Genomic DNA, 72089 nt, shown 5'->3' on the forward strand with positions numbered 1-72089 from the left:
GGCATGTGACTTAACTCCTTTGAGCTCAGTTTTCTTATCTGTAAAATGAAGGTGTTAGGGACAGAAAAACAAGAGATAATGGAATCACAGGGACAGAAAAACAAGAGGGAGGAAACAGGTAAAGAAAAAACAATAAGAAGGATAGTTAACAGAAAATAGTTAACAGAAAAATAACCAGGGAAAACAATTATTTCAGTCTTAAAGAATGGGCTGGTTAGACCATGGAACAGGGACCACCAATCAGAAAATAGAAAAACACCATAAACGGTGACTTTCCCCATCACACGTATAGGAGAAAGGAATGTCTGGAGCACAACCTTTAAGTTATGTCCATACCTGGAAAACTCCAGACCCCAAAACCTGTGACATATAGTCATAAGTAATTACGCCTTTACATCAACATAGACTACTAGCATATAAAAGGAGAAACATAGAAGTCAGTGTCTTCTCCACTCGCAGAGACAGACCTGAGTCTGTCTTTTGCTTTGCAGCCTTGAACTTTCTTTCCAATAAATTCTTCACTCATACTTGCTGAGTGTCTGTCACCTCTGCCCATCACGTGGGCCAAGGCTTGCGATTCCTTCAAGCCAGGAGCCCAAGACCTAGGGAAACACTTCAAAGTCCAGCCATGGACAGGACCGTGACAAAGGCTCAAACCAAATGATTTCTAAAGTCCTTTTAGCCCGTATCTTCTAACATACACACACAAGATAATTAACCTCCATATGACCTGTTCCCTCATCCATGGAAGAGAGATAGAAATATCTCTATCATGTATTTATTGTGAACGGTGAAAAAGACAATAAATGCAAGTTGCTTGGCACAGTCCCTGGCATAAAGCAAGGACTCAACTCTTGTATTATTACCGAAGAAGTGTTCTAGGGGTCAATGACAGCAGAGGCCCCTTTGTTAGGGCACTAGCCAATAAAAAATGTGCTGTAAAACTTTTTGTGGCGAAAGACATCAATGAGAATGGAAGCTGGTGTTCTGGTTGAGCTGTAAACTATGAATAGTACGTTGGCCATGTTTGCTTATGGAGTGATGCTGGCTTAACAGGTAAAGGGAAGACAAGGCGAGAGGGTGTTTGCTGTTTTAAGAGCCAAAACCACAGCCTCCCTTTAGCCAGTAAGCAGGTGGTCTAGCACACCGTTTACAATTCACAGCAGAGCTATTGTGACCTGCTTTGTCATAATCAGCTCTGGAAAGGCCTCGTTTCCAGGGTGCTATCCCACCACTCTGTCATAGCAGTGCTCACTCCAGGGCAGAGATTTGACATAGAAAGGGGCTTGTCTTTGCCCCTGCCTATGGGCTTCAGTTACTGAAGATGTTATGGAGAAGGAGAGTCCCGACTCAGGGAAAAGGTTAAAGAGGCGTTCCTGAATAACTTGGCCAGGATTTCTATACTGTTACAGCGAGTGGTCCCGAGGACAAACTGAGCGGCACACGGAGAGTCGGAGAATCAAGGTTTATTCGCTGGCGGGATCAGAGGGGTCTCGCCACCAAATTCTGAGCCCTGTCTACCCAATTTTTCCCATTTTTATTAAGTTGGGGTGATCCAAGGGGAGGGGTCTCAGGTGACTAATGCCCGGCAGGTAATAGGTTTAGTGTTATGCTGATGCCCCAGGTAATAGATTAGTTGATGGGCCAGGTGTTAGGTTAGTATTATGCTGATGCGGGTCTTCCATGAGGGGTGGGGGTCTCAGGTGACTAATGCCCGGCAGGTAATAGGTTTAGTGTCTGCACCAGGTAATAGGTTTAGTGTTATGCTGATGTGCCAGATGTTAGGTTAGTGATATGCTAATGTGCCAGGTGTTAGGTTAGTAATATGCTAATGTGGGTCTTCCGTGAGGGGTGGGGGTCTCAGGTGGCTGCTGTGCTAAGTAATAGATGGGGGTTTTCCTTATCAATACTAGTTAAAAAATGAAGGTATTATTTTCTAGTCCTCCTGTCATCTTATTTAGAACTGGAGAGTCTCTCCGTACTTTGCCTGAGGCCTGCTCTAGTCACCTATGCAGAGTTCCCTGGAGACCTGGAGGAAGCGGCGTGCATGCCCACAGGCTGCTGCGGAGTGTGAGCCGCACCAGCTTCCTCCAGGGAGGGCCCCTGCGGGTCACTTCTCTTATGTGTCATAATTAACACATATTGCTTCTCCCCTGACACTCCACAGGCAGCGCAGAGCTCCTAGCTTTAGCATTTCCCTCGTGTAATCATGTTTCTTACAATACTCCCCAAACACAGTAAGAAAACTATCATCCTGGGAAATTCGAGAAACCCTTGATTTACTTTTTGAATCAGCCTGGGAGCTTGGAGGAATTAAGCACCTTCCTTACTCACCTTCTTTTTTCAAGGTACTCGGTTAGCCCAGCTGGTGGGAACATTGCGTCCAAAGATGAGGTGGAGAGGCTTGATTTCCTTTTGGACAGATTCTTTGCTGTTCCTTATTTCTTGGCCACCCACAACACCTTATAGGGGAAGAAAAGATAACTTTCCCTCCACTCTTCTAAGTTCTCTACTGGGGCCCCTGTAACAAAGGACAGATGACCAAGAGAAAAATGGAAGTTTACTGACATGTATATCTCATACACACATGGGAGATACCCAGGGAAATGAGTAACTCTCAAGGAAGTGGTTTAGAATTCAGGCTTAAATACCACCTTCAGCTAAATCAAAGAAAGAAAGGTATGAGGGAGGTAAATTATGAGGTGAGCAGAAAATGTAAATAAGGGTAAGGTTTGTAATGCAGATTTAAGTCGTTGCCTTCTTCTTTGATAAAGAATTTCTTGTGATTTAGAATGTCCTTCTCTTCCTAGTACAGAAAGAGAGACATCCCGACACATGGAGATTTCCTTTATAAATGTGAATTTCTCTTACAAAAGGATAACTTCTACTCTGTTTTCAGAGCTTCTCCTGTGTCTGCTGTTTCTCAAAATAATTAGCTTAAAATAATTCTTATGCAAAGGGGGCATATTTTGGGGTGGTGTATCCTCTTCTCCTACAATTCCTAAATATATAGTGCACAGTGTCAGAGGAGGGATCACTCATGGGTTTTATGGAGTCCCCTCCTAAGGCTGCACACGTTAATTTTTGCCCAAATGCAGAGTGGGGGCAGGTGTTGTTTGCATAAACTACCATGTTATGGCTATCCTGGAGTTGGGCACTACATAAGTTGCACACTCAAATGTGGCAGCCCATAGGCCGGGCGCGGTGGCTCACGCCTGTAATCCTAGCTCTGGGAGGCTGAGGCGGGTCGATTGCTCGAGGTCAGGAGTTCGAGACCAGCCTGAGCAAGAGTGAGACCCCGTCTCTACTAAAAACAGAAAGAAATTATCTGGCCAACTAAAAATATATATACAAAAAATTAGCCGGGCATGGTGGCGCATGCCTGTAGTCCCAGCTACTGGGGAGGCTGAGGCAGTAGGATCGCTTAAGCCCAGGAGTCTGAGGTTGCTGTGAGCCAGGCTGATGCCACGGCACTCACTCTAGCCTGGGCAACAGAGCGAGACTCTGTCTCAAAAAAAAAAAAAAAAAAACAAAAACAAATGTGGCAGCCCGCATAGACTAACTGTAGCATCACTTCTGGGGGAAGGGGAATTCTAAACTTAAAGTATATATTCTGTTTAGGATGGAGGAGTCAGTTTAGTGATGACCCTTGGAGGAAGAAATTTCTCTATTGTTCTTGGTATCATCTCTTGTTTTATTTAGCTCAGGGGCACTATCAATTGGATAACCAATCAGGTTTTCACATTAATTGGATGCCAAATTTATGGTGCACTTGTAATGTATATGACTTCATTTTTGTGTTAACCTTATTCCTGGTGTTATTTTAATTTCACAAGGACCTACTATGTGACAGGTTTCTGCTCACATGACAACAACAGTGAACAAGAGGACAAAGTCTATTTTATGTTGCTCCTCCTGTTTTGCTTTTTCTTTCTTACCTACTTCCAGTTTATGATTTCTTGCTATATTCTAATCACTTAAATCCATTTTAGATCAAGACAGTGCAGGAAATAAATAGATATTATAGACATATATGTACCTGATAACAGCACCAAAATACTTGAAGCAAAACTGCCACAATTGAAGGGACAAACAGACAATTCTACAGTGATAGAAACTTCAACAACTCACTCTAAATAATGACTAGGACAACTGGGTAGCAGACCAATAAGGAAACAGAAGCACTGAACTGCACTATAAACCGACTAGACCTTACAGACTCCTGTAGAACTGTCGGGGCTCAGAAAACAATACCCCAAAGTATGGTGCTTCCGCACGCTGAGCACTTTGAATTAAAGGAAACAGGGAGGCCTTAGAAGCTGCCTCAGAATCAAGGTCTCTCTGACCTTCCCTTGCTTCTCTCCCCAAGTGCTTGGAGGGGCTCTCTCCGAAGTTCCCTTACCTGATTGAGGGAAGTTCATCCAAAAGAAACACTATTGCCTTCAATCCACTGTCTAAATTACCTCACTGTCTCATTACCTGGGGAAGATTAAGCACAAAGAAGAAGCTAAAGGTTGTCACCACAGCCACCCAGACAGACTTTTCCTCTATTCTTCCCGAGACTTTACCTGCATAATAAAATGACCTTTGTTTGTAGTGCAGTTCTGCCGTTCACCTTCCTAGAACTTGTAACCACCTTCCCCAGAGCCCAGAGGAACTTTGTCCCAGGCTCTTGTCTGTGCTTTAGGCTGATTCATCTCCCCTAAAATACTTAGTCTTCCTCTAAACTTACCTACATCTTCCCTTTGAAGAGGGTATTTAAATTTCAACCATCCGGCCCTTCTTTGAATTTCATACTTTGTGTGACTCCCGTGTGCTTGCATGTTAATAAATTTGTATGCCTCTTCCCCTATTAATTTGTCTTTTGTCAGCTTATTTTAGCAGACTCAATTATGAAACCCTCGGAGGGGAAGTTTAAACTTCCCTACATAACACTCTGCCCAAGAACAGCAGAATATATATTTTTTCTGTAGTGTATGCGGAACATTCTTCAGGGAAAACCATACATTAGGCCACACAGCAAACCTCAATAAATTTAAAAAGATTCAAATAATACAAAGCGTGTTCTCCAAACACAATGGAATAAAATTAGAAATCAATAACAGGAAGAAATTTGGTGAGTTTGCAGATATATGGAAACTAAACCACAGATTCCTAAATAATCAATGGGTCAAAGAAGAAATCACAAAAGAAATCAGAAAATACTTTGAGATGAATTAAGATGAAGACACACCATACCAAAACTTACGCATATGCAGCTAAAATAAGTAACTACCCTTGGAATTTCTTAATTTCATTTTGTAGAATAAGTGACAGACCTTTTTTTTTATAGTTTCAGGTTCTAGGCAGAAAGCCACAGTGATTAACCATAGTGGTGCTAAATTAATACTCATCGAATGAATGAATCAGTTGCATTCCACTGGCAAAAAGGTAAACCAGGGAATCGGGAGTCCACGTTGGAGTCCTATTTGACTAACCCTTTTCTTCTGACTCACTTTTTTGTAAAACCCACTTACCTGCCTGTGTTTTAGGATCTTTTATAAATTCTTATCCTCCTCTCTCATTCCTTTCCCTTCCCAGTAGGTCTCTGCAGTAGTCTCTGGCTTAAACTTGCCACCTGAGCTCTTAGCAAATAACTTCTTTTGTCTTGCTACTAAGTTAGGGGTTGGCTAACTACTGCCCAGGAGTCAAATCTAGCCCACTGACCATTTTTTATGCCCTGAGAGTTAAGAAGAGTTTTTACAACTTTAAATAGTTGAAAAAAAAAAATCAAAAGAAAAACTATTTCATCGCATGTGAAAATCATATGAAGTTCACATTCCAATGTCCATAAATGAAATTTCACTGGAACACAGCATGCCAATTTGTTCGTTATCATCTATGGCTGTTTGTGATGCACTGGCAAAGGGCAGTGGTTGGGAGAGAGAGCTTATGGTCCACAAATTCCACAAAATATTTCTATCTATCCCTTAACATAAAAGTTCGCTAAGCCCTGTCCTAAGCTTTTGTACAAGCATACTGGAGACTTGGGATGCCCTTGTGAAAGTTGTCAGAATCAAAACAGAGTCGTTTATGCCGTTCCCTAACAAAGTGGAGTCAGGACACCATAAAGGAGGCGCTCTCATGCACACGTGCCTACAATCAAAACTACTACAAGGACTCTTGAAAATCACAATGTTGCACAAAAGCCGCCATGACCTTACACAAAGAATACTTTTAAAAGGACATCTGCCCAGCAACTGTCTAGTCAACCTTGGACTGATGCCACCCTTGTTACTGGTCTTTATAGCCAAGGATGACAGTTTCAAAACACTTACTGTAACCTTCTTCATTTTTCCTTTAAAAACCCTTGCCTTCCTCTGCCTCCCTGGATACCCCCACCCCCGCCCCCATGCAGTGCCACGGCACTCATGTTCCCAGATCAAAGTCCTTCTGCTTACTCCCAAGTAAACTCAAAACCTTTGGGGAATCTCTCCATTATCATTTTAGGTTGACACCTTTCCCTCTTCCCACGACAGCAAGGCCCTTTTCTCCCCTTTTCTCATTCAAAACCCTTTCTTCCCAATCCTTACCTGATTATCCCACCTGGTCACATAATTCTCTTCACCATCTCTCAGCATTAGTTAATATAGCTCAACATAGCTGTAATTAACATGCAATTTTTATATTTTAAAGATATCTTGATGTCGATTCTGCACGAAGAGAAGCCAAGTTGCCCTATGTGTGCCACTCACGACAGAAGCCCTTTTTTATATTTTAAAAATATCTTGAATATGTGTTTACTGTCTTCTGTATATCATCATGAATACCCCACATGTTAGAACTGATCATTCCATATCTTGTATTTCCCTTCACACACAGAGCAGTGCTCACATTTGGGAGTCAGACAAATCTGAGTTTGTATTTCAGCTCCACCGCTCACCAGCTGAGCAAATGGTATAAATTTCCTGAATCTCTTCATCTGTAGAATGGGTTTGTTATGGGGATTAACAGATAGATGATGTATGATAGGGTGTAAGATCCAGGAAGCACTCCACAACAGTAGTGATTATCAGTGAATAATTTCTTTCTTTTTTTCTTTTTTTGTAGAGACAAGGCCTCACTATGTTGTGCAGATTGGTCTTAAACTCGTGTTCTCAAGTGATCCTCCTGCCTTGGCCTCCTAAAGTGCTGGGATTACAAGCGTGAACCACCATGCCCAGCCACCAGTGGATAATTTCTTTGTCATATGAAGATATCACTTTTTGCCCTTAATGAAACTCTTGGTAGTGCAGTGAGAATTAAAAGAAGTAGTAAATCAGTAGAAATAAAACTTCATGGTTCAGTTGGAGCCCTGAAAAGATTAGCTGGAGAAGTTTAAGGCCTCAAATGAGATATTAGACTAATGAGGCTTTAAGCAAATTTAACAAACACTTCTTGGTTACTTACTGAGCTCAGTACTACCTAGGTCAAGCCTTATGTGGATGTGAAGGACACAAAACCACATCTATACTGGAAATTTTTATCTAAATTGGGGAGCGGGGGGTGGGGTGGGATAGAGACATGAGCTATGCTTTACTTGTCCATAATGTTTTTCTTCTCTCTCAGGATGGATGATTCAGAGTCAGCAATTCACATAAAAAGTATTGCACATGGAAAGTATTACTGTTATTCTGTGGGGAAATAAGTTTCTAAGTGCAGCAATCTGAAATTAATAACTTTCTCTGTGGAAACTCTCTTGACAACATCTCAAGATGAAGCCAAAGTGCACAATGTTTATGGCCTTGGATTATCTTCTCTGTCTGCTTGGCTTGTACCAGGCATGGATCTGCGAGCCAGAAATTCAGTTTTCCCCTTTATTGTACAATTTGCTTGCCAACTGGAGGCCTTAGATAGTGGTGACTCCATTTCTCAATTCTCCAATGTATCCACTCATTGAATCAAGGCAAATCTCAATTTACTTATTAAAGGCTTTGGAGAACTCAAGGAAAAAAAAAAAGACCAAAATCCTTATTGCCATTACAAACATTTTGGTTGAAGACATCAGAAAAGGAGTAGGAAAGAGAAACTGGAAGTTGATCAACTTTCTTTTTCTTTTAATACAAAATATTACTGTGAGAATGCCCATTATTTATATTATGATAAATATCTGTGCTCACGTGCAGGGAGTGTATCGGTATCAAGGGAGAAAGTAATCTAGGAAGGGGTAGCAACTGCTTTTCTGCAAAAGCTACAGTGCTGCAAGACATGCATGAAGATAGCAGTTGCTGCTTCAACAGCCATATGTGGCAAGACATATTCTTTTTTATTCTTTCTTACACGTAAGTTTAGACAATCTGGACAAAGATGTCTGGATTTCTACTTTCCGCTGCTGAGGTTTTTTTAAAATTTCAAATTAGCCTCCCCCCCTTATATAAGACCACATGGCAGGACATTATGTTTGTTTGACTCACCGTACCTTATTACATTTAAAGGTTGTTTTTCTGGATTAAAAACAACAACTGAAGGACAGAATAAGGAGCCTCTCAGAGTAAGGAGACCTTTCAAATTTGGCATGTTGCTGGATTTGGTCACTTTCTCAGCACGTAAATATTAAGGCCAACACTTGGAAACAGTGACAGATATGTAGGAGTTTGGATACTGAAAGAGAACTCAGTATCCAAAAGTCAGTTTATTAATGATTAATATCTATTAATAGAAGTTTTATTGATTAAATTCGATCCTGTATATGGAAACCTTGGGGGGGCAGGTTCAAAACACAGCTATGTTTAAAAATATTTAATATATAGTTAATTAGAAAGTTAGAAGCTAAGACAATAATCATCACTACCAACTTGGAAAGGCAATGGGGAAGAAATGGGAATTGCAACAAGCTCCAAAGATGGAGGGTTTTTTGTGTTTCTTTTCCCCCTTCTGGTGAACATGTGGGTAGAAGCAATTGCAGATGGCTGGGTGTTACAGAAAGAAACAGACCTTGCATGCCTGCTATACTGTGCTAGATGCTGCGGGTGATCATCAAAAGATTTAAAAGACAATTACTCTTGTCTTCACAAAGCTTATAATTTAGTTGGGTGACAGTGGTTCAGAAAGCCGGCTTAATGTTCTGGCGTTCCAGCTTTACCCCTTACTAGCTCTGTGTCACTGGGTGAGATGTGTAATCTCTTCAGGCATAACTTCCCTCATTCCGAAACACTGATACTCCCATCTCCTATGTGGCAGCTATGCCAGCCTCCTTTCAGTTCTTCAAGCCCTTTGTCACCGCCTTTGCACATGTTCCTGCTGCCTGGAAAGCTCTTGGCATGGCTCAGTCCTTTAAGTTTGGACTTTCATGTCACCTCCTCAGAGAGCTTTATTTTAGAAAATATGGTTTCTGTATCCACAGACGAGGCTGTTAAAATTCTAAAGGACTGCATGTTCTTAAGGGGTAATTTTGAGGCTAAAAAAAAAAAGAAGAAAATTAGTAAAGAAAAAAAAATAAAGGACTGCATAACCACGAGGATGCTAGTTTAATCATCCACCCTAAGTGGGATTTGAGATCCAAGGAGTTTCTCAAGGATTTATCAGGCTCAGCATGCTTTTTCTGTAAAGCGTCAGACAGCAAGTATTTTAGGGTTTTTAGGCCATCCTAAACAAATGAGAGTGGCCGTGTTCCAATAAAACTTTATCTATGGACGCTGGAATTTGAATTTCATATGCTTTTCATGGTCACGACGACGGACTGGATTTGGCTGTGGCTGGCTGACCCCTGATCCACGAGGATGGCTGATAAGAAGGGAGTGGATACGAACAGCGATTCTGCCGCCAGACACCAGGGATCCGGTCGCCGCCGTTGAGACCCTCAGCCTCCCGGGATGCCACCAACCTCTAGAGTGGGGCTGTGGTCCCTGTGTCCGGGGGCTGTGATAAGGGTTGGCTAACACGCAGGTGAAGCTCAGTGCTCGGCACGAGGTCTTCACCGCCATTGTCTCCGTGTCTGCGAAGTGGCCTGTTAGTATTTCGAACCCAACACCTCAGCCTCGGAGGCGCAGGGCCCAAGGCCGACCGCACCCGGCCGGGCGCTGCGGCGGCGGCGCAGGGCGAGGCCCGGCCGGGCAGGGCGGCGCGAGTCGGGGGCGGGGCGGCGGCGCAGCGTCGTCGTCGTCGTCGTCGTCGTCCCCGCCTCCTCTCCAGGGCCCGCGTCGGAGCCTCAGCGGCGGCGGCGGTTACAGCCGGAGGAGTGCGTTTGGCCCGGGGGCGGCGGCGGCGGCCATCGAGACCCGCCCGAGGCTCGTGTCCCTCGGCCTCCCGGCGCTCCCGGGTTGCAGCGCGCACACCTCCAGCTCGCTCGCTCGCTCGCTCTCCCTGCGGCCGGCTGCGCCATGGCCTTGGCGTTGGCGGCGCTGGCGGCGGTCGAGCCGGCCTGCGGCAGCCGGTACCAGCAGGTAAGCGGCGCCCGCGTCCCGGCCCGGCCCGGCCCGGCCCCCGGCCCTGCCCTCCCCGCCGGCCGCTTCGGGCCTCTCGGCGCCGGCCCGCGGCCAACCCGACGCCGGGGCCTGGCGGGCCGCGCTGGGCCGGGGCGGGCCGGGCGGGCCCCGGGCTAGGATTCGAGGACCCCGCGGGCCGGGCCCGCCCCTCGCGACCCCGGGCGGGACCCGGGCGGGACCCGGGCCGTGGAAAAACCTCCTCCCGGCCTGGTGTTTCTCGCATTTCCCGGGGCGGGCGGGTCCCTGAGTCAGAGCTCGCGAACCTCTGAGGGCATTCATTTTTGTTTTTTCCACCTTTTGGTTTGATGTCATTGGAAAGAAAGAAAGAAAAAAAGAAAGCATGAAATGGAAAGGAAAACTGGGTGGAGAGAAAAGATTAAAATCGCTGCCACTGCTGCCGACAGCTCCCCGCAGCGAGATACGATTACTCAGGGTTTCAGAGCCGTCAGTGGAAACCCATCCCCCTCGCCTCTGTTTTAAGACGACAGTCAAAAATGAAGCGAGGGACGAGCCTGCAGTTTGCAGTAGGTTTGGAAAAGGCGGGGATGTTTAGCGGTGGTGATGCCCCCAAATGTAGAGCTGCAGCGAAGGCTGCAGGGCGTGTGCCTGGGTGTATTTTAAATCCTTAGAAGTGACGTTTGAAGATATTTCATGGCATTGCTGGGAAGGAAATGCATAGAGGATGATTGGATTATTATCTCTGGTATGATATATAAATTTAGGCCCCAAGGAAAAGAGCTGCTTGTTTTACTCCCGTCTGGAGCTGAGTTTCCCCGGAAATTTAGAGACCTTCTGCAGGGTTTTTAAAGGTATTAATCGAACACATCGTAATTGTGGGAATTGCGCCAGATATAACTGATGTTAATTGGAACCGCAAATAACTGCTTCTGTTCTGTCGTGTTTCAGATTCTTACGGTATGATTTGCATAGAAATGTCAGTCCTGCTTATGAAATCAAATGGCCTCTCTTAGATGATGTACAATTTTATATTTTAGAAGTAAGGAAAACCAATGCGATTAAAACATGTAGATTAACCCTGGAGCGCCCAGTTACTGGTTTGTTTTGCTGTCTGCCGTGTGTTGTAATCCATCCTACCCCTTCCGGCTGGGACTCCCGAAATGACTAGTTAAGAATTTAGCTTCTTGGTTTTCATAAACACGCCCAAAATTGTGGCAATGCAGTTAATCATTAGATCTCTTCACAGCTTGGGGTCTAGCACATGCTTTTTTTTTTTGTATGACATTGGGCAAAACTCAGGATTCTTCCCTGCTTTAATAAAATTCGAATGACAGATGTCACTTAACTGTCACCACGGTGTTTGCAAATCACTTGTACTGTATAGTGTCATCTGATTCGTTCTTTTCATCCTGACTTGAATAAGGCAAACAAGCAAAAGAGCTGTGGTTTTTTTCTTTGTACTGCCATCTTCTTGAGCTTTTAGGTAATGCTGATAATACTGCTAGAATACAAAAAATTTGCTGGAGCATGAAGATTGTGTATTCCTTGGTGTAGTATTGAATAGCTTTTAATTATGTAGAATTGAGGTATGTCAGGGGTGGGCCATCTTTATTTCATTCTTTTTTTTTAATACTTATTTTGAAGAAATAATCTTCAAGAAAGAATGAAAAGTCTTCCTAGAAAAATTGTAAAATATTTTAAAAAAGAAACCTTCTCCAAACAAAAACCTATCAGAAAAAAAACCTGTCACTCATAAAGTTAAAATTTTGATGTGCATTGTGGATTTATAGCTATGCAAATATACACAGGTATAGATCAGTATACATCTGTACAGATAAGGAAAGCTAATATTGATTTTCTATTCACCAATCCCAGTACTAAGTGGTTTACATTCATCTTTTTCATTTAATCTTTACAAAACTCTTATGAGTCAGGATTTGTTCATCATTGTGTAGATGACAAAGTCAAGACTCAAAGAGGCTCAGTAACTTGCCCAAGGTCACAAAGCTGCTAAGTAGAGATTATAAGGATATACACACACTCACACTCACCTACTTAAAACACAGGCTCACAGTCCAAATACAGGCATATGCATTAGCAGTTATATACACATGTATATGTATTGTTTTATGCACTCCTATATCCATATATAGTTACATCTTTGTACACTTGTGCAATTCTATGAGCCCCTGATTATACTTGCACATACTTTTGCACATATGTCCAGTGTATTGTATTTGCAGGCATATGTGCATTTGCAAATTTGCATATATGTGTATCGTGCACATGTATGTACAAAGGCACACAATCTATATATGTAATTAAATAAGTTCATATTTGAATACTGTTTTCTAATGTCTGTCACATAATATGTTATGAATATCTTCCTGTATCAAATATTTTTAATGTCTGCATGGCATGTAATTGTATGGACAAACCATAACTTAATTAATTGCCTATTGCCAGTCACTAAGAATGTTTATAATTTTTTTCATTTCTTTTACATACATCTTCAACTATTTCCATAGTATAAGTTTCTAGGTGTGGAAATGCTTGGTCAGAGAATATACATATTTAAAAGACTTTTGAATTATAGAATGTTGGTGAATTGTCCAGGCAACTTGATAGGTGCATGTTACTATGGTTGTCACAAAAGGCTGTTCTGACTTCTGTTTGACCTGGTTAATCAAATTGAGCTAGTCCTCTAGCCAGGTAAATGTAATGGAAAACTGTATGATTCATTCAGAAATGCAAACACAATTTTGTCTTTATGGTCTTCTTATAGGCAGTGCAACATGTGTGCAATTGGAATTCAGCACAGTGAAAGACTAGGCAGAAGGCTTGGGCTAATAGGTTCCCTGTAGCATTATTTTATTGTTTTCTTTTTTTGCGTTTTGAAACTCGGACTGTGTGTCCAAACATACGGAAGCACTGTTTCAGAAAGGTCTAGGTAGGCCCATATCCAGTACTGAGAAACCTGTTACGAGCTGCTCTTTCTGAGGATGTTTATTCCTGTTTGTGGGTCCCAAACCCTCTTTGCTTCACTGCAACAGATCTTTGCTTATATCATAAATTTTGCCAGTTCATACCAAGTATTTTGAGATATTTGGATTTTGAATTTGATATAGGTGGGTGATGATGACACTGCCGTGTTGATTTAAAAACAGACTGCAGAATGTTTAGTTCTGGATTTATTGCCTGCTAAAGAAGTTACCCATTTGTGAGTATTACCAATAAGTTCATATTGTAGTCTTATGACATTGTGGAGCAGCTTTGGGAGTGATATGTTTTGGGATAAGTTCTCTCAGGATTGTGGAAGAACATTTTTTGATAGATCAGGGAAAAAATTTTTATCTGTGACAGATCAAAACATATTCATGTTAAGGTATTAGATGAACTCATGATCCTGGAGGAAAAGGGTGAATAGAGCCCATGTGGTTTGTTTTATTTTAATTTTTTAGCTTGAAAAGTAATTGTAATTATATCACAGAATGCCCCTTAGAATGTCACGTCAAGATTTTTTAGGTTATTTGCTTTGTTTATGGCCTTTGTGGTCAGTGATTAAGGAAAACTTATAAAAATATTGAGAAGATGGATAAGTTACTCCTTTGCAAACTTTTTATTTAATTGTAAAATACACATAAAATTTCTCATGTTAACCATTTTTAAGTATAGTTCAGTGACATTAAGTACATTCACATTTTTGTGCAACCCGTCTATTAATATGTCTGGAACTTTTTTCACCTTGCAGAACTGAAATGCTGTACCCATTAAACAACTCTCTCCATTGCCCCCTCCTCCAGCTCCTGGCAACCACCATTCTACTTTTTGTCTCTGTGAAATTGACTGCTCTAGATACCTCTTATAGGTAGAATTAGACAGTATTTGTCATTCTGTAGCTGGCTTATTTCACTTAGCATAATGTCTTCAAGGTTCATCCATGTTACAGCACGTGTCAGAATTTTCTTCCTCTTTAAGGCTGAATAACATTCCATCGTATGTATATACCACATTTTATTTATACATTCATCTGTTGACAGACACTTGGTTTGCTTCCACCTTTTGGCCATTGTGCATAATGCTGCTATGATCATGGGTGTACAAATACCTGTTTGAGTCCCTGCTTTCGTTTCTTTTGGATATACCCAGAAGTTGAATTGATCGGTCATATGGTAATTCTATTTTTAAGTTTCTGAGGAACCACCATACTGTTTTCCATAGCACCATTTTACATTTCCAACAGTGCAGATGGGTTCCGATTTCTCCGTATCTTCGACAACACTTGTTCTGTTCTGTTTTTTTTTTGATAGTAGCTGTCTAATGGGTATGAAATGATATCTCATTGCAGTATTGATTAACATTTCCCTGATAATTAGTAATGTTGAGCATCTTTTCATGTGCTTATTTGGTTATTTGTGTATCTTTTTTGGAGAAATGTATATTCAAGTCCTTTGCCCATTTTTGAATTGGGCTTTTGTGGTCCGAGTTATAGGAGTAATTTCTTAATATTTATATTTTTGACATTTTACTATGGAAATGTGCAACACATAACAAAAATAGAGTATAATAAGCCTTATGCACCCATCACCCAGCTTCAGCAGTTATCAATGAATGGCCAATCTCATCTCGTTTATACTTCCCACCATTATTTTGAAGTAAATCCTAGAAATTATCATATCATTTCATCTATAGATATTTCTGTGTGTAACTCTAAAAGATAACATATGGTATGATATTTTAAGCAGATATTATCACATGAGGAATATATCATGAGGGAGCTCTTTTGTAGTCTGTTAGGCCTATGGAACAGGATTTATCAGTGTTGGGGGCTGCAGATCTGTAACTGTCCCTTGTATTTGATTTGACTCACTCTTGGCAAGCCTCACGCCTTGTGTTGTTTTGTAGCAGTGATGGATTCCTGTTGATATTTTGTTATTTTCTTGCCTGATCCCACTGGTGATCACCTGTCAAGGGAGATTCATTTGGTTTAATCATTTTATCTGTACCCTGGAAACAGGGCAGAACTTGGGCAGAGACTAAGGTCCGGTTGAGCTGCTCTAGGGAATCCTGCTCTAAGCGGATGCCATCTACTGGTTCGCCTGTACATAACTTTAAATACTTTATCCTGGACATCAATTATATTAAGTTATGTTAAATTATATCATAAAATAAATCCTACCATGAGAATCACTTTTTATTAAGAGAAAAAAGAAAGGCTTGAAGAAATTCAAGTGACGTCCTCTGATTTATTTGTTCTTAGGGCTTTAAAATAAATACATTGGTTTCTTAATTTATTCTTACGTTATCTTTGAATAAGCACAACTACCATATTTTGGTAGTAATGGATGCTACCCATTTAGATAAAGCAACTTTTAACACTTTAACAAGAGATTAATGCTGAAAATTGGCTTGATGGTTTTACCTTTTTTTCCTCAAGTCATTGTTGCCAATAAGCTAGGCAACTGGTAATATCAAATATGTTGGGCTTTATGTACTCCCCAGTTATAATTGCTTGTAGTGTCTGGCTAGGTGGAAGTACAGTCGGCCCTCTGTCTGCAGGTTGTGCATCCACAGATTCAACCAACTGTAGATTGAAAATACTTTGAGGGAAGTCCTCTTTTGTAACATATTTTGTAATCACATTTTCATTGTCTTTACTTTTTATTTAGTTTTTATTCATATCAAAGTTACACATGCATATAAGTTAGAGTCAAATGGATTTTATAGCCTTATTACCCAAAACAGCAGTCTCCTCACTTGCCTGCTTCTTACCTCTTTTAGCTGTTTCTTTTGCTGTTTTGCAATTTATTCTTGTAGCTAAATAACATTTATAGTGTGCTACTTCTTGATTTGTTAGATTTCAGCATTATAAAAATTGACTTACCACTATGGAGTATAAGGCTTTAGTTTTCTTGTACTACCCTCAATTGGTACTCACACTTCCTGCCCCTCTATCTTTCTAATATGGTTATAGCCATAATATAGTTAGATCAATATTCAGCACTTACAATAATTGACAATAATAAACACTTGGCAGCTGAGACATGTAGTACACTATGGTTACTTTTCCTTGACTGACCATACTTTCTTTTTGCTAAAATTGATAATTCTTATTGCTTTTTTGCTTAGTTTTCTGTGTACATATCATACGTAAATTTGCTAGTAGCGCTGATTCGTTCTCAGACTCTCACCTAATAATCTTAATTGTTTTTTATATTCTCAAACACATTAGGTATTTTATCGGTTCATTTTGGGGGGGGGGATCTTTCCTGGCCTCTTGAACCTGTTCTGGGAGGTTGCTCTCAGGGCCTACTGTTCTTTGCCATCCTGGGGATGTCCTTTCCCAATCTTTTTAGTGGAAACCCCTTTCTTTCATTCACATTTCTCTCTTGATTTATTGCTTCATTTCCTTGGAGCACATCCTCCTGCAGTTTTTCTGAGGCAGAATGCATAGGAGGTTAACTTTGTTTTTTAGACTTTACACATCTAAAAATCTTTTTTTTTTGTACTTTTCACATGAGACTTCTGGGTCAGAAACATTTTCCTTCAGAATTTTGAAGGAATTTGCTGCATTGCCTTCTAGGCTCCAGTGTTGCTATTAGGAAGCCTGAAGCCACTGTGATGAATGGTACGTGGCCTCCCCACACCTCCATGCTTTAGGAGCTTCGCATTGTCCCCAGTGTTCTGAAATTTCACTAGGTTGTACCCAGGTGTGGATCTATTTTCATCCATTGTGCAAGGTACTTGGAGGATCCTTTCAGTCTGGAAACTCATATCCTTCAGTTCTGGAAATTTTAAAAAGTATTTAATTTTTTTTTTGCCTTGATTTTCTTTTTTTTTTTTTTTTTTTGTCTATCTTTGGATTTATTTGGATTTTAGACCTCCTGTACTGATTCTTTCAACTTTTTTTTTTTACTTCATCTCATTTTTTCCTCTTTTTCTACTTTCTATGAATTTTTTCCGATTTTAATTTCCAGTTCTTTGATAAATTTTTAATTTGCTATAATTTTCAATTTTCAAAAACTCCCCTAATTTTTTGTTTCCCCTCTTGTTTTAAATAGTACACTGTCCTTGTTTTATAGTTCTATTTTTTCCTACTAGTTCTCCAACATAATTGAGGGTTTTTTACCCTTCTTTTTTCATTTTCCCACACAAGTTGCTTTTTTCTGTTTGCATTGATCTTTTATGCCCTCTCATGTTAGAAGCTTTCAGTGGTGATCCTTGCCTGCTCATTAAGAGAGCACCATCAGGCCGGGCGAGGTGGCTCATGCTGGGGATCCCAGCACTTTGGAGGGCTGAGGTGGGAGGATCATTTGATCCCAGGGGTTCAGGACCAGCCTGGGCAACATACAAAAAATAGAAAAATCAGCCAGGTGTGGTGGTGCACGCCTGTAGTCCAAGCTGCTTGGGAGGCTGAGGCAGGAGGATCACTTGAGCCTGGGAGTTGGAGGTTGCAGTGATCTGTGATTGTGCCGCGGCACTCCAGCCTGGGTGACAGAGTGAGACCCTGTCTCAAAAATTTAAAAAAAGAGTGTGCCATCAGTAAACCAGTTTGGAAGCTCAATATGTTTGATAGACCTGTGCCCTATACCATATAGTATGCCCTGACTAGGCTGTTGCTTTGAGTGTTGGTATTGTCTTTGGGTCTTTCCTCATGGGCTGGTCAGTTTCACTGCTTCTGCAGCCTTTCTGTTTTTAATCTCATTTTCACTACTACTTCTATCAGTATCTGATGCCACCAATTCCTGAGCTTTATGGGGGTACAAAAGAGGTTGCTTTTTCTGCTTTCTGGTTTAGGATTCAATTTTTCTTGGGCCTGCTGAATCAGATACCACTTGTGATCCTGCTTCTAGCTTTCAGGATTTTATTATTGCTTCCTTTCCTATTGCTGGTCTTCACAGATTTTGGCCTTTAAAAAAACCAAATTTTACTAACATTTACATTTAAGAGGGTTTTGGAAGGGATAAGAGGCAAATGTGTGTGTTAATCTTAAATGAAACATTATACAGTAATTGTATAATAATTACATCTGTGATCGTCTTTTATTTGCTAAACTGCAAGCTTATTGAGGCCAGAAACATCAGCCATGTCACTGTTGTATCCTCAGACACCACATCAGTTGTGGCCTGACACATTTATTGAGTGATGTTAAATTAATCCAACAGTTAAATACTTGCCCAGTGAAATAGTTTGTGTTGACAGGGTAGCAGGAAAGGTATTAAATGCTTGATCCATCCAATTCCTGGCTCTTACTGTTCTTGCAGGAGGAGGGCCCCTGCAGGCTTGAGTCCAGGTAGAGTTTCTTGAATAGAATACCTTTTCCCATCCATAATCTCTGCCTGAGTGTGTGCTATATTGGGCTTATAAGCAAGCATAACTTTTGGAACTGTAGTCCTGAGTAGCTTAAATTAGCAATCAGACTGTCTAGTAAATTAATGAAAAAATGGAAGCACTCTTTCAGGAGCACTACAGGGGGAAAACGTCAAAATAGTAAAAAATTGATATGATCCTGACATATGAAATTTCATTGAATGAAACATTCAAACTTCTGATCATCAATGAAGAAGGTCATTATAGGCTGTGCAGAAGAATGGGCAATAGAGAGACTGGAAAGCTTGAACAAGAACTTATTCACATTTGATTCTACATCTATAGGTTAGATATCTACATTAATAGCATTTACATTTTTAGTACTCTGTGCAGTACAGCTACTTTTTAGAAAAGTTATACAAATCTAATTTAAATATTGCTAGATAGGCATGTAGTTTAACAAAATAACTTTTATGTTGAACTGATTTTACAAGGTTGACTTTTGTAATTTTAATAATTACATTATGTAATTTGTTTCACAAGTTAGGATTGTATATATGCTATACGTATCCTAAATATATGTAGATCTTTATGTGTGTGTGTATTAATGTGTGTGTATGTATAAAATCTTAATGGAGGCTAGGAATGTTCTGTACACTAAGTCCAGGGAACTTTCAGCTCGATTATGGGTTTATAAATAGGAACAAATTATTTTTTAAATTATTCTTGAAATCTGAAAGTATTCTTGAATAGATGCCAGTTGTAGTCCATGCTGTGTTGTGACAGTTTTGTTTTTTCAAAAAGGATTGCTGAGGCGGGAGGATCACTTGAGCTCAGGAGTTTGAGACCAGCCTGAGCAAGAGCGAGACCCCGTCTCTATAAAAAAATAATAAAATTAAAAAATTGAACAAAAAGGGTTGCTTAATATTTCAGTTTAAAAGGTGAATAATTAGGGACTTGTTTTTGCTTTCATGTTTCTATTTTAGAGCTTTACATATCTTAGATGAAAAGATATATAGGGGTTTAAAAAAACACAAAATGTATTTACTACCTTCACATTTAAATTATGGACTAGATGTTATATAAATTATTTTAAAATGAGTCTGATCCAGCTACTATTTTTAATATTATTTATTCTGCCATCCTGTCAAAGTCAAGGAGACTAAGCCAGGTGCTTAGTTTCCATTTCCACTTGTCTTTCCCTAGGCTTTTAATTCCTTCTCACAGTAGGCTTTGAACTAAGCTCTGAACTAAGACTGAATTTGCTTATGGAACCAAGAAGTGGCAAAGAAGTAAGAGTCACATTACTGAGGACATGGACTGGTTATAAATAGTTTAGATGCTATTTCTTATTTTGTTTTGTTTATACTTCTCTCTTTTTTTTCTTTAGACCTGACACCATTGACCTGAAGGCAAGATGCTACTTCTTAAAAGATGCTATGTTCATAGGCAAGAGAGACTTGCTATTAATAATTTGAAAACATTGGGTGATTGTCCCTCCTTATGTCCTTTTTTGTTGTTGTTTTGTTTTTGTTTCTGGAGACAGGGTCTTGCTCTGTTGCCCAGGCTGCAGTGCAGTGGAGTCATCATAGCTCACTTCAACTTCAAACTCCTGGGCTCAGGTGATCCTCCTGCCTCAGCCAGCCCAATCTTTATAAAATCATGACCCATCTGGGACTTACCATTAACCTGGAAGGCTCTTGGCTGTAGATTTTGCTGATGCTGGGTGCCAGAAGACACTGGGGACCATTTATTTGATGGTGTCTTGGTGGAGCCATCAGTACTAGAAATATTTGAATGTCAGATGTAAGACATGGATCCTAGGGGTTGACAGGTTGATGACAATTTTCTGGTGCTACCTAAAATCTCACAATGCTAGTACCATGGCTGGCTAATTTAGTGCCTTCCTGGATGAGTGGTGATTTCTCCTGCCACCTTCTCTGGAATGTTGAAGCTGCAGATGAGTGGCTACTATGTTGCCTTTCTCTTTTCTCTCTGGATGCCTTCACTTGTTACATGGACCCAAAGTGAAGAATGGAAAGATAAGAAGAAAACCCATAAAATTGCTTATTGTGGTTTGTAGTATTTGCTGTCTCATTTCTAAGGACTAATGTAAATATAAGCTAGAGTATTTTCTCTCTAAACCAAGTTGTATTTATATATGTTAATAGTGATAACCACAAAAATCTTTACATAGAAAGCTTTACAAACCGATGGCCTTTCTCAGGGGATTTACTGCAGTATTAGAGTATTCCTTTCATCTGATATTGGATTCACTTTTTAAAGCATTCTGATTACTTTGCTTTTCCTTTTGGTGAATTTTGATTTTTAATTGTGTTTTCATTTTGGTATTGAGGATTTGCATTTATCTTTTCCTTTTGACGTGAGGTATATTGTTAGGTAGAGTCTAAATCTGGTGGTTGGTTAGTTTTTTAAGTTATCTTGTATTTAAACTCCTGAAGTACAAAAAAATAATGATCTTCCTCAGCTCTTAAAATTAGGTTAACCTAATTTTAATCTCTAACTACCTTTAATCTCTACTACCTTTTGATCTCTTGACCCTAATTATTCTCTTCAGGAAAAGACAATATTAATGGATTTTTTTAAAACAGTGATTAGTTTGTAATTCAGTATATTCTTTTTGTCATTTTCATCCATTCACAAATACGGGTTCTGTGTTAAGCCCTGGGGATATTGATGGGATTGGGACCCATTCCTTTTCCTTGAGGGGCTTAGACATTGATTTAGCAAGAGAATAATGATTTGGAATAATTTTTGATTTTGTTTTAAATGAAATTTATATAGATGTGCTTTTACAAAATTAGAAAATAGCTAGGCACATGCCTGTAGTCCCAGTGACTTGGGAGGCTGAGGGAGGATTGCTTGAGACCAGGAGTTCAAGGCTGAGCAACATAGCAAGACCCAGTCTGTTAAATAGAAAGAAAAGAAGAGAAAATATTCTTGTACCTTTTTTGAGATAAAATTCATGTATCATAAAATTTGCCCTTTTAAAGTATATGATTCAGAGATTTTTATTATGTTCACAGGGTTGTTGCAACCATTACCACTGTCTAATTCCAAAATATATTTTTAATCAAACTTTCTGGCTGTTTCTGAACAACAGAGTAAAACAGCATACTCAGTTGTTTACCTAAAGAAATGTGCTTGTTTACTTTCTGTAATTATACCGTCTAGTTTGGTAGGATTTAAAAAGTATGTAGAAGTAGTAGTGGGTTGGTAATGAGTGGTTTAAAAAATTGCATTTTAAGGTAAAAGTTTTAGAAATTAACTCTAAGATTAGAAGTGGTAAATAACATTTAAAGCTAGAGATTAGTCACCAACTCAGGATTTTCTGAGATTTATTGTTAATAACTTAAAGAAGGCACTTAAAACTTACAAGAATTTTGTTGCTGTTTAAGTGGGACCCAACCAAAAATATTGAGTGACAAAATACTTGCAACTTTATAGATTTATTGGATAGTTCATTATTTTTCACATTTTTGTTTATATGAATTATGAGCTATATGTTGATACCTCTTCTCATGTATAAGGATTTATGGGTTTTGTTTAGTAGGGTCTTTTGTTGTCTTCCCATTCTTAGTAAATATAGAGAATCCAAGAATGAATTTTAGGTTGCTTTACATCCTGCCATTTGGTACAATATAAATGTTGGCCCTTAACCCTAATCCTAGTCCTGGCTCTGTTATTACTTATAAACAGCTCATTTCTAAATTGAAGATCATCTTTGGAACTACTTAGGGGAGGGTAGTGATGAAGATTTCTTGCTGGGGTGGAAACTCAAATAAGAATTTAAACCTGTGGGGTATAATGTCTTTAAACTTGGTAAATTCACGTTTGCTTCTGTTAGAACTAATATACTTTATGTGAACTAATGTTCTATAGTAGAACTATATGTGATTTCTGTATTGGAGATTGTTAAAAAATGTCATATGTTTATTTCTAACAGCAACAGTACTTAAATACAGAGAAGGGTAATTAGAAGGGGAAAACCCTTTATTTTAAATGTGCTGCATTTTATAGGCTTGAGAACAAAACCTTAGAAGCACCTATTTGTAGGATAAATATTTTTAAAAATTGGGGATGATCGAGGCCAAGAGGCACCATAGCAGATTGTGATACATCTGAAGTAGGAACATGGGAGGGTTTCAGGGGTCTTCTGGGGAGCAATTGCAGTCTGCTCAGAGTATAGAGGGGAACATGCAAGGAAAGGGGTAATCGAAGGAAAGTAAGAGCACAGTGTGGGGTGTGGTAAAGTAAAAGGCCACCTGAATCTCCAGATTATTGGATTATTCCTATCAGTGATGGAGACATAGGTGGTTATAGCTAATTCTGTATTAAACTCAGTATTTTATTAATATATGGGATGTGTAGGTAAATGTATAGTTCTAGTTGGAAAAAATGTCATTTAAATCATATTTGGAAGTAAGTAAAATTAATCAGAATTTTAACAAAAATTATATGACAGAATTCAGTCCCTGATAGCTATTTATTGTCTGTCACAGTCACACAATCAAAGGATAGCTCTTTTCGGGCCCCCAGCCAATAGCACTATGCGCTGAGAGAGCAGAGGTTCCCATCACTTTTCAGACCTGCCTCTCAGAGTATCCCCTACAACCCAGATTCTGCGACAGTTAGGTTGGACTTGGGCTCCACTGACCTGGTCGATAGAAGAGACTGGGCATCTTTCCAACTCTAACCCCAAAGTGACAATGACACCTATTCTCTGAGAGAGGGTCAGGAAGAACCTAAAGATTGCTGAGCTCCAAGGACATGGCAAAGAGGCTACACAAGAACGTTCCCAGGGACAGAAAAGGGGAATCTTAAAAATACATTTTGGGGCTGGGCGCGGTGGCTCACACCTGTAATCCTAGCACTCTGGGGGTTTGAGGTGGGAGGATCGCTTGAGCTCAGGAGTTTCAAGACCAGCCTGAGCAAGAGCCAAACAAGACCCTGTCTCTACTAAAAATAGAAAAATTAGCCGGACATGGTAGTGCATGCCTTTAGTCCCAGCTGCTTGGAGGCTGAGGCAGGAGGATTGCTTGAGCCCAGGAATTTGGGGTTTTGAGACTCTGTTTCAAAAAAAAAAAAAAAAAACATTTTGGAACCAAGCAACCAATTTTATCGTTCACTTTGGTTCTAGAGCACATGGTCCACCCCCCCACCCCTGCTAGTGAATGTCTGACTTGTTGTCCCCAAAGTGTAAAAAGATGGATGTTTAAGAGTTCTGTTGTTTAGCAAGTTGTGATTCACGTAGACAGTGGTCACTAAATACCTCTTTTTGAGGGTGAGTGCCTCTTTCCCCCCACATTATTGTGTTTTATTTTAAATAGCTTTGTTGATGGAGCTTAATTTTAGCACCAGCATTATAGAAACAAGCCAGAGTAGGAGGGCTGTACAGTGACGTTTTAGGATCATCCCATAGTCATAACGAGTGTTTTTCATTGTTGTTTTTGACATGATTCTAAAGTAGTGAATTTTGTTTATTTTTAGAGACAGTGTTTCACTCTGTCACCCAGGCTGGAATGCAGTGGCTCAATCATAGCTCACTGCAGCCTCAAACTCCTGGGCTAAAGCCATCCTCCCACCTCAGCCTCCCAAGTAGCTGGGACTACAGTCACATGACACCATGCCCGGTTAATATTTATTTATTTATTAATGAATGAATCAATGAATGAATGAAATGAGGACTTGCTGTGTTGCCCAGGCTAGTCTTGAACTCCTTGCCTCAAGCCATCCTCCCACCTCAGCCTCCCTAAGTGCTGATATTAATGAGGGAACCACTAAAGTAGTGAATTTTGATGGAGCAAAAATCTTCACCTGGAAATGTTTTTTTCCTCACCAAAGAGAAAATTGAGGTTTCTGAGGTTGGAAGTTCTTTTCTCTGTTATCTGTTACTGTATATGTTATGCTAAATGATTGAATTTAACATTTCCAGGTTGGCAGGAGACCGAGTAGCCTGTCTTACAGATACTGGCATATAAGACGTTTTTAACTCTTTATTCTTTGGACTTCTGTATTTCTTAGAATTGCCATGCTTCCTTTCTGAAACCTACATTATGCAGAGGTAATATGATTACTTTGACCAAGCTCAGGAAATATAACAGGGGTTAGAAGTACGGAGCTAGGTCTAAATGAAGGACATAACTGGCTATACAGCATATGAAGGCAACGTTCTCAAGCCACTGCACTCCAGCCTGAGCGACAGAGTGAGACCCTGTCTCTAAAGAAAAAAAAATTTAAAAATAAATAAAAGTCTATATTTGCCTCTATTCTTACTGCTGACTCTTTTGCTTCTTTTTGCAACTTTCCCATGGCACAAAAGTGGTTAAGTGTGAAGGGGCTGAGACTACCCTGACTAGAGCTTCAAATTATGTTAAAACTAGTATTTCAGGTGAACCATTGTCCTAGAAACTCTGTTTAAATAATTCATTGATTGGGTGTTCCAGGAACATTTGACTTTACTAGAGCTATTTTGCCCATATACCTTTGCTTAAAGACAAAATTATTTTAGGTTATGATACAGTTATTTTGGGAGTGTTTTAAGTTTAACATTAGATTACTAGGGCCCCCAAAAATGTGCCCAGATGATAGATGCTGATGAGAATCTGACATAAGAGTTCATTTGAAATTGAATGCTATGCAATAGTAATGAGAAAAGTTTGTTGGCATCTGGTTTTGAATGGCATAGGGAGTGGAGATTGATATTGTCAGTTAAAATGTAATGGATTAGGGGCTCTCCTTCATGTTAGGACACCTCAGGCTTTCTGTTTTTCTGTCTCAACTCAAGATAGAGTTCTTTGTAGCAGTATGATCTAGAAGTTGTGTGTGTTCTATTATACAATACCTCAGCTGGTTCTGTGTATCCTGATAGTACTGAAGCCAGGACCAGACCCTCAAGTCAGGTAGAGATAACAGTGTTGAATTGTAGATATCTATCATTCCAGACCTTCTTTCCATTATATGTCTGTCTTTTTAAAAATAAAATTATATGATGCATACTATTTGGCAAATTTAGCTTTTCGCATGTAATAGTATACCATGAATATCTATCCAGGTCACCAAATTGTCTTCATTAAGTCTTCTATGATTGTAATTTAGGTTGTTTCTAATTTTTACTGCAGTAGTGCTTATATGTATCTTTTTTGCCTCTTTGATTATTTCCATAGAATAACTTCCTAGGAATAGAATACTTTTTTTCTTTTTAAGGATTTTCACATTTTAAGGCTTTTGGAACACATTGTCAAATAGTTTTCAAGAAAGGCTATTCCAACTTTTGGGTTCTCATATTTCTAATAGGCTTTATACTTGCATTAAAATATGAATTTTCTTGTTTTGTTTTGAGATAGAGTCTCACTCTGTTTCTGGGGCTAGAGTGCAATGGTGTCATCATAGCTCACTGTAACTTCAAACTCCTGGACTTGAGCAATCCTCCTGCCTCAGCCTCCCAAGTAGCTGGGACTACAGGCACGCCACCACACCTGGCTTATTTTTTCTATTTTTTTAGAGACAGGGTCTCACTATTTTGGTCAGGCTGGTCTTGAACTCCTGGCCTCAGATAATCTTCCCACCTTGACCTCCCAAAGCACTGGGATTACAGGCATAAACCACCTCACCTGGCCCTAAAATATGAAATTTTTATTTAGTTGCAGAATGAAGAAGAGTCTGGAGAGCCTGAGCAGGCTGCAGGTGATGCTCCTCCACCTTATAGCAGCATCTCTGCAGAGAGTGCAGGTAGGTAACAAGGCAAGGTGATTACTGACCTCCTTAAAAACACTCCACGCTTTGACATGACGGTTAAAAAAGTGGTTCAAGAGCAGTTGGAAGGGAGGGTACAAAGTGAGTCTGAATTTTAAATAATTTGAGAAGTGGATAAATTTAAAAATCGCCCCCAGTCTCTTACATTCATCTATAAATATCTTTTGGTTCACTTATTACGTATGTTCTCTTGGGAATGGCTGCGTTTTGTTTGCCAGAGTTAGTGGAAATCCTTTTATTTTTTTGAATTCAGCTAATAATCAGATAATTGTGGCTTTTTTATTCTGCAGCATATTTTGACTACAAGGACGAGTCTGGGTTTCCAAAGCCCCCATCTTACAATGTGGCTACAACACTGCCCAGTTATGATGAAGCTGAGCGAAGCAAGGCTGAAGCTACTATTCCTTTGGTTCCTGGAAGAGTAAGTACAATTTGCCATATTACTTGATGGTTGCTTTATGGCACTTAAGTTATTTTCATTATCTAATTTTTTTTTTTTACATGTTTAAACTTTATTTGCCCACAAGGCCCTGGCTCTGCCCCCACTTCCACTCTGAAGATCTTCACCGACCTTCATCATCTAATTTTGATTTATTAGGATTGTATTGATTAGTAAAAGTACAGTTAATTTTATTTAAAGTACATTTTCTTTTGGGATAATAAGCTCATCTCTTCCTGAAAATGATGAGGTAAAGTGGACTAAATGAGCAGAGAATCGCTAGTCAAGCCAGCTCATTTTTCGTGTATCTCTCCTACTGCCACCACTTTCTCAAGTCTCCTGGAATGGCTGAAACATTTTGAAACAGGAGCTGATTTAGGAAATACACTGACTTTGCCTTGATTATGCACACTTAATAGTTTGGTGTTAGACGATAGCTGGTAGGGAGGTCTATAGAGAGAATAAGTACCTGCAACTTCATAGAATTTGAACTCTGTGCCTCCATCAGTCTAGATCATGCCCTTTATAGGAGCATAGTGAGTTCAGATTCCAGCTAGCCTGATACTGATTCTTGGGAGTGGGATGTGATGTAAGCCAGTGGAGATTAATTTTTTTTTTTTTTTTTGTAGTTTCTGTAGTTATCTGCCAAAGCCAGTGGAGATTATTGGGCATCCTTGGTTCTTGATGTCAGATCTATAAGTGCTAAGTGTGATTTTGTAAATATTCATCCAAGTTTGGGTTGATGCAGGTAGGGCCTTGGGCCAGATATTGGGCGAATGGAAGCAGGATAAGTCTCCATGAATGTGGGGACCATCAGGGCTCTAGGCTGTAGTCCTATAAGAAACTGGAGTGAATGATAAGAATAAGAAGAAAAGCACAGGCCCGGTGAGGTGGCTTACGCCAGTAATCCTGTTAATAGCACTCTGGGAGGCTGAGGTGGGGGGATTGCTTGCGCTCAGGAGTTTGAGACCAGCCTGAGCAAGAGACCCCATCTCTACTAAATAGAAAAAATTAGCTGAGGGTGGTGGCACGTACCTGTAGTACCAGCTACTTGGGAGACTGAGGCAGGAGGATGGCTTGAGCCCAGGAATCTGAGGCTGTAGTGAGCTAGGGTGATGCCACTACACTCTAGCCAGGGTGTCAGAGTAAGACTCTCAAAAATAGAAAAAAGAAGCCCAATCTGGGCAGTGCAATGGCATAGGTCCCAGAGGTTCCCCCTGGCCTGGCTTAAGGGCAGTAGGCTGCTTAGAAACTCCCCCTGCTATGAGGAGTGAAGCTCCTAAAACCACTGCTTGACAGAAATAGTTTATGAACTCAGTCTAGGCTAATCCTACATGGTGATGTGCATTCAGTTCTTGTAGGTGCCAGGAAGAAACTAAAGAACCCTCATGGAGCTTATTTTCTGAGGGTAAAACAGTCGTAATATATATAACTGCCATATATTAGAAGCAAATGATATATGTGGTCTTGTGCTCGATGCTTTTATATGTTTTATATATTGTTTCCAGTCCTCACAATAACTTCACAAGGTAGAGATTGTATTATGTCCATTGTACAGATGCAAAAATTGAGGGCCTGAGAGATTAAGTAATTTTAATTTGCCCAGTCATGTGGCTGATAAGTAGCAGAAGTAAGGTCAAACCCAAATATTCCTTTAGGTTTCACTATTATTCTGCAGACTTGTTGGAATATACAGTAAGTAGACCAGTATGGAAATTAGCTCTGATTAATCACAGAACTCTTCAGAATACTTTTATTTGATAAGTGTATGTATTTAGGAATCTTTTAAAGGGCTCTAATATTCAGCAGATGTGTATAGAGCAGTTTTTTTTATGCAAGGTGGATAGGTAAAAAGTTTTGCACAATGCCCCTTTCTCTAGTTCTCCCTCCCCAGGGGAGCCACTGTTAACAGTTTGGTATGGATCTTCCAGCCCCTTTCTGTGTAGGACAAGTTTTGATTGTCCCTAAAGTGTTTTCATTTGAGGAGCCTTCATTGAAGTCTATCACTTTTATATTTTTAATGTATATTCCTTTATATTTTAATATCTCGACATATAACCTACATCAGTTGAAAAGAAAAGTTAGTGTTAGTGTTGGTCAAGATCATGTTCCTGCTAGACCTACGATATTATGTTTTCAAGTCAAGATGGAAGAGATCCCACCTGCTGGTGAGATTAGACATGAGATAGTTTCAGACCTGTGTATACCAATACAAAGAAATGCCTGGAGTCGCATCGTGGGCAGCTCTGTAAACTCTTCCAGTATGATCATGCTGTCCTTTTCCCCCATGTCAGTCTCATAAAGCACTTCAGCTGGTTGATTTTATCCCCTTAATAGGCCCTGGATTACTAATATTCTAAACCCTAAAACAGGCCCTGGATTACTGATAATCTAGAAATTAAGACAAATGTGTAAGTAAATTTTATCTTTTTTCTTTTCTTGATATATATTTTTAAAAAGGAATAGTGAGTAGTTCTTTGTGAACTTTTTAAATTTCTGAAGCATACTGTTAAAGAATTTGGGTTATAAAATGAAAATTTCATTTAGAAAACTATTACGATAAGGCCGGCGCGGTAGCTAACGCCTGTAATCCTAGCACTCTGGGAGGCCAAGACAGGAGGATTGCTTGAGGTCAGGAGATCGAGACCAGCCTGAACAAGAGCAAGACCCCATGTCTACTAAAAATAGAAAAATTAGCTGGTTGTGGTGGCATGTGCCTAATCCCAGCTACTTGGGAGGCTGAGGCAGGAGAATCACTTGAGCCCAGGAGTTGGAGGCTGCAGTGAGCTAGGCTGATGCCATGGCACTCTAGCCCAGGTGACAGAGCAAGACTCCATCTCAAAAAAAAAAAAAGAGAAAACTATGGCAATAGAAGGAAGATGTGTTTCTTCTCTAATTATATATTTTACTTGTAATGCAAAATGAAATTTTTAACATTTACTGAGCCTTTAATTCTCATAGTTTTGAATTGAGCCAAAGCAATAAATTTTCTTCTTGGTACTTGTTTGCTCCTTTCTTTATTTTTCTTATGTCTTCCCTTTGCCTAGAAATAATTCTTTTTCTTTTCATTTAGGATGAGGATTTTGTGGGTCGGGATGATTTTGATGATGCTGACCAGCTGAGGATAGGAAACGATGGGATTTTCATGTTAACTTTTTTCAGTAAGTATAAATGCATAGATAGCAGAGCCACTTCCCGCAAACCAGGGTGCTTTGGATTATGGGTGAATGTTACTGAATTAAAATAACTGGTTGAGCTAATATATTAATACATTATTTGGTGCCTTTACTGGAATGTCCTGATCTTAGTATACTTTTGTCTTAATATCCCTTCTCTTCTTCTATTTCCATGAATAGCTATGGAAAATATAATTAAAGCCTTTATGGGGATGCTGCATTTTTACATGAACTAAGCCTCATCTTCCAGGTCTATGGGGCCCCTTTCCAATCCTCCTACTCATACCTAACCCATAGAATATTGATTAAGTGCCTTTGTCTGATGAATTTTGTTCTACAAGCTTCTATTTTCTGATAGATCAAAATCAGCCTGATTCCTCCCTTGATGTTATTTATTTTGCATTTATTTTTTCATGTGCCTCACTTAGAAGTGAGCAACCATATCTTTCATTTGCTGTATTAAACTGATAAAGAAAATGCAGTGCTTTTAGAGATGATGTTATATAAGCTGTCAGAGTTCATAGAACAGGAGGATGAGTAACTTAGATTATTTGGGGGCACGAATTTAATGTTCAAGGCATTTGTTTATTGAAGTATATAACACACAGTACAGAGCACGGGTCATAAGTATACAGTTTGGTAAGTGTTAAGGCATTTTTGAAAGTGAACAGCAGTAGACACAATAGTATTAAAGCTGATATTCAGAGAGGATGTCTTCTTGTTTGCTTGTAGGGGAAGGACAGAAGGATGGGTGTTTTGGGGGAATCCAGGTGAAGGTTGTAGAGGGCGGACTGTCTTTTATCCTGGGGAAAGTCATTTAAGCAAAGGCAGGTGTAAAGGGCACACACTCGTGTTTCTTGAGTAACGGACATGCTTGACATCCTTTTTCCTCCCTCTGCTGTTACAGTGGCATTCCTCTTCAACTGGATTGGATTTTTCCTGTCTTTCTGCCTGACCACCTCAGCTGCGGGAAGGTATGGAGCCATTTCAGGATTTGGTCTCTCTCTAATTAAGTGGATCCTGATTGTCAGGGTAAGTTGTACAACAGAAAAGATAGACTCGGCAGAGAGATAATAATTAGAATGATTTTGAATATCCGCTCTTTCGTTTGCATTTTTTGAGTTATTTAAACATTGTAAATGATTTTTGGTTTGTCTTTGTTCTGGTTTCATGACGAAGTTGAACTAAAATCTGTTGCAAGTGGCTCATGCACACAAGTATTGTAGTCATATCTATTGAATGTTGGTCTGTCACCAGCTGCTTTCTTTGTTTCTAATGTTTATAATATAATACATGTATGCGTTTTCTGAAATTAGTTGTTTTTATAATAAGAGGAAGAATATTACCTTCTTGGTATCTCATCAAAAACAGGCATTCCTCTCATTAATTCTACTGACTTTTTTTTAAATCTAGCTTTCTTTTTCCTTCTTTTCTCCTTCTCTTTCTCCCTCCCTTCCGGAATTGGTTATTCGAAAATGTTTGGGGAGCCAAAATGTTTAATGAGTATTAGTGCCATTAGGGGCCTATCTCTGAGGTAAACTAGAGAAATGCATTTAGTGATTTGGAGGTTACCTGTTAGTTAAAAATGAATGAAATCATTTAAAGTTGTAAACGATCTAGGCTTTTAAAGCATCCTCTGATTTCAGATAAATTTATTACTGTTGTCAACCTTATAGACAAAACCACTTTATTCATCATAAATCGGCTTACTTAACTAATTAGTGGGTTTTGATTTGACCACTGTAGTTTTAGTTCCTTTTTTTTTTTTTACTCTAAAGCAGTTGTTCACATTTTGGGTTCCAGAAGCCTTTGAGAATCTGATGAAAGTTATAAACTCTTCTCCCAGGCAGCTAATAAGTACTCACCTAAAACATAGATTTTAGGTTAAGAACCTGCACTGAAGGAGGTTTTCATTCCTTCTCTAAATCTTCATTGTTACTTTATTATGAAATGAAATACTATATTTTAATTCTCAAACTATGGTAAACTCTAGACACCAAAGCCTCCAAAGAAAACAAAAATAAAGTTAGTTACCAGTCTTTTTTTTTTTTAACTAAATTTTTAACTAAGTTTACTAAATTTTTTAGCTGGATTGAATGAATCAACTTGTGTCAGTTAAGATGCTTTTGACTGTGAGTAACAGAAAACCTAGTTCAAAATGGCTTAGAAAATAAAACAATAGGGAAGGTTTATTTCCCATAAAAACAAGTCCTGGAGGTTAATTTCTTCTTTTTTTTCTGTAAGAGCAAGGAAGCCTCTCATAGGCCCTCGATTCCCATTGGCCAGGATGACATCCTATGCCCATTCGTAAACCAGTTACTGGCAAGGGAGTGGGATTAACATGATGTAGTGATAAAGCTTCCAAGTCAAGGCAAGGCTGGAAGAATAGGAACAAAATCAGGCCTCATTAGTAAGGAGGCAATGATACCAGCCAAATAATTGATTTGGCACTGAATAAGCAAAGTAAAACTATCATTTAACCTATTTCTGGAAGGGCAAAAAAAAAAAAAGGTTTTTTAAGAAAACAAATTTTGTACATTTTGAAAACAAGGAATTTAGGATATTTAACAGTTACTTTTCCATGAAAGGAAATAGATTTGTGTTTATCTTAACCATTTCCAATCTGTAATATATAAAATATTTTCACTTATATTTTTTAAATTATTGTAAGGGCCAAATGACATTGGTATAGCAAATAATAAATCTTACATTTTGTGTACTCTTAAGTTAAAATGTGAAATTGTGTCTGTTAAGCTGCTATAAAGCGTTTTGCTTTATTTTCTAGTTTTCTACCTATTTCCCTGGATACTTTGATGGTCAGTACTGGCTCTGGTGGGTGTTCCTGGTTTTAGGTAAGTGCTTTTAACGTAAGAAAAGGAGAAAAATTTACTTTCGGTAAACTCTCATTTCAGTTACTATATAGTAAGATACTAATCATCAATAATAAGTATAATATTTTAAATGTTTCTTTCTTAAAGATTAGACTGTTCTTACCATCAGAAAAACTTACACATTAATAAAAAAATCTCTTTGTGGTAGTAGGCAGTGCGTATGTACTTCTCCCCCATGTGATCAATGGAGTAACCTGATGAGAAGAGTCTATAGTCTGTGGACTTTTTCTTCTTGTGAGTTACTGCCACAAAGCATTCATAAACTTAACTCCAAATTGCATATTATAGGCATACTGTAACCAGCTGGACTAACTCGTAAGTTTATGTGGCCCATCTTTGGTTGTTGAATCTGTCCGGGGAAAACAGAAAATGTATAGCCTTGCTAGGCATAACTTCTAAAAGTACTACTGGGTTTCCAGAATTCTTTAGTTCACCATTGGTGAGAGTAAGAATTATTTTACAATGGGGAAGAGGCTTTTTGTTTATTTTAAAATTTTATTTATTTATTATTTTCAGAATATTACAAACATTTTGGTTGCATGAATTGCTTTTGTACAGTCTGAATCACAGTTATAAGTTTGCCCATCATCCAGATAGTGTGCATTGTACCCGCTAGGTGTGTATTTACCCATCCCCTCCTCCCCCCTACCTGCTTGATTTCCATTGGGTTTTACTACCATATGTGTACATGAGTGTTGATCAGTTAGTTCCAATTTAATAGTGAGTACCTGTGGTGTTTGATTTTCCATTTTTGCGATACTTCACTTAGAAGAATGGTCTCCAGTTCTATCCAGGTTGTTAAAAAAGAAAGTCACAGCAATAACAAAAATAAATAAATGGGACCTTACTAAACAAAAAAGCTTTTGCATAGCCAAGGAAACAATCAATAGAGTGAATAGACAACCTACAGAATGGGAGAAAATATTTGCATGCTATACATACCGTAAAGTGCTAACAACCAGAATTTACAAGCAAATCAACAAGAAAAAAATCAAACAAGCCCATTAAAAAGTAGGCAAAAAACATGAACAGAAACTTTTCAAAAGAAGATAGACTAATGGCCAGTAGACATGAAAAAAATGCTGAAGTTCTCTAATTATCAGGGAAATGCAAATCAAAACCACAATAAGATAATCACCTAACACCACTGAGAATGGTTTCTATCAAAAAGTCCCGAAACAACAGATGCTGGTGTGGATGTGGAGAGGAAGAGGCTTTTTAAAAAAATACGTTACCACGTATTTCATGTTGTTGGTCTTAGGATTGTATTTTTTACTCTAAATATTTATTTTAAAATCTTCTCAGTGTCTTAGACAATGCCCTTTAAAAATCTAATGTCCTAGACATTAGAACAAAGAAATGGACATTGGGTGAGTTATTTTAATGTTGGCTGCTTCATTATTTGTAAAGAAAATGTATATGCTACAGTAAGAGCCCACTGTGACTGCTGTCATTTCCACAAAACAACAGCAGGGCCATCTTGTGGCTGTTAAAGGTGGTGTGGTTGCCTCACTGTGCTTCTGTGTCATCCCTTTCTTCTGTCTCCTTTTTCGGGCTGCCTTGCTGCTTCCTTAGTTAAGACCCTTGGTGGCGGTACTGTTAATGGGTCTGGCTCGCACATCCTAGCACCCCTGCCCAATAGGCGCTTAACAGATTCAGGATCCGCCTTGCCAAGGCTGACAGAGCCATGCATTGCTGACCTTAAATTTTACTTACAAAATACTGGCCAGGCATGGTGGCTCATGTCTGTAATCCCAGCATTTTGGGAGGCTGAGGTGGGAGGATTGCTTGAGACCAGGATTTCAAGAGCAGCCTGGGCAACATAGTGAGACCTCATCTCTACAGAAAAAAAAAAAAAAAAATTGAAAATTAGCTACATGTGGTGATGTGTGCCTGTAGTCCTAGCTACTGGAGGCCGAGGCAGGAAGATCACTTGAGCCCAGGAGTTCAAGGCTGCAGTGAGCTGTGATTGTGCCACTGCATTCGGGACCCTGTCTCTTAAAAAAAAAAAAAAAAAAAATCATCCATCACAGCATTCTCCTGCCACCCCAGATAGCATCATCTACTCAACTATTGGGCACTGGAATTCTAAGAAAAAAGAAATAGTGATTTTTTTTTCCTCCCTTGATTATTGAGAAGTTTAATAATAAAAATGACCAACAGAATAACTTAGGAGGAATAGTTCCTTGGCTTGCTTATTTTCTAAACTGTGCCTTTCAGAGAAATGCTGACCGCCCCTCTTCCCCCATGCCTAAAGTCAAATCTAATCCTAATGGACCAACGAAGAGCCCTTAAGCATATTTTCAGATTGACTGTTTACAGCATAAATAATTTAAAGAAATTTAATGGATTGATTTCCTTTGTATGTTATAGTTTCATGGGAGAGGGATTTATAATACTTTATCATTGATGATTCTTGCTAGGTACCATTCGCTTATAAGCAAAAAAGTGGTAAGACTTTGGCTACATCTCTGTGACCCGATGCACAGGTCATTTTTGCAATTTCTCTTTTGAAGAGAAACCAATTTTTTGGAGTTTTCTCCTGCAGGAGTCTCTGCTGAGCTCTCAGGCCGGCTGCTTATGAGCTACGGCTAGCTTGGAGTTGTGGTTTGCTTGTTCCACAGTTATTTTAAAAGTTTTTTTTAATTACTTTTTTTTTGTTTGCCCCAGTCCCCCACTGTTTTTTTTATTACTTGACAACATCTAAAAATAAACATTTTTCAGATAAAACATCTGCATTTTTTTTTTTTTTTTTACTTTTCCCAAAAGTTGAAATATCTAGCAAAACTGGCCTACATTCCCACTTGGCACTCTTTGACTGGAGCTGAGTTGTCCCTCCATGCAGATCATGTGCTGTTCAGTTCCCTAGGAGCCCTCCCCCTGTACATACACAACTAGCATTCGAAGGGGTGGCCCCTCCTCTATAGTTACTTGTTGCTTGAGGTGTCAAACATAGTGGTGTTCACCAAGCTCAGCACTGACAACTGCTGGCCACGGCCAAAAACCAGTTCCACTGTCTGAGTACAAAGAGTTTTCCTTCACTGAATATATTTTAAAATGTGTCCAACAGAAAGTAGATTAGTGGTTGCCTGGGGCCGGGGAAAGGGGAGGATGGAAGGTGACTACAATGGGTACAGGTTTTTTGGGAGGTGATGAAAATGTTCTAAAATTAGATTATGGTCATGGTTGTATGACTCTGTAAATACACTAAAACCCAGTGGATTATCCTTGGTTAACTTTGTGGTATATAAATTGTGTCTCAATGAAATGTTTTTTAAAATGTTCTAAAGACTAAGGGACCATCTCTGAAGCAGGAGGGCCAGGACTGTCTGAACTCCCAGTGGAGGGGCACATCACCTCCCCACTATTTCAAGAGGTTCAAACTTCTGTGAGTGTATGGATTCTGGTATAGTCATACAAGATCAGTCTTATTAAGAATAGAGCAATAGTTTAGAGTTGAGACTATGAAAATTTCTTTCACAGGTAAGGGGATCCTGACATCTAGTGGACAACATTATGTACTGTCGACAGAAAAATATCCCATGACAAGAAAGATGAAAAATATTTTTTTTAACTTAAGAAAAGCAATTGTAAAGTTTTTTTCTTGTTAATTATCCTGGAATACTTTTTTGAGACTCAGTAGGTAGATTTTGCTATGTCTCTCAGTGAGGCCTTCAGACATAAAAGTTTGGCCCATGTTAGGTTTTATTTCCTTTTTTAGGCCAATTAGATTCTGAATATGCTAAAGAGACTCTTGTGATTATACCTTTTCATTGAAGGAGGGACAATTTGGTATGAAAATCCTTGAGAGATTCTGGAAGAAACTGCTCATGTTTTGACAGCCTTTAGGAGAAAAACGTATTATTATCAGGAGGTGGGGGGTACTTAACATGGAACTTATAAATTTATTCTTGACTTTTCTTTTTTAAATTAGGCTTTCTCCTGTTTCTCAGAGGATTTATCAATTATGCAAAAGTTCGGAAGATGCCAGAAACTTTCTCAAATCTCCCCAGGACCAGAGTTCTCTTTATTTATTAAAGGTATTAAAACCTTATTCTAATCCCAGTGTAATCATGTGAGACATTGCAGATTTCCATTCAGTTTTTAGAGGAAGTATCTATGTTAGGGGATACAGACAAGGTAAGGAAGGCACAGTCCCTGCCTTTTAGCAGTTTCTAGTTTAGTATAGTAAGAGGGGGGTTCTACAAAAAGCTGTTGATAAGGCAAGTTAAAAAAAACTGCCATAGGAGTTTTGACAATGCGCAGGAGGAAGGCGTCCTAGTAGTCATCAGGGAACTGGGCTGTTTGGCTGCTTGGTTGAATCTGGCATCCTGAAGCCCACTTATTACTGCTCCAGTTCCAGAGGACAACATTCAGAAGGAATCCTTCACGGCCTAATTACCCTTCTCTGCCCCCAGTCCCCAGAGTGAGGGGAGATTATAGGGTACTTCAGGAACTCCTTTTGCCTGAGCTACTGACAAGCCCATCAAGGCTTCCATTTCATAAAATTAGTCGTTGAGGCTTTTCTGGTACCTTTCTTCAGGTTCACACCTTGATGTTATCACTCTATGGAGAAGAGGGTCAAACCCCAGGAAAGGAAGAGGAGAGAGGACCTTTTCCATTGCCTAGAACAGGAGGATTAAGCCCTGCTAAGGCTCTTCTTTGATTCACACATGGTTTTCCCCAGAGGCTGACTCCATCTTACATTAGTAACTACCTAAAGGAAGAGAGAGAGAATCTTGAGAAAGAGTACACCAGAGAGAGGCTTCTGTTAACAAGTTCTAATAGGCCTTCTTGGACTTGGCTCTTTGTTCTTTGGGGCTTTTGGGACTGTGTGGATCATGGAGTGGAATCTTGACCACCACCTAGAGGCTGTTCCACTTGAAGACCTCAGGCAAGGCTTTGTATAGGGTGTATGTACCAGTTGAGACAAACCCTAAATGATAGATAGAATTTCAACTGGTGGACATTGGATAGTGTGGGGGAAAACTTCAGAAATCACCTGAGGCAGAGTGAAGAGCAGAAATAGGGAACTATGGAGCTTGTTCAAGGGACAGCAGCTCTGTTGGGGAATAAGGGAGTACTGAGGGCCAAGGCTAGAAAGTCAGGTTGAAACAGTGTTCTCAAATATCTGGAGTGCCAAGCCTGTTTGCAATGGAACTGTCAGATTCATAGAACCGCCCTTTAAACCCAGTGACATGTTGGCTCAGTGCAAGGCTAAGCCCATGTGAACATCAATTTGTTTTATATTTGCTGTTGAGTATCATAGTTATGTAGATAATCATACACTAAGAGTGGCGTTCTCAATTTTGAAGACGGTCATGTCAGGATGTATGCGTCAAGAAAATAAGGTATCCACCATAAGGTAAATGAGTGCATTCCGTCAGAGGGTGTAATAGAGTTTATTTGCTTTTCTGTCCAGATTTGATAACCCTGTTGATTTGAAATTATTTCTGACATACCCTCAGGATTAAGAGTTCTAAATTAAGGGTTTAGGAGACTTAAAGCAGAATTTAGAGCTCTAATGACTTCTTTACCAATTGTCAGGGGACCCCCAGGGGGAACCTGAGAAGCCATAGCATCCTGTGGGACTGAGTTCCCTTTGTCCCCTGAAAGGGATGAGAACACTCCATCCAGATCCAAATGGAGAGTGCTTTCTTTCAGTTCAGAGCACATTTAGTTTACTGTAGTTGGAGGATGTACACAAAAACCATCATGTGAAATATGGAGGCTTTATTATTATTTTTTTATTAACTTCTTTCTTTGATGGAGATGTCACTAGTTGAAAGCTAGCTGTAGGGTTACTTTTTGACAGAAGTACACAGGGTAGAGAATTTTTAAAATAACTTTGCCATAATAGAAAAATAACATGCTTTCTATGCTATACTAAGAGTGTGCGTTTTACTAGAATAGGGTATAAGAATAGTGAATTTTCTGTTCCAGCTACTCAAAGTATAGTACAACTAAACCAAATTTTGAAATGATCCCAAAAGACCTACCTCCTTCTGATTGGCCAAAGTAGATGTTAACAAAAGCTGAACACTAAAGCTCATATGCTGCTGTCGGCGAGGCAGCTGTGAGGTTCCCTGTCAGAATCCGTAGGGGGAAGTGCGTTAGTAAGCTCACGGTTTCCCACTTCGTAACCAAACGCCGGAAGGAGCTATGCTGAAGGTGGGCACAGTGGTGTCAAGCACGTGACTGAGGAACAGAAGAAACAAAATGTTTCTTATGTATTGTTCGGAAAGAAACAGATACCTTTTAGAAACATCTTTACCTGAAATAGTAAAAAGTATAAAGTGTTTATACTTTCTCTTACTTATCAGTCAAAAAGATGCGTTTTTATGGAACACTGCGTCCTCTGAAGCTGCCAGGTAATTTGGAGTTAGCTACAGTTACTGTAAGGTGATAACACGGTTAATTGGTTATATCTAACACTATTTGTGTTGTGCCAAAAACGTGTATGAAGCATAAAATATTTTCGAATCTATTATTTTAACCATATCTGAAATTGAAGGAAAAAATGTTATTAAGCCCTGGCATTAATGAGCTGGGGCTCTTCATAATTAACAAAAAGTGGTTCCTTTAACCTAGTAAGCTATACCTATTAGGCATCAAATATTTTAATTTTTTTCCAGATGATGACAAACACTTTAATTTCTCCCTTTCTATAACTTCCTCCTGTTCCTTAATACATTTCTTATTTTATTAAAGGAAATTCATCTCAAGATAAAGTTTGATTTATGGGACTGTAGTATATAGTAGGAAGACAGTAGAAATGGTGTTTCCGGTGGCATTTTTGCTAAAAGAATTCACATAATGTCTCCAAGAAGAACTGATTTTCTTCCTCTTAATGATTACATGATCTGTAGGCTATTGGATTCCTTTTGTTTCCAGACTGATCCTGTCTATAGTTTAGTAATGATGCCCACAGTTCGTGTACCACCACTGTTTCTGTGACACTTCAAGTTGGTCTGAACAGGCTTCCAGGTCTCAGACAAGCAGTGCCTCTCTAGTGGTCTCCTTCATTTGGAGCTTGTGTGGTCATTGAGATTACTCACCAGCAACTCATCTGGGTCCTCTTCAGGGATTTTTAATGTGTGTTGGGTGGCAGGCTTTGACTTTGAGGGATCTATTAAAACTGTCTGCCTATGCTGAAGCAGTGTAAACTAAAGAAGGGGCCAGGTAATTGTCTGTCCCATGTTGTATGTTGTTGCAGACTAATAGTGTTTGACGTAATAGTGTTTGTTTCATCAGTTTTCATCTCTTAATAAAAACTGATAAAACAGAAATTGCTTAGTTTTTTAATGAGTCTGGCCTCGTTGTAAAAACCGTCATCCAGCATCAGTCTATTAATTTTCTTTTTATTTCTGCTTGGCTTTTAAGAGTTCCTTATGTTGTTGTGTCTCTGATGTCTCTGCACATTCTAAAGTCTCTCAGTCTTCTTATATGTCTCTCAGTCTAAAGAAAAGTTGCCCTTGTGTTAATTTCATTGGTTTGCTTGAAATCAAAACACAATTGAATTTGGAGTTTGGAAAAATGTTGACAGTTTTAAAAGAATGTTAGTTTCCTCCAGTGTTGTAGCTTCTCTGCATTTTGGCAGCCTTTTAAAGATTTATGCAGTCGTCTAATCAGAAAAGATACAAAGGGCTTCTTGTGGCTTTTATAGTAATTTGGAGAGATGGAAAAGTAAGCCAAGGGCTGCATATGAGCCCATCCAACTCTTCACTTGGTGCTGGGTACCACAGAGTAGTTTCTCAGCAAATCTTCAGTAGGTTGTTAATGTACCTCCTTAGTATTTCTTTTTTTTTAGTATTAACATAGGGAGTTGCTTGTAGTTTTTCCCAAGTTATTTCCATGAGAACTCCAACAGTATACTATGCCAGTATAGAAATGCCTCAGAGTATTAGATGAAAACTGCATTTAATAAAACATATAGACATTATTTTGAGAGCATTTAGTTCCGTCATGTATATTCCTTTCTTAAAGCTTCTTTGAGGCTACTTATTATTACATACACTTACTATTTTCAGAGAAACATGCCCCCAAAATACATTGACTTTTTAAGAAAATTTATCTTAAAAAAGTATTTGCGATACCTGTGAGTTTACAGGGTTTTTTTGTTTTGTTTTTTAATTTTGCCATGGTCTGTTTAAGTACAGCATGACATCATTGGCATCTTTACTGGAAATCTTCCTTGTGTGAGATCTGGCAGAATTTTTAGGGTAAACAGTGGCCTCACATGCATTAGGAAAATTACCTGTGCACTCGAATTCTGCTCTTTCTCTGTCCTCAGTTTCAGTCCTTACTGACAGGAGTAAGTGTGGGGTGAAGAAGTGTTGCTTCCGTTCTGTTCTTTTGTTAGGAGGTTTGGAGAGAGAGATTCCTGACCTGATGGATTTTTAGAGAAAACATTCCAGGTCTTTCTAGTTCTGGAGGCCTTGATAACTTTAAAAACTGAAATGTTAATGTTTATTGAATACTATGATGTCAGTATAGAGTAATCTTAAAACTATGTTAAAATGTACTTCTTGTGTCCCCAAACATCCTGCCTTTTGTGACTACATCCTTCTCTTAGCCAAAATAACAAGCTAAGTAGAGTTTTAATATTCAATATCCTTCTCTGGCAGATGTTTTCTGGCGAAGGCCTTCCTGCATTTATGAATTCTCTCTCAAGAAGCAAGAGAACACCTGCAGGAAGTGAATCAAGATGCAGAACACAGAGGAATAATCACCTGCTTTAAAAAATAAAAGTACTGTTGAAAAAGATCCATTTCTCTCTATTTGTTCCTAGGTGTAAAATTTTAATAGTTAATGCAGAATTCTGTAATCATTGAATCATTAGTGGTTAATGTTTGAAAAAGCTCTTGCAATCAAGTCTGTGATGTATTAATAATGCCTTATATATTGTTTGTAGTCATTTTAAATAGCATGAGCCATGTCCCTGTAGTCAGTAGGGGGCAATCTTGCTTTACTCATCCTCCATCTCAAAATGAATTTGGAATTAAATATTTTATTGTAAGATATGTATGATGCTGGCCATTTTAAAGGGGTTTTCTCAAAAGTTAAAACTTTTATGACTGCATTTCTGCACATATTCCATATTTGCTGTTAAAATTAATCTAGAAATTTATTCAGTTGTACTGTGTGAACACCTGGAAGCAAAATCATAGTGCAAAATACATTTAAGATGTGGTCAAAAATATGTCCTTAATTGGTAAATGATAAGCATTAACTTTTTATAGTCTGTATTCAAAATTCTGCAGTACCTTATTGTTCTGTGGTCTGTGGCGTGTACCCAACGGATTCTAAAGGTGTTGTCACTATATAAAATAGAAAGGACTAGGACAAATGCAGCTTAATTACTAAGATGTAATGCTTGACACTTTCTGTATGATTAGAATCCCTATCTCTTTCTTTCCTTTTCTTTTGTCTCTTCATGATTAGGCCAAAGGCTGGGAGTAGGGAGAGGATTAGATAACTTGAAGCAAAGAGAGAATTAGCTTGGAACTTTTGAGATAATCCCTAACATACTGTACTACTTGCTTTTACAATGTGTTAGCAGAATACCAATGGGTTATAAATGTAGAATGATGTGCTTTCTGCCCAAATGGTAATTCACTTTGGTTTGCTATGTTAAAACTGTAAATACAACAGAACATTAATAAATGTCTCTTGTGTAGCACCTTTTACTGTAGATTAGTGTTTAATTTCTTGGTTTGCATTTGATTGCTAAGGCAATGTTTTCTAATATTACAGAATCATTCAGTAAATAAAAAAAAAACTGGTCTTGGGTCAATTTTTTCTTCACTTTCTACACAGAAAGTCCCCTTCTTTCGTATTCTACTCAATGCATTCTTAAAAATATACGTGAACATTGGCTTTGCAAAAGATAATGGACCAAAAAAATAGAGAGGAGTTGTGGAGATCTTAAGTCATTTTGGAATTCCCAATTATGCTTCAATTTTTAGACATAATTTTAGACAATTTATTTCCAGTGTTTTCTGCATGTTCTCTGCGTTCACTGTTTTTCTCAGTTGAACACAGCCCATTGGTTGAAGTTCTGTGTGCACCCAGTTAAAGCTAAAGATTTCTCATTCCACCTGATTTCTATTCTTGTCTTGGTCATAAATTTAGAGACCAGGATTTCTTATAGTAACTGCCATTTGATTTTTTTTTTCATTTTCTACTTAAGAAATATAAAGAAAAAATGCAGCAAGATGGTCACATTACTATACAAACCAGCACTAGCTGCAAATGTTCATTCGTCTGCTGTGTGTGAACATCCGGAATCGGCATAGAACATCTGGTTAGGGGTGTCAGCAAATATAATGCACAGAAGTGTAGGTGGTTTGAAAACCACACAGGAAAATTGGGAGCCTCCTGGATTGACATTTCAATGATCATTCTAACCAGTTTACTGATTGTTATGAATAATAGTATAGTATGTTCTTGTTCAAAAGTTATAGTTTGCAATAGAGAAGGAAGAGAAAGTCTCTTTGAAGGTTTTGTTTTGTTTTCATTTTGAATCAGATTATACCAACACAGTTTGGAAGTTTTTATGGCCCGTAATGTTCTAAGTTCCAGAATGAAAAGATTAACAATCTGAATAAACGTGGACATGTACAGCAGCGAGAACTATGTAAATTATCTTGCAGAACAAAATAGAAGGGTCCTAAATCACGTTAACTCAAACATTGTAGACTAGCTTTGTGTTTATTCTTTAGGTCCTTGTGCCTTATTTGGTTTTGTATATTCAGTGAACTGAAATATTTGGAATTCCTATTTCTATGTATTTGGTGGCCTGTAAGACTTTGTCAAACATAAAGTTACTGTTTGATGTGCTTTAAAACACTTAGTCAAGAGGATGAGTTCTCGTTCTTCTCTTAAATGTTCTGAAAATTAAATTCTTTTGAGATACGTAAAGTTGGTATCATATGTCATCTAGAGGTCTTACCAATAGAGTGAAAATGTTTATGCTGCACTTCTCATTTTTCTTTCTCTCTTCATAGGTTCATTATTAACCTAACCTATAAGTTAATAATGACAACAGATAAAGGGTGGGTCTTTATGATAAATTATTTTGAAAGGGGATACAGAGGCACCACTTAAGTTATTTGCCTAAGGTTACAGAATAAACTGGTTTAGACCCTGAGCTACAGGGACAACTAGGACTCACCCATGATGACAGAGGTCCCCATGTCTCTTGTTGCCATTTGGGATTATGCACTCTTAACTTTAAAGGGTTCTGTGTAGCCATTTCTTTTTTTCAGAAAGTTAGATTGCTTTATGTGGAAATAAATGACATTAATAAAATTTTTTTGCAAAAAAGAATAAATATCTTTACTAATAGGATCAATTTTGTTTTAAGGAAATGATAATCTAATTTTTTTCTTTCAGGTATCTGACTTGAGCTGTGGCCCACTGTGAGTCTTTAGTAGCACAGATGAAATTTCTTTTGGTATTCACTATGTTCTTATGCTAAAATATATGCCACTTCGCTATAAATTGTTTATATTTAAAGGAAGAAATAAATTAAGGAATAACTACTGTCATGGTGTATCAGGGCCAATAGAAGTGCTAATTCATTTTGAGTGGTTACCTGAGGTGGCACAATTTTGTGGTGAGAATCAGCAAAAATAGGCCCCAAGAATGGAGCCTTGGCCTTGGCTGTGAATCCACCTCAGCCCCTCTTCCCACTGTCCCAACCATGAGATATCTGTCACAGTAGATATTGACATAATGGAAAAAATCACTTGTCCCTGATTTTTGTAAACATCAGTAATCGAATTTTAACTTAAAACATACTAAGAACAGACATAAAACTGTACATTTATAAAGTAGGAGGGTGTATTTTATCGAAAAGTAATTATGGCCCCTGTTACCTACCTGAATCTGGTTCTTGGTTAAACATCAATGCTGAATTTAGGTAAATCATATACAAAATGTAGTTTAATAAATTTTAGGTTCTGCTGGTGTTTCAGCCATTTATTATAGAAGATTTCACCTTTCAGGCTTTTTGAAGATGATCTGAGGAATGATGGGTGTAACAAAATGCAAAATATGCTTCCACAGATGGTTTGTGTTTTTTTTTCATTGCCTTTCTTTTTTTTTTTTTTTTGAGACAGGGTCTCATTGTGTCACCCAGGCTAGGGTGTAGTAGCCTGGCCTGATCATAGCTCACTGTAACCTAAAATTCCTGGGCTCAAGGGATCTTTCTACCTCAGTCTCCTGAGTAGCTGGGACTGTAGGCACATGCCACCACACCCAGCTAACTTTTTTTATTTTTTGTAGAGGTGACGTCTCACTATATTGCCCAGGCTGGTCTCAAACTCCTGTCCTCAAGCACTCCTCCTGCCTCATCGTCCCTCCTGCTGGGATTACAGGGTGAGCCACTGCACCTAGTCCATTTGCATATTTTTGTATATTTTTAGGCCTAAATAGTATTTATAGTCTGTAAGGTAGATAAGGTGGATTGAGTGAGAGCATTTGTTAAACCAGCATTTAAAGTACTCTTGCATGTCCCTTTCACTTTTGCACATACCTGTATACTTACATATGTGTAGAGCTGTCCTCATTTGGACCACCCACAAAAAGTGCTCTTCTACAAGTGACCTCTGAATACTGGTTCTCTGTAGGGTCCACTACCAAAGTGGAAGACAGCTCAAAGAAATACACTGGGAATTCCTGAAGGGGAGAGTAAGTTTAGGTTGAGGGTAAAAGTGGTTTTCAGGAGAAGAAGGGTGGTTACAGAAATTGGTTCTGTATCATCCTCATTCTAAAAAGAGGGTATTTAATAACCCAGTTTATTGTGTCCCCAACTTTCTGGCCTATACAAAGAATTGCTGTTATGCAAAATATATGAATGGTGAGCTGTCCTGAGGCCAGTTTCCTGCCTCTGAAACCTGAACTAGTCCATCTACCACGGTATTTTAATCCCCCCAGCCCTCCAGTGATGCTCAGAATTTGCCACCTGTAGAATATATCACTCAAAGGTTTTGTTTTAGTTTGATATGTTTTACTTAAAAGCTTGTTTTTTTCTTTACCAAAATCATTGTCTAATAATGATTTTGAGAGTTTTAATTCTTGTGTTTATCAGCTGACAAATTAGTAAAATGTAAATTTAGATGTAAATCTCTTAAACCCGAATACAGAATATATGAAACGTAAAGGATTCTCATGTATTTATACAGGATTTCACCCAGGTCAGAAACGGAGATGCAGCTGGCCGGCCTGCTTTGTATGTTGTTCATCCTGCTTCAAAAACGATTAGTTTTAATCATGTGGGAAATGAAATATTTCTCAGACTTTTCCCCATCCATTAGTGATTGTGGGTTTTAGACTCCAAAACTGAGAAAAGTGGTTTCCTTTAAGTCTTACAAAGATTAGTGCTGGAGCGCGGGAAAGTGGGCAGTATTCGTTGTTATTCTTTAGTTGTTTGGAAGGTGGTGTATGCAGCCTGAGAAACAAGAAAATAGGTCAAAAACCTAAATTACATCTCTCAAATAGAGAAGGTGATTCCCTGACAAAGCATTATTGGAAAAAGTATGGAGCTGTGGAGGTGCTGCCTTCTGATTATGAAACCCGGCCTCTTTTCTGAAATTCGTCCAAGATGCCGGGGCATCATTAGAGTTTGCATTCATGTCCCCCGCTGAGAGGCTGAGCGCTGCCCCTCCCCTCCCCCCACCTCGGTGTAAGCCGGTTACTTCCTGAGCCAAGTGGAGAGGATCCGGCAACCTATTATCGTGACCCGGCTAGAGTTTCTCTTGATGAAACACCCCTCTTTTCATTTGCAGAACAGTCAGAAATGCCTAAACTGTTCCTTAAGTGAGCTTTTAGAGTGTTGCGTCTGCTTCCTGATGACGTCTTTATTTCGACAGAACATTTCCCAGGCAGTTGCTCTGTTGAGATGTCATTGTGGTCATTTTAGTATGTGGCTTTTTTCTCTGATTATCAACATTGAAGATTTTTAAACATATGATTTATTTCCAGTTTATATTTTAACTGAAATTGCCGGTAAGTTAGTAAGTGAACCACTGGATGGATCAACGTTTTCGCCAACCCTTTTATTTCTAGCATGGTTTGGTACTATGTGGCCGCTAAAAGTAGTGGGCGCTGGTGGCCTGAAGAAGCAAAATTAGCAGTCCATTTTTTTCTAGGTTTGACTCAGTGGCTCTCAAGCCATAGATCTTTGTACCTAGGGTCATGTGTGTAACAAAAATCATCTTTTTTCCTCTTTGTGGTTAATTATATATTTTGTCCATGAAGCTATGGGTATGAAATGCGGTTTCATCTGTACAACCTATTTTTGGCCTTAAGCTCTTTTGTGATTTAACAGTTCTCTAGGTATTGAAATTAAAATTTTAATGTTTTACCAATGTCCATCCCATTGAACTATGCATGGTCAGGCTTAGTTCCTGCAGCATTTCCGCAAAGCTTCCAAGCAAGGATAAGGACAATGGGTAAGTACTCATCTTTAATCTTCACTTTCCATAGAAGAAGGTTAAATGGAACAAACTTGCAGAATATGTATATCTATACTTTATGAGTTAGTTTTTCATTAAAAATATTTTCATGGCATTGATTGTTGGGTAAGATTAAGAATTATTTTGTCTTACATAGGTCTTCTCAAAGCTCATGGCTACAGTAGTTTCCTCTCTATGCAGGACTGTGGGAAGGATTGTGTATCCAGAGCAATGGGGAAGGGCTACAGGGAAATTAATTCCTAAATATTTGGCTAAGAGTGACTGGGGACTCTTCCTTGGAGGTCTTTAAACACAGGGTAGATCCTCCTCTGTTTGAAATGGCTTAAGGGTAAAGGAAAAGGAGTGGATTAGCAGGCTTCCTAAAGACCCCTAGAGCTCTAGAGGTTTGTACATGGCCCTTGTCAGTGACAGATGGAATAGTAAGTTCAACAGATGTCACATCTGCTGTTCCCAGGCTATGCTTCCTTTAATGTGGTGACCTTCTGAGAGCACTGGCCTACTTGTCTGCAAGAGGGAAAGGAGTATATCTAAACTTCTGGTAAACCTAATTTGGGGGGCTTATTACCTTTTGCTTTTTTTTTTTTTTTTTTTGCGGATCCAGTGATCCAAAAAAGTTGTACTTAGCCCAGAATTCCAAAATGAGAAAACAAAAACCCACCCTCTGTGTTTCTAAAGCTATTTTCAAACCTTTGTTGATTCCAAAGGAATTTTGTTTAGGTGGCATTCCCTCATGTTATCTTTTTTATATTTATTTATTTAGTTAGTTAGTTAGTTAGTGTCGCTTTGTTGCCCTGGCTAGAGTGAGTGCCGTGGCGTCAGCCTAGCTCACAGCAACCTCAAACCCCTGGGCTTAAGCGATCCTACTGCCTCAGCCTCCCGAGTAGCTGGGACTACAGGCATGCGTTACCATGCCCGGCTAATTTTTTCTATATATATTTTAGTTGCCAGATAATTTCTTTCTATTTTTAGTAGAGATGGGGTCTCGCTGTTGCTCAGGCTGGTCTTGAACTCCTGACCTCGAGCGATCCACCCGCCTCGGCCTCCCAGAGTGCTAGGATTACAGGCATGAGCCACCACGCCCGGCCTACCCCTCATGTTATCTTTAACAATCCTTCCTCTGAGGGGCTCTGGGTAGAGGAGAAAGGTGAGGTGCATAAGGGGGACACTAGAGGAGATGAAGTCTGATTTGCTCCAAAAGCACTGATGGAGGAGGGAGCAAATCAGTTCCTTTTGTCCTGTGCTCCTGCTTTAATCCCTGAGACCCCCAGAATAAGGTTGCCGGCTAATTGCTAGGAGGCAGCTATAAAAGAGGATTGGCCTAAATTGAAGAATAAATTTAAGAGTGACTAAGGATTTTTTTTAATTCCTCCTTTATTTGGGTCACTTTGCTTTACATATGCTTATGTCTCCAAGAAGTCGTTGGGTACCCTCTTGAGAGGTTTACTTTACAAAAAGGAAAGAAAGAAAAAAAATCTCTGAAATTCCAAAGGCTCTTTCCCTGCCCCTGTAGCACTTATGTAAGAGCATGATGAACTGAATTCACTAGACTGTAGTTTAAACTTAAAAAAACAAAAACAAAAAAACCCCCAAAAAGACTAATGTGTTTTATGGTGGCATTTTTATACAAGTGACTCATTGCTAGAAGTATATTGACCATTTTAAAGTGCAATCTGATCTTTCAGAGGGAGACGTTTAAATTCTCCGAGTACAGACACTGTACTTACGACAAATTATTATATTTGTACCTTGGTGCCAATCTCAATCATGTCCTTATTGGGTGCTTATTTTCAAATACCTGATCCTTCCAAAAACAGTATACTAAAACTTGTCATTAAAAATATATCAAGTTTAATAGCAAGCCATGGATACTTTTACTGCCTTTTATTTATTGCTGGGTGTACTTTATTAGAAGGAAAGGTAAATAAACGTGTTTTGCAGAAAATATGTAGTATAAGTCAGCTCCAGTAGCAGTTATTTTTTAACTAGATGGTGGAGCATTTACACACTTAGTTTATTAGTGACCTTCCCATAAAATTTTTAGGAACACGGGGCCAAACAGAGGTCATAAGTTTATCCAAGCCAGGCCTCTAGAGTATTTCTTTGGTGACACCAGACAGCTGAAGGGAAGCCAAGAAACATTCCCTACATCTTCAGATTCCACATGGCTTGGCTTCGCCTCCATCCATGGTATTTTATTCCCCTAAGAAAGAATCATAGATGAAATTGGAAAATCACCTGTGTCAGAAGTGATAAAGTTCTTCTTTTGAAAAATAGAGTTTCCATATATTATAAATAATTGCACTCTTGTTTCTTGCGTATAGTTGTTTGGGCCTTGATTTGATAAATATTAATTTTTATTAGCCCATTATGATCTATATGACCTTATGCTAAATATACAAAGGTTGGTAGTATACAGGACAGCCCCTGACCACAAGGAGGTTCTAGTCTGGGGGTAGGGTTGGGTAGGACATAAGACAAAGTGCTTTCCTCTTTTCTTGGACATCTTAATGTGTAATAATGTTTCTGTGCTTTGTTTGTATAGTGATGGAAGAAGCTTTTTACACTTTTCAAGCTATGATTCTTGCTGCTAGTTTTATTTTCACCAGAAGGGCACTTTTAAAGATCTTCATAAAACCAAACACCCTTAAGGGAGAGATTACTGCCACCTGGAGAGGCTAACCCCAAAAGGGCCTAGAAGGATGCAGGGGGAACATCTAAGGGTGTTGTGAGGTCAGGACCTGGGAAGCCAGCTGCCGAGGGGTTATGCAAGCATGAGTCTGCTAGGCTGGGGCTTGAGCCCTGGCTCCCCACTTACGACCCGTGTAATTGTTGCAGCCCAGCCAGGCTCATTTCCCCACTGCTCAAGAGGAAGAATGCACTGAGACTGCAGGGGTTACAGCAGAGAAAGTTTAATATCGCAGGCACCATGCAAGGGGATAGGAAGAATTTCCCAAATCCGTGTCCCTGAGAATTTGGGAAGAAAGCGTTTTTAAAGATGGTTTGGTGGGCAGAGGGCTAGGGAATTGGGACTGCTGATTGGCTGGGCGTGAACTCATAGGGTCAGGGAGCAGAAATTGTCTCCTTGTGCTGGGTCAGTTCCCAGGTTGACCAGGTGAGTTGGTTCCTTGGTATGGTCTAGCTGGGTTGGTTGGTCCAGCAGAATGCAGGGCCTGGAAGATACCTCAAAGACCAGCCTTAGGTTTCACAAGGGTGATGTTACCTATGGGAGCAATGAGGAAAACTAAGGCTCTCCATGACCGTCAGCTGTGTGACTCCTGAGTGGTAAGCAATTACAGGAAAGCAAGCCAGGAGACAGTGGCTGGTCATATATATATATTTTTAACTATGCCTATACCTGTGCAGAATTCAGGCCCCTTCCACATTTCCCACCTATGGCCCTTTATTAACTTTATCAAGGGCAGTTTCATAATCTTGGTCATTCACTTGTCCTATCCAAGCTTTGCTTTTGTAATCTGTGTGCCAGAATATTTTCTCACAGGGCCATTTTTAGTTCTAAATAGGTTAATGTAGGTAAAGTGCCTGGCACATAGAGGACAGCTCGTAGCAGCTCTCTGACTGGCTACAGCATTGGGTCCAAGGGTGGGACATTACAAGTTCAAACCAAGGGCATTCGTTTCCTTCTCAGAACCATATAGCTTCCATAAACTCTACCTTTCTTCACTCCTTCTTTCCTAAAGGCTATCATTAGACCATCCCTTAGATAAATCAGACCACTGGTTTCCTGCCAAATTCCTGCAGCCCAGATGAAAATAGGACTTACTCTTGCTTTTCTGTTAATAACCATCACATGTTTATGTAGGAACTTATAGACGTGTTCATTTGATCCTCACAGATTACTATAAAAGGGATTATTTCACATTCTTTACCACCAGGCAACCAAAGCCTCCCTCCCCCTGGCAAATAATTTTTCAACACTTAGTCACATCAAAACACTCTAAAAATCCAATAAACTGTGATTCTCATTTTCTTCCCTGAGTTCTATAGGCTGACACTCTGGCCCCTTTTTTCTTGTATTATGTTACAAGATTTGCCATATACTATCTTTGTATGGATTTAGGTCTTCAAAGCATCCTTTGAACTTCTTATCCTTTGCTCGGTTTCCTCCTGCACGTGCCTGACATTCTCTGCTCCCTCCCCTGCTCTCCACGTTGTCTCGTCACCCGCCTCGTACACCTCCCCCGAGGATGTTCACAGTACTTCTTAGGTCACTGTTCCATCCTTTTGCCTTCTGTGTCCTGAAACTCCCACACAGCTTTATTTATTTATTTATTTTTATTTCACAGCACTACGGGGGTACAAAGCTTTGGTCACATAAATTGACTTTGCACCGTCCGAGTCGGAGCTACCAGCGTGCCCATCCCCGAGAAGGTGCGCACCGCATCCCTTGGGTGACCCTCACAGCTTCAGATAGGGTCATTTTCACAGTGGCCACTTCCTCTTTCCTGTCTCCGAGGCTTGCCTGGGCCGTTGGAACCCTAGTTACTGTCTATCTCCCTTCTCATCCCACTTAGCGCCACCCGACAAGAGGACCACGTGCTGTATCTTTCTACCTGAAGCCCTTCCGGTAGCTTCCCCGAGTCCCCCTAGGTAGGTGGTCCCAGCCCGTGTGTCTGTGCCCTACCCCACACCTGCCGATCCAAGCCGGCCCCGGGAGGCCCTGCCTGTTTTCCCCTTTATTGGGGATCTGGGGAGCTTTTCACAGATGTGGCCTTTGTCACAGTGTTCATAGGCTCACTCCTTTTTGCCCCTTCTGTTTTTGTTGTTTTCTTGTTTTGTTTTGTTTTTTGAGATAGAGTCTCACTCGGTTGCCCTGGCTAGAGTGCCGTGGCATCGTCGTAGCTCACTGCAACCTCAAACTCCTGGGCTTAAGGGATCCTCCCACCTCAGCCTCCTCAGTAGCTGGGACCATAGGCGAATGCCCATGCACCCAGCTAATTTTTCTATTTTTAGTAGGGATGGGTCTCACTATGTTGCCCAGGCTGGTCTTGAACTCCTGTCTTAAAGTGATCCTCCCACCATGGCCTCCCAAAGTGCTGGGATTACAGGTGAGAACCACTGTGCCCAGCCTTCCTGCTTCATTCTTTGCAGGCATTACCTCATTTAATCATCTCGCCAACCCTTTGAGATAGATAATACTATTATCCTTAATTTATAGTTTAAAAAATGTAGGCTCAGAGGAGTTTACTGACTTGCATAAGTGGGGAGGCTGGGACTAATATGGTTTTTGAACTCTCAACACTCCTCTTTCCTGTGAGCACACCTGTTTCTTCCTTTTGTTCTCCTGCCCTTTCTTGATCCACCTTTAACGCTTACTCCTTTCGCTGCTTCCCCCTTTATTGAAGGTAGAAATGAGGGGATTCTGGTCTTCAGGCACATCCCCCCTTCCTCAGTGGCCTGAGAGGTTCTCATGTCCCTCGTCAGTGCACCTCCCGTGCCTCACCTGGAGCTTGGCTGCGGTTCCACCCCTCCCCACACTCCCACCACAGGTGGTGGTTTTTATCCTCCCTCTAAGCCAACGAGGCCGGCACAGCTGATAATCTGACTCTGGTTGCCAACAAAGGCTCAGGAGGGCACAGATGAAGTGACTTCTGCAGGCTCTTTGAGCCAGTGCTGGTCAGAGACAGGACAAGGTCCAGGTGTCTTTACTCTCTCAGTTAAGCAAAATGACATCCTGAGACAGGCTTTCAATTCTAACTTTATATTAATAGCTTACATTTTTTCAGCATGTATTGTGTTCAAATGCTGCTATAGTCCTTTTCACCCAGAATCTCTAAATCCTCTAAAATTCTAACAGCAACAGTGCTAACTGTCCCCATTTTACACTGAGGGAGCTGGCTCCCAGAGAGGTGCAGCAACTTGGGTAAGGGCACACAGCAAAAGGGGCAATAATCCAAACCCAGGCACTCTTGACCACTAAACCAATACTTCCCCAGTCCCTGGCTTTTTTAATTTTAATTTTTTTACAAAGGTAATCTGTGTTCTTTATAGAAAGAAACATTTTTTACTCTGATTTTTAAAAATCTGCCTTCTGTCAATAGTGCTAAATGGAGTATTTTTTTAACCTCTTAAAGTGCCAGCAATTCCAATATGTCCAGATGCAAAACTTCATGGGAAGAGCATGTCTTTATGTCAAAGAAGAGAATTTGAAGTTGCCCAATTGATGTCACATATATTGTTATTTGTAGGAAATATTTCTTCATTTAGATTTGAGAACTTAACGATTATTGCTATTAGTCTCATCCTTTCAATTGAACTTTTTTAATACTCAATATTTAGGTTAACATATTTGCAAACCTGAAAGAAAAACATTCGTAATCTTTTACTATACTATAATATACCTTTTCAGTAGCTTTATAAATAAATGCTCCAATCTGGCGCTTCTCAAACTTTAACATGCATAGGAATTACCTGGGGGCTTGTTAAGATGCATATTCTGGTTTAGGAGGTCTAGGCTTTGGCGTGTGACAAGCACCCAGGTGATGCCCATACTGCCCGGGCAGGAGGGCCAAATTTTGATGAGCAAGGCTCTAATCCACATATTCAAGAAAAAAGTTCGAATTCAAAAGTGGGACTTTGGGCCGGGCGCATTGGCTCACGCCTGTAATCCTAGCACTCTGGGAGGCCAAGGCGGGAGGATTGCTTGAGGTTAGGAGTTCACAACTAGCCTGAGCAAGAGCAAGAGTCCGTCTCTACTAAAAACAGAAAAAATTAGCCAGGTGTAGTGGCTTAAGCCTGTAGTCCCAGCTACTCAGGAAGCTGAGGCAAGAGGTTCACTTGAGCCAAGAGTTTGAGGTTGCTGTGAGCTACGATGATGCCACGGTACTCTAGCCAGGGCAACAGAGTGAGACTCTGTCTCAAAAAAACAAAACAACACAAAATATAACTTTACAAAAATGATTTAATGAATATGCCAAAACTCAAGTGATTATGAAAAAAACAACCCCTGTCCTCAGGCCCCAAAGCAATTTGATTTTCGTGGAGTTTCTTTGGACTTGATCTTGACTTCCTTTCTGGCTATGTGAGTACACTGCAGGTAAACTCACCAGCTTTCCCTCCTTTGTGTGTCATGTCTCTTACCAGTGTGATGTGGGAGGCTCGTGGTTTCAGTGAGCCCACATACCCTGCTTGAATGATCTGCAGTGAAATTTCTAGAAAATTTTTTCTAAATCTCGACTGTTAAGAGATCACTGTGAAGTGGGCGGTGGGGGAGGATTCAGAGCCCCAGGACTGAAGATCAGCCTTGATCCTGCCTGTGTGCATTTATCTGATAAAGTACAGGAAAGTTGCCTTCCCCCGCCCTCACTTGCACCCTCCGTGAGGCTCGGCCGTGTCCAGAGTGGACTGCAGATGGCAGCTGTGGATGCTCAGCGTACAAAGGGCTCCTTGTTTGCCCGAGGGTCTATCAGTGTTTAAATAGAACTGGCGGAAGCCCAGGCACACCATATCAGCGGCTTATCAGCACCCACGGGTTTCCATGTACATTTGCTAGGCACTCGAGTTTACCCAGCTCCGTCCGCACGGAGTTAAAACTGCAAGGCCAGGCTGTAGGGCGCTGAGCTAGGGCAGGGAGAACAAGCCAGTCACTCAGAACAGGAGTGTGTGGGGGTCCTTCAGACCTTATTTGCTTTCTGCCCATGTAGAGAGTAAAGTTGTCACGGCCTGTGTATTAAGAGGCACCCGGAGAAGACCAGTGTGGTTCAGGAGTGCACCCAGACGGTGCAGTGACTCCAGGCCTCCCTGTGGTGGAAGTAGATGGAGATAGCTTTTGATACCCTGGTTCTCTGTTCTAGTTTACCACGTCTCTAGTCAGTGCAGGATGTGTTTAAAGGAGGTGTCACCTGGGGGGACCTGTGAACACCTTAAAATTATATGCAGTTTTGGTGTTTGCATATGTGTCTACGTGCATATTTCTCTGGGAGCAGATCTACAACATAAGGGACTAAACGTTCTTATACTATCTGGGCTGCATCTTCGTGGAAGGTAATCTTCAGGACAGATAGACGGGTGCCTACTCCAGAAACGAGTCCTTTACATTTATAATCACTCCTACTTTCTAAGCACGTGCTATATGCCAGGTGCAATGCTAAACACTTAAAAGCATTATCACATTTAATTCTCAGAACAATCTTAAGAGATAGGAATTTTTATTCCTATTTCACAGATGAAGATTTGTCCAAGATCACAGAACTCAGTAAATGAGAGAGCTAGGATCTGAACTTGGGCTTTCTGATTCTATGGCTCTTAGCACTGGGGAAGGCTGCCTCTAGTATTTTAATATACTTGCTCAAGCTTTTCATATACATTGGTTAATTTGTCTAATTGGCACAGAGTAGGATGGATAGCTCTTTTTCCAGAACTTTAGCCATCTAAAAACCAGCTTCATGAATGTCGCCCAATTTATGTCTCACCTATACTATTGTTACTATTTAAAATTTTTAATTAAATGTTACTACTTAGCCTCATTCTAAATAATATCCATGAAACAACCATTGAAGTGTGCTAATTTCATTTTTCTCAGGTTCACACTGAAATACATAACCATTAAAATGAAAAACGGTTTGTATCACCTAACATCATTTAACATGCCGTCAGTGTATTGGCACCACGCTCTTAAAAGCCCTGATGTGAGATTTAAAGTCTGTGTGTTTATATTGCAGCAGAATTGTGGGTAAACTAAAATAACCTGTGCACCACCCACCCCAGACAGCCCTTCTGGCACAAGAGCAGGCTGGGGTCACGGAGGGTGGTGCTAACGGCCTTGGAGAGGAGGTTGGGTTGACTCCAGGGAAGGTGCTCTTCTGGTGGGGACCATGCCCTGCATCTTTCAGGACCTGTTTTAATTGCTCTAATGAGGCAGCAGCGCCAAGAAAAAGAATGTTACTTAGCTTGCCTTGAGGGGGTGGAAGGATTCCAGTGACTGGGGTGAGAATCTGTGCTCAATGGCTGTGTGCTCTTGCTGAGGGGCTATAGCTGAGGGGTGGGGGTGCGCTATGGCAGGAATAGCCTTGCCTGGGCAGAATTTGTGCAGTAAAGGGCCCCGGCCTAGGATGAAAGAGGACCTCTAACTAAACTTTATTTGTTCCCGTTTCCATTTTAACCAAAGGTTCTTCCCTAAATCCCATACCATCTAGGGCATAACTTCAAGGGAAATTTGGAGTCCTATTGTCTGAAAGTGTGTGTGCATTTGACCTACGTTGCTGTGTCTTGAATACAGCAGCTGCAGAATAGTCCCTAACCTCCTGACTTCACTGCTATTCCAAAATGTGCTGAGACCCTCAGTAACCAAGCACCCTCACCCGCCTTCCATAAAGTTGCATTTACATTTTAAATGTCCCCGTCTTGGACCGTAAGAAACTTTGTGATTTGATTCTCCGGGGAATGGGTTCCTGGCGTCCATCTTCTTTCACTTGCTTGGAGAAATCACAGAGTGGGAAGGGTCACTATGAGGACCAGCTGTAGTTGAAGCTCTCTGATCAGGCCCATCTGTAGCAGAAATGGACATTTGTGTGTTGCACAGCTGAGCTGGTATCTCAATAATCCCCAAGACAGAGATTCCCTGCCCACCTGCCACAGTGAGGTGATTGGGCAGCTCACTCTTTCACTGCTAAGAAAAGTGGGGGGGGGGGGGAGATTGCCAAAAAAAAAGAAAGAAAAGTCTGCTTTTGGACGGGGCTGCTGGGCTGGTCATTTAGCATTCTGACTGTCCTCATCCTTGTGGTTCAGCAGTAGCTGACCCATGATACTCTTCTGGAGACTGAGCAGTGCTGGTCCCCAAAACAAAATGCCACCTCTCTGTAGGTGCAGTTCCTAGTCTTTCTCTATTGCCTCTACCCGAAAATGGCATGGCCTGGCCAAGGACTCCCAGATTTGGTGCTTTAAAAAATGTCTCTCACCAGCTTTGACATCATATCCCATTCTGCACAGCTGCCCCTCCCCCCCGCCAGGAGCTTGTGGCTTGAATTCACAGGAACACCAGGCACAAATGGAATGCTGCCAGTCGCAGGAGATTCCTAGGGAGATAAAAAGCACATCTTTGACCACTTCTTTACCAAACAGACCCAAGATGTGTAATTAAAGGCCCCGGGACTCTGCTGGAAATAGGTTTAAACTTGAGGTAATCCCTTCTGGCACTTCCTCTTCCTAATAACCATCAACAAAAATCAAACAAATCCACCTGGCTCCAGTCAGTAAGTCTGTAACCAGCAAAGGTCACGGGAGGCGCGATAAGAGAAGAAAGCGGCCACAAACAGTGTTACTGGAAACACATGTTGGGACGTGTCAGAAAGTGACTCCCGCCAGGACCCTCCCAGCGCCGGGAGAAGCCCGCTCTGCTGTTGAGAAACTCCGTGCCCCTGAGCGGGAATGCAGAAAGAGGGCACGGGAGGGGAAGGAGGACTTGGGGAGCTCGCTGGTGCAGTGTGCCTCCGTCTCTGTCTGTGACATGTGACTCAGGCCGGAGAGGACGCTAGCAGTGAGGCCATGCTTAACAGTCTTTTAGTGTTAAGTCCCCCTCTTTCCAAAAGTAATGCATCACCATTATTGAAAATACTGGTAAGCAAAACAAAGAATTAAATAATCACTCCTGAATTCCACCATGCAGTGATTACCCTGCAAACATTTCGATGTATCTACTTCCAGTCTTTTTTTGGCACATGCATAGGTGTAAAATATATAAACTCAGATGCAAGGGAAAGCTTTTTTTTTTAATTTTCAAACTGCATTACACTGTTTTATTAGTCAGTTTGGGCCGCCGTTACAGAGTACCATAGACTGTGTGGCATAAACGACAGAAAGTTATTTTTCCTCATAGTTCTGGAGGCTGGGAAGTCCAAGATCAAGGTGCCGGCTGATTTGGTTCCTGGTCAGGACTCTCTCCCTGGCTTGCAGATGGCTGCCTTCTCACTGTGTCCTCACACGGCAAAGAGAGAGCCCTGGTGTCTCTTCTCATAAAAGCAGCAGCTCTACGGGATTAGGATCCCCTATGACCTCACTTAACCTTTATCACCTCCTCTCAGGCCCTAGTTCCAATTACAGTCACACTGGGGGGTTTGGGCTTCAACATATGAATTTGGAGGGGGGGACACAGTTCCATCCCAAGCAACTGAGCAAACTATTTTTAGCTCACCTTTTGTTTCACTCAATCTGTCTTGAACATCTTTTTTCATAGTCTTGTGTCATATTTTAAGTGGCTGAGTGGTATTCTATCAGCTGACTATACCATAATTAATAATCTACTATTGAATATCTAGGCTGTGTCCCAATTCCCATCCCCCCAATTAAGCTGTGTTGTGGACACATCCTGATGATGGGGGCAAATGGATATTTAGCTGGGAGGGCGGGTGTCGGCTGGTTTGAGCCTGCTCAGGTGGGCTCAGTAACACCTACAACCACTTTTGAGGGGGAGAAGACTTTGAGTTTGTTGGTGACAGTTGGATCCTCACTGGGTGGCCCAGCCCAAGGCACCTTGAGAACAACTCGGAGAACAACCTGGCAGTGAGGGCAAGGGAGGCCCCTCCGTGGTACTGAGGAGGTGCTGGCTGTGGAGGCCGAGGAGATCAAGCCAGGATGATACGGCTTGCGGAGCGGCGGTTTGCGAGGGCAGTGAAAGGCAGAACTGAGGAAGAGCTTTAAAGAACAGACGGCTGCCTTCCCTTCCTGGTGTCTGCGGTCCCCTGGCCCTAGTGCTGGGCCATGCCACACAGGGAGTCGTGATGCTTAGATCACAGGTGAACTTGGGCCCCAAGGCTAAGCAGGCCACCTACACATTTGTCCCCTCCATGTGTTCTCTGTGACATTTGTAGCAGGGGATTGCAGTCAGGGAAAACTGCAAAGTCAGGACAAGCAGAACAAACCCAGCAGTGAGCAGGAAGTGAGCAAGGAAGTGAGTCTGACCCCCTAGGTATCAGGCTGGTGCATGTCACCATCTCCATTTTCCAGGGGACGTCCCCTACGCGTAGAAATGCTGAGTCACTTGCCCAAGACCATACAGCTGAGAAAGTAGAGCTGGGACTCCTGGGTTTGACTCCAGAATCTGCCCCAAACCATTATGTAAAACTGCCTCACTATGAAATATTTATAAAAGCAGGCTTTTATAAAAGCAGGCCGGGAGCGGTGGCTCACGCCTGTAATCCCAGAATTTTGGGAGGCTGAGGCAGGAGGATCGCTTGAGCCCAGGAGTTGGAGGCTGCAGTGAGCTGTGATCACACCACTGCACTCCAGTCTGGGCAACAGAGTGAGACCCTGTCTCTAAAACAAATAAATAAAAGCTTTCTAGTCAGGCAAGTCTGTATATAGACTTAATTATAGTTAAGGTCATTGTAAAAACAAAATGCCGTGGTTTAGTGGTATTCAGACAACTAGCTTTGCAAAAAGCTGAGGGGTGGCAGGGTGAGGGCAGGTCCTGCAAGCATCCTTGGCAGATGGTTTTGTATGACTCTGTCACAACAGGAAGTAGGACTGATGGGGGTACACTGCGTGTTGGTATCTTGGGGCGAGACACAGCTTCAGATGTTTATTATTTTGAACTTTCTCAGTTTGAATGTCTTGAATGCATATTGTAGGGGAGAAAAGGGAATATCTTTTCCTCACCCATCTCAAGGTTCATGGCTGACACTCCATCACAAAAGACAGATTAACAAGAGAAAAGCATAACAAATTTATTTAACCAAAGTTTTATGTGACACGAGAGCCTTCGTTGGACATGAAGACCCAATGGCCCAGGGAAACTATTCTTATGGTCAGTCGTGCAGAAGTGTTATTGGAGGACAAAAGGGTGTGATCTAACAGTGATAAACTGGGGGAACTTGGCAGGGCCTGCTTATTCAGATTCTTCTTGGCCTCCTTGTGTAAATATTCCTTCCCTCCAGACATAGGGTGGGACATTTACCCCACGAGGTTCTTCAAGAAAGGTCAGAAAGACTTTTTGCTTTTGAGACTTTCTGAATTTCTTACAGCTTAAAATACTCAGTATGCCAAAGTGCCATATTTGGGGTTAGCATTACCTACACCCCCGTCAATATAAATGTGTAACCTCAGAATTAGTCAACCTTAAAATCCAAGCATGCATCCCAGAAAGTTGGAGTACAGCTTTAAAAACAGGCAAGGATAGAATTCAAGTATTGTGCTTTTCAAATTTTTTTTCAGCTTCAAATTTTTAGGTACATTTTGCCTGTAATACCAATCATTTGGACGTAATTGACCAAAATGTTAAAAGGCTTTGAAAGGCAAGAATGCATTTTGGCAAAATGTGCATGTTGTGGGACACGGAAGCTGTGTCAATGAAGAGTATGCCTCGAAGAAAACATGCAACCATTGCAGCCACGTGGGAGGCTGGAGACCGTGTGTTTTCCCCACCGTCCCTGGGGAGGAGGGAGGGAATGTGGCACCCAGCAGCCTGCCCACCATGAAAATGAAACCCTGGCTCACAGAAGCGCCGATGGTGGGGGACAGCTATGTCCTTGGGAACAGGTGCTGCCGCTAAGATTTCAATTGGCCCATCTGCCCCCGCTGTCAGACTAACAGTTGCACCAGGACTGCAAGGGGTTATTTGGCTGCTAGGGACACTCAGGGGAAACCCATGTCCTTGGGGCTTGTGTGCCAAGAAACTGTGGCCCAGCTGTGTGTCACACTTTTGTCCTGCCAGAGCCCAGAGGATTTGGCGAGGGAGCAGGCCTGACCCAGGAAATAGCCCTGGCAGCACTGCTGTGCACACAAACAAGGCTGAGTCCTCACTCGGGGGCCTCCCACTGCTATCTGTGCCCCTTTGTCTGGGCCCTGGGGCTGGATCGGGGCAGTGGACCCCACCTGCCTGGAACTCCCCGTAGCCCTTGGAGAAGACTGGCCGGCCTAGAAGCCGAGGGTGGGGGAAAGCAGGGCATAGCACAGACAAGGCACCTGCCTAAGGACAGGACAGCCCGGCAGGGCCAGCGACCCGGAGGTGGCCTTTGGCTGGGGCAGATTGGAGCAGAGCCGCTAGCATCTGTGTGTGTAGCTCTGCCAGAAGTAGCAGCTGGGGAGGAAGTCAGGGGAACCCAGGCCACCTGGAGGCATGACTGGGGAATGGGGAGGGGACAGGGAGCAGGGCCAAAACATGGTGGGTTCCCAGGACCACGCCCAGGCAGGTGAGGTGCAGAATGAGGCGATCTCCTCTGTACACCCAGTCACCCTCTTTCCCGCCCCCGCGCCCTGGCTGTGCCTGGCAGCACGGGAGGTGTTACGGGGATAAAGATAAGACAAGATCCGGAGCTCAGAGAGCCCATTGTCACTGCGCTGCCGAGGTAGGATCCTACGCAAACACCTGGTTGCAGCGCAGTGCGGTGAGCACAGTGGCCAGAAGAGGAGGCAAGAGCAAAGCCAGTGTCGGGGAGGCCACAGCATCTGGCCTGTCGGTCCTCCTAGTGAGCTCGAGTTTCTTAGTGTCGCCTTCACCCACGGAGGGTGAGCACTTTCAGGCCTGAGAGCCGGCTCTGCCCCTGACTTCCGCACAAGCCTCACCCCGCCCAGAGTCTATGGTAAGTGGTGGCCAGTGCTTGTGAACGGATCAACCAGCCTTGAACCCTGTGGCCGCAGGGGCGATATGTTTGGTTGGAGATCGCAGCCCCAGAGTCTTTCTAAGGCAGAAAGCAGGAAAGCTTCAGAGCTGGTTAACTCTGGCTCTGCTTCCCCGGAGGCCTGTCTGAGCTCTGTCACACACCAGCTGAGCCACTTAGGACAAGTCACTCAAGCTGTCTCAGGTTCTGTTTCCCCAGCTGTCGGAGCTTGCCTGGGGACCGCGCCTGCCTGTAGCGGGCACCCAGCACAAGGCGTGGCGACTCAGCACTCAGTGGTCTGAGTGGCCATTGAGAAAGCTGGTTCTAGAAACAGCCAGAGCCTGATGAAATAAGATAAAGGGACACACATCCGTCTCCAAGACTCTGGCGAGCCCATGCTGTACCTCCGCACCCATTAAACAGTAACGCCCGTTCTTCCCTCGGGCCCCTGGCAACTGCTGTTTCTATTCCACTTTCTGTCTCTTTAGGAATCTGACTATTCTAGGTGCCTGATAGAAGTTCATTGCCTAAATATAATATATAAATATTTGGTCATATTTGCCATATCTTTTTCACTGATCTATCTTAAAGTATATTAGAAACATCATGCCATTTCTCTAAATCTTTCCATGTGCACCCCTAAGAAGTAAGGATATATTTCTAAATAACCTCAGTACTGTGTGTCACAACTTATAAAATTAACAGTAATGCCTTAATATCATCTAATACCAAATCCATATTTAAATTTCCCCAGTTGTCCTAAAAATATCTTTTACAGCTGATTTACTCAAACCAGGACCACATATTACTTGTTTTTTTTTTTTTTTTTGGAGACAGAGTCTCACTCTGTTGCCCAGGCTAGAGTGCCGTGGTGTCAGCCTAGCTCACAGCAACCTCAAACTCCTGGGCTCAAGCGATCCTCCTGCCTCAGCCTCCCGAGTAGCTGGGACTACAGGCATGCACCACCACACCCAGGTAATTTTTTTCCATTTTTAGTAGAGATGGGGTCTCACTCTTGCTCAGGCTGGTCTTGAACTCCTGAGCTCAAGCAATCCTCCCGCCTCAGCCTCCCAGAGTGCTAGGATTACAGGCGTGAGTCACTGTGCCTGGCCTACATGTGGTTTTAAGACACTTTTATAGAACATCCCTCCCCACCACTTCCCTCCCTCTTTCCCCCATGGCATTGCCAATAGGAGGTCAAAGCATTTCTTTTTTATTTTTAAAGCAAACCTCAAGAACTAACCCCTTCCCTGGACCTCCAGAGAAAACCAAGCAGGTTGCCTGTAGAATGCTTCCCCTTCTGATTGGTCTGATTGTTTCCTTGTGGGAACGTTTAATGTCTTTCTTCCCTTCCTTCCTCCCTTCCTTCCCAGTGGCCTGCTTTCCTAGAGACTGGCAGTTAGAGCTAGTGGATTGATTAGATTCAGGTGTGGCCACAGTGCACCCTTCCTACTTCCTCCATCAGGAGGGACGTCATGGCTGGTGGTCCCACCATGGGTCCCACTGTCGGTCCCACTGGGCCCCGGCAGATGCTGGTCTGGGATAGGGCAGGTCCCAGCTGATTCCCCCGGGCAAGCTACATTTCCATTTTCCACCTTGCAACTAGCAAGCAATTTGGGGAGGATGCTTTGGCCTTGTTTGAACATCTGGTTCCCCAAAGACCCCCCATGTACCCAGGAACTTCAGCATCCATGCACAATCCCTGCCTGAATCAGTTATTTTCCTGGGGTTGTAAAAGGTGGCTTTACTAATTTTTATATCTAGAGTTACTCTGTAAAGAAGAACTCTCCCTCCTTGCCTAGGACTGTCTGGTCACCCTGAAATACAGTTCCTCCTGAAAAGATGGGCTAAAATGCTCAGTTTGTTTCTTAAAATTACTAACTTTCAGAGTAAGGAGTTGGGGGGATGTGTTTGGTCTTTAGGAGGCTGAAAAGTGAATGCGACTGGAAGGTTGAGGTTTTCTCCGCTTTTGTTTCCTCCACTTTTTCACCTGTGATCCCTAAACTCTTCAATGGACCACAAGGCCTTGCTCGGGGCCAGCCTCACTCCGTCAGCCGGGCAGCCTCTGCTGGGAGTGTCTCCACGCCAGGCTGTGCCCTGGGGAGGGCAAGGGGGAGAAAAGTCAGCTTCATCTCCAGGTCCCGTGTTATTTCCAGTTTTGGAATGAGCTGGGAGGGTCTCTGGAGAGTAGAGTCATTGTCTCTCCGGCGTCTTCGCCCTGGCACTCAGCTCATGGGAGCGTCTTTGGTTTCACAGCCTCTTCCTGAAGGGCTAAATGTTTCTGGTTTCTTTTTGTCCTTCTTCACATGGTTAAAAATGGGCCAAATGGGTATCACTCTACACTCACCTGGTATCGTGGCGCATTGTCTGGGGCTTCGTCCTCAGGCGAGCTCCAGAGGAGGCGAACCTAAGCAGCTCACTGTCTAGTGTGGGAGGAGAGACATGTACCCCTAGGAAACAGTAGAGAACAATGTGGCTCACGCCTGTAATCCTAGCACTCTGAGAGGCCCAGGCGGGAGGATCACTTGAGCCCAGGAGTTCAAGACCAGCCTGGGCAATAGCAAGACCCTGTCTCTTATGAAATTTTTTTCAAAAAAACTCAGCTGAGTGTGATGGTGCACACCTGTAATCCATCCCAGCTACTCAGGAGCCTGAGGCAGAAGGATGGCTTAAGCCCAGGAGTTGGAGGTTGCAGTGAGCTGTGATGACGCCACTGCACTCTAGTCAGGGTGACAGAGCAAGATCCTGCCTCAGAATAATAATAATGGTGATGATGATGAAACTGATTTAATGGTAGCAGTTAGTAGCCCTCATTTTTGAGAATTTCTAATGTTATAAACAAACAGGTGCTTTTCATACATTATCTCATTTAATCCTAATGACAACATTGTTAAGTTCATACTATCATCTCCATTTCACAGACAAGGAAAATTGAGGCCAAGAGAATGGGTAAGTCCACGGTCACATGGCTGGAGTTGAACCACCTCTTGCAGGCTTCAGAGGGTGTGGCCCCCATGCATACTGTCCTTGTCGACTGTGCCCTGAGTCTCTCCTCCCCCAACCTTTTCTCTTCTATTCCTCCTCCTGCCCTCCCCCCATGCTCCATTTCCTAATGATTCTTCAATTAACCAAGCAAGGCTCAGAAAACCACATGAGCTTTCTCTCGAGGTGGGGCTGTTGACAGTGAGGTGCCCCCCTGGAGCTGTGACGGTTCACCTGGCCTGGTGTCCAGAGATGGACACTTCCGCCTTTCTCTGCGGTCTGGGAACCAAACCCATTGGGATTGGACTGTCAGCAGCACCACCTTGCAGACCCCCATCGCGGAGCTGAGCTGAGCTGAGCGCAGCCAACTGAGGCCCAGTGAGAGAATGAGGGGCGCTGGGGTTCGGGGAGGCTCCCCCTTCTAAGCCTGTCTGTGGGTTTGATAAGGTAGATGGACTCCTGTTGGCCTCAGGGGTCCTAGGGACTCCCTCCTCATGTCACGGGGCAGAGTGGGGACTCAGAGCTGCTATCCGGGTGCCCGCCCCAGCGCCCAGTTCTCATCCCGACAACCAGTGAGCTGAGCACTTCCCTGGGTGTTTCTGAGCCACTGCGATATTTTTGTGAACAGACTCTGATTGCTAAGGATTATCTCGTGCAGAGAATGGGATCAAGGCGACTGCAGAGTGAGAGCTGGAGGGAGCTTCCCAGTCGGTGTGATCTGGGAGGCACAGCCCCTGAAGTCCTAGAAAGAGCGCACAGCTCTGTGTGGTGCCCGTGTTCCCGGGAGAGGCCCGAGGCCTCGGTGAGCCTCTCACAGCTGTGGGAGTTTTCCGAGAAGCTAAGAATCCCTGGTGCAGTCACTCCCTTCCCGCACCGAGCAGTGCCGTAGGAAAGGTCCCGATGAAACGCAGTGGGGACGTTCAGAGGGGGCGGAGGACGCCTGGGCTTGTCTAAACAGCTCTAGATCTCATACTTTTAGGTAACTTTTGGTGATGAGAGTAGGTGTGGGAGGATTGGGTAGCAATAAATAGTTTGTATGTCTTCGCAGCCAAGAGTAATCCATCTTTATTATGTGCCTTTCCCTTTGTGGATGTATGGTAAGGAGTCTCAAGTATAAAGAATTATAACCAGACCAGACTCCCGACTTTGAATAATCCATTATAAAAGTACAGTTCCTTTTATCATAATATTCTTATCTTGTGTTTGTTTCTGAGCTGAAAAGAAATGCCCTAAGCTACACCCCAGCTGTAGAGTTTCTAGACCAAAGGCTACTGTTTTCTTCCTGCAGGAACCCTGGGGTGTTTGGGGGTTAAAAGGCCTGGGCCAGCCATGTGTGTTTAAAAAACAAGGCTGACTCTGAAGCCAGTGGCTCCAGCCTGACTCCATCCTGCTGTTAATGGAGGACAGAGGACCACTTACAGCTTCCTCTTCACCCCATAACAAATAACCCGCCGCTCCCCCAGGCCTTCCTGCACCCCCACCCCCACCGCCCTCCGGGGGTGGCAGCAGCAGGCCTGTTCTGAGTCTGGTTTCTCGGCAGGCCCTGCAGTCAGCCCCGACAGACAAGACGTCTGAGACCCAGCTCCTTTCTGAGATAAGGCCCGAACTAACCACATTAGCACAGCGCTTGGCAGGTTTGCCTTGCCTCTGTCTTGTGTTTGGACCCTCCAGAGCCTCCCGGGCAGGGTGGAGACCTTCGCCCTGCAAACAAAGTATGGTCCAGCTTTCTTGTGTGTGTGTGTGTGACAGGGTCTTGCTCTCTCGCCTGGGCTAGAGTGCAGTGGTGTCAGCTTAGCGCACAGCAACCTCAAACTCCTGGCCTCAAGCCATCCTCTTGCCTCAGCCTCCCTAGTAGGTGGGACCACAGGTGCGTGCCACCATGCCTGGCTAATTTTTCTATTTTTTGTAGAGATGGGGTCTCACTCTTGCTCAGGCTGATCTCGAACTCCTGGCCTCAAGCAATCCTCCTGCCTCAGTCTCCTAGAGTGCTAGGATTACAGAGTGCCTGGTTTATCAGAGGTACTCAGTGACAGGACGGCTACCATGAAACTGGACTCATTCTAAATTCTCAGAAAGTCAGTGGACTGGGATGAAAAGGCTTAGAAATCCATTGGTTCTCTTTTATAAGCTTATAAAACTAAGATATAGTTCGTGCTCATTGCAAAAAAAAAAAAAGAGAGAAAAGAAAGAAATCAAAAACTGAAAGTTTTTGTATTCTTCTTTGTCCCCAATCTCATTTTTCTCCCCAGAAATAAATACTGTTAATGGTTTGGTGTATCTTTTAGATGATTTTAAATGCATTTACCCAAAGAATATATTTTTACATAAAAAAATCACACTAGTCACGTTGTTCTGAAATTTGCTTTTTTCATTGGCCCATCTCGGGGGCCTGTCCCATGTTCAGATTTCCTTCCAGCTTTTCAGCGGGTGCAGTGTGTGCCATGTGCCATCACAGAGCAGGAACCCGACAGAAGCTTACTCAGTGGCTGGGATGTAATTTATGCAACCATTCTCCTATTGATGGTTTTTTTAAGTCGTTTGTAATTTTTTCTCTATTTCCTACAAGATGACAATGAATATTGTTTCTGTTATCTCTGCCTGAGTAGCAAATCCCTCAAAATTGAGTGGCTTAAAGTCACGTTTCTGTGGCTTGGCTGAGTGGTTCTTCTGCCTCATGTAGTGCCGGCGAAGACGGAGGGTCCCAAACGTTCTCACCCACGGGGCTGGCACTGGGCGCTGAGCTGCGGCTGTCCCCGGGAGTGCCTGGGCTCTCCTCTTACTGGTCTCTCCATGTGGCTTGGGCTTCTCACAGCATGGGGCTGGGTTCCAGACTGTCACTTCTGGAGTATTTTATTGATCAAAGCCAGTCACAGGCAAGCCCAGATTCAAGGGCGGTGGGAGACAAGCTCCACCTCTCGACGTGAGGAGCAGCACTTGCACGAAGGGAAGAGGAATGCTTGAGACTTAGCTACCTACCATACGTGTGTGTGTGTGTGTGTGTGTGTGTGTGTGTCCTCGTTCTTCAGGTATCTCTGTGAACAGCTGGGACTGTTTTTGTAGGTTAACTCCTAGAAGGGAGTTGTGGGCACAGTTTAGATCTGGGCAGCTACTGCAAAATTGCCTTCTACAAAGCTGTACCAAAGCATCCTCTCCTCAACGAGAAACAAGACTTCTCATTTCTCCATATCCTCCCCAGAGTTGGATATTAGCAACTGTTTTCATCTTTGTCAATCTGATGGATGAAAAATTATAACTTGTTTCCACTATTAGAGGTGGTGAACATGTTTTTATCTGTTTCATTATCTGTTATACTGAGAGTTCAATTTGGGAATAAGTCTATGAATTTCCTACACCATCAAAGAAACAAGATGATGGTTTGGGGGTTGGAGGGGAGCAAATCCCCCCTAGGACGACTCTGATTCAGGGCCTCCTCAGACAGCTCTGCTGCCTGTGACCTGCCTCTGAGAGAGAGGGTTTCACAGTGTTGTCGAACAAATTATTAACCCTGTGCTGTCTTCAGTCTCATTATTGCCTTTAAGGGCCTGGCTTTCAGAGGGCCCTGTAATTTCCCATAAGGGAATATTCTTTCCTTCTGTGGAATTGTGAGACAGCTCAGAACTCAGAGCCCCAGGGCTGGGCTAAAAATGCCCATTTAAGGGGAGGGAGTGGGCTACCGGTGGTAAGGTCAGGGGAGTAGAAAGTAAAATCTCCATTCAATACCCTACTATTAACATACTTTTCAGGCTTTTCCCTCCACTTTCCCAAGAGAAGAAAGGTAAGAGAATGTAGGCCATGACGACTTTGATGGAATAGTCCAGGGTTTAATTCAAAGACACTCACTGGTCAGGGTCGGCCCCACTTTTCCAGCTTTAGATCCAGGCTCCAGGCTCCTAGAGTTTTGCACACTCTAGGACCTAGCATGCCAGACAGGACCTTTTTTTTTTTTTTTTTTTTTTTTTTAAGAGACAGGGTCTCACTCTGTTGTCCAGGCTGGAGTGCAGTGGTGCAATCATAGTTCACTGTAGCCTTGAACTTCTGGACTCAAGTGATCCACCTGCCTCAGCCTCTGGAGTAGCCAGGACTGTAGGTGCATACCACCATTCCTGGTTAATTTTTTAATTTTGTAGAGATGAGGTCTTGCTATGTTTCCCAGGCTGGGCTCAGACTCCTGGCCTCGGACTCCTTGCCTTGAGCGATCCTCCTGCCTTGGCCTCCCAGGGATTATAGGCATGAGCCACCATGCCCCGCCTAGACAGGACCATTTTGGTTATAAGACACAGAAAAGACAACACACACTCTGGCTTAAGCAGGAAAAAAAAGAAGGAGTTTATTGGATCATACACTAGGATGCCCGGGGTGGGGGTGGGGGGGGCATGTGGAGATGGGACTGGAATGGATTCAGGGCTCAGAGAGGACAATCGACAACCCTGGCCTCTGTCTCTTGAATTTCCTCTCCCCTCGGACTCTGGACTCCTTGGGAAGGCAAGACAGCAGTGGCATCTGCAGCCCTTCCTCCTCGGGGAGAGTCCAGCCAAAGTCAATACCTGTGTCTGCCTCTGTTTCTAGCAAAGGCCTCATGGCCGTTGACTCCCTGGGGCCATTTTTCCTTCCCTGATGGAAACTTTGCAGCCCTGGGAATCTGGAGCGGTTACTGGCTTATGCTGGGACGCGTGTTTCTCCCCGGGCCTGTTTGGAGCCTCACCTTGAGAGTAGAGGCAGGGTGGACCCCAAACCACTCCTGGGAGCAGTTTCCTGAAGGCAGAAGAAAAGACCCTGGGGTGTCGTGGACAAAAGTCACTCACACGGTCATTCATTTAGAATGTGAAATCCGCAGTGGGAGGAATTTGGGGATCCATCTATCCTCAGTTAAAGCTAATTCATCTCATCCCAGGACCAGCACTGGCAAACAAAAGACTACAGATCGTCCCAGAACAATTACAAATGATCCAAAAGCCTCACTGTTGTCAGGGGTGATGGTCCGGTTATCAGCCTTCACCTGGGGGGTGAGGAAAGGCCAGATTCTGACGTCTTTGTCCCTCTTTCTTGCCTTTCAGGGGAACAGGGAGGGAGGGAGAAGGCAGGAGCAGTGAAGAGCAAGCCCTTTCTTTCAAGATTATTATTCATAAAGTCGATTATTGCAAATTATGCATGGGAGTTTAGGTTAAGGGTGTGCATTTCCTTCAACCACAGACCTGTATAGTTGGGGAGCGAAGCGTACTTCTCTGCCAGGCCAGGCCAACAACCCTGGGGTGTGCCAACAGGCCCAGTGGGCTCATTAGCCTCCTGTTAATCATTTTATAGTTTACCTTTTTTTAGAAAACACTCAGGTTAAATATTTATGACACAGGAGAGGAATGTTGCTGCCTCCTCCTGCTGTCCCGCTTTGTTGCCATGAATGGTTTAGCAGGCACTGGCGTGCAAATAGTGTAAAATCTGAAAGATGCGAAATGCGGGATGGGAAAGTATGTCACCCCCGGAACCCTCATCCCCCCCCACTACCACCCCTGAGACAGTCCCTGTTACCGGCTTCCAGGTACCCTTCCTGAGACAGTTTGTATACTCTTTATTTTTAGCAGAAAATTGTACCACATACACATCACTTAATAACTTACTTTTTTGTTCTTTAAAATGAAACAATTAGAATTTTCCACGCAGTGACTTAAAAGCCTCAGAGTTAAAAAAACAAATGTGGCCTCACCTACAGCCAGCGAATCTGCCTACCTCTGATGCGCCCTCGCGGGTTCCAGAAGTCACGTGCCCTCGCGGGTTCTCGTCCCCAAGGGGCTCCCCCGTTGGTCGGGCCTGCACGTTGAACTACCTCCTAGCACTTGTGACCGAAAATGGTTTTACTCGGCATTATTTGACCAGGTCCTCCTTGCCTCGTTTGCCATCTGGACTCCAAATGGCCAACAGTTGCCAAAAATAAAGTCGAAGACTTGTCACCACTGGGGTTGATCCGAAGGCCCTTCTGAAGAGGCCAAAAGACATTGTGAACAAGAGCAAGGTCCCACTGGGAAACCATGAGTGTGACCGTGCACAGCCTCCTCCTCCATAGCTGGGTGCAGTCCCGGGGTGCGGGTGCTGCTGTGACATCATCACTCAGTGCCTCTTACGTGGGGCTCAATCCCATGGTGAAGAGCGTGAATGAATGACATTCACTTTGATAGAAGTGAGAGTTCTACTGTTTTTTTTAAAAAAAAAAAAGGATCACTGTGGTCACCTGTCTTACAATGCAGCAAACAGAGAGATGCGGAAATGTAACAGTAATGATCCTCACTGGTTGACGAGCAAAAATGAAAAGTGCCGTGCACGGGTGCCAGGCTCTGGACCAAGGACTGCCTAAACGTTCCCAGACGGAGCCTCGCAAGAGCCTGGCGTTGGGCTGAGCGTTGCCCTATTTTACAGGTGAGCACTCGGCCTCAGGGAGAGGAAGGCAGCAGCTGCAGGATCTCACAGGTGGGCGTGGCGGAAGCAGCATTCACACCCAGGGCCTTCCAATGCCAGCGCCCACACCTTAGGCCCCAGGCAGTGCCACTGCCACTGGCACTATGAGGGCACCAATCCACCCTTTGGTAATTTGTTCAGGATTTAAAATAGTCTATTAAAGTGAGCAATGAACTATTTAGAGGAGAATCCTCGATTGCCAGTAGACAGGTAGACAACTGAGCCCTACCTGGATTAGCTCACTGTGTTCCAGCAGGAGGTAACATCATTATTCATGTAAAAGAAACACGTTTCATTCGGGGTAGAGCCACACATTTTGTTCACACCGCTCTTGGATGTGCATGGAAAGTTCAGCTTCTTTATTCAAAGCTGGAACTGGTAGCAGCCCCCACCCCACTCTACTGGGCGGCAGGAAGAAAAGCTAACGCAGCCCAGTGCAGCTAAATACAGAGTCTGCCCTTTGACACAGTCCCTTGAGGCCGGTCTCTTCCCCCCGGCCTAGCGGGTGTATCTGGGAGGGACTTGTGAGAACTCATGGTCTGGGGGAAGGGTCCCTCTGTCCTTGGGTGTGAGCAGGCTGGTGTCACAGGGCAGGGTTCCATCTCGACCTCTGGCCCTTAGCACGCCTGCCACATGGGA

General features: G+C 41.9%; 1 protein-coding gene across 1 annotated transcript; it reads left to right on the plus strand.

The window, feature by feature from the left end:
* Positions 1–10107: 10107 nt before the first annotated feature.
* Positions 10108–42679, plus strand: NDFIP1 (Nedd4 family interacting protein 1). Its single transcript, XM_045551090.1, has 8 exons — positions 10108–10400; positions 26375–26462; positions 26777–26907; positions 29999–30086; positions 31009–31133; positions 32887–32953; positions 36927–37032; positions 41620–42679. The coding sequence occupies exons 1-7, from the start codon at positions 10338–10340 to the stop codon at positions 37028–37030; spliced, it is 666 nt and encodes a 221-aa protein (XP_045407046.1). The 5' UTR covers positions 10108–10337; the 3' UTR covers positions 37031–37032; positions 41620–42679.
* Positions 42680–72089: the final 29410 nt, after the last annotated feature.

This window comes from Lemur catta, chromosome 5 (assembly GCF_020740605.2).
Source record: "Lemur catta isolate mLemCat1 chromosome 5, mLemCat1.pri, whole genome shotgun sequence".
Lineage (NCBI taxonomy): Eukaryota > Metazoa > Chordata > Mammalia > Primates > Lemuridae > Lemur > Lemur catta.

Coding starts and splice junctions, on each gene's coding strand:
- NDFIP1 (XM_045551090.1), top strand. CDS start 10,338: ATGGCCTTGGCGTTGGCGGCGCTGGCGGCGGTCGAGCCGGCCTGCGGC. Junction 26,463..26,776: donor CATCTCTGCAGAGAGTGCAG/GTAGGTAACAAG, acceptor TTTATTCTGCAG/CATATTTTGACTACAAGGAC. Junction 32,954..36,926: donor GTGGGTGTTCCTGGTTTTAG/GTAAGTGCTTTT, acceptor TTTTTAAATTAG/GCTTTCTCCTGTTTCTCAGA.